Here is a 72,089-nt window from a genome sequence, read left to right on the forward strand (position 1 = left end):
TATAGAAATGGATCGAGAAAAACTTGATCAATAGCTAAACGATTAATCATATTACTGTTAGTTTTCGATGTTACAAAATAATGACAACCTTTGTAACGAATTTTCCGCATACGTACATACAAGTAAGAAAGCCAGTCAGCCATATGACAAACTTTATCATTTTAATATATGTTTTAAACAAGTTATGGTTATTAACCATATTAAAGAAAATAAAACCTATGAATCTAAATAACTAATTCTTATAGAAATTCTTAAAGTATATTGATTTTAGTTAAAATTATTTTAATGTAGATTTTGTTTGCTAATTTTGGTGGAGTACACTGACTTTTGAAAGTTTAGACCTTTATTAAGGTACGGATATTCTAAAGGTAATTAGGAGCTTTTCGGTCCAATATTTTCTTTCAAGACTTTTATTTGTTATACTAGGTCCTTTACCCATGCGATGCGCGAGATGTTATAAGTTATTGTTTAATGTAAAATTAATTCATTTGAAGTTCACATGACCTAATAAATGAAACTTCTATTTCTTATCCAAACTTAAAAAAAAAATTAATAATTGACATCAAAAAACATTTTATCATTGTAATATTTTTCTTTACTAATGAGAATTATGGAAATAATAAAATTTATGTATAGTTTTTTCGTTTTGATTATGCGTTTGCTACTAACAAAGAAAAACAAAAGAACTTATGGTGATTTATATCTTTACTTTTGTTATGTTGATCAAAAAATAAACCTCAAGATTGCTTTAAAAAATTGATGGAAGATTGTTTCAGCATTACAATCAAGAGAAATACTTAATTGACAAACAAATTTTTACTAACAAGGTTTACAAACATATGTGGACCAATGAAAGAAGGGGAGAGAGTAAATAAAGTGAAAAGAAAAATAACTCCATTGGTGGTTATGAATGCCACCTATGTTTGTAAACTTTGTTAGTAAAAGTTTGTTTGTTACTCTAGCATTGCTCTACAATCAATAATTAAAGTTGGCTTAATATATAAAAATGAGAGAGGCTTTGAAGGTTAAAAAAAAATTAGCTATAATTAGAAAACAAATGGTTTGTTTAAAAAAGGTTGTTTAAACCGGTTGAATTAAATGGGTGGGTTTGTTAAGGTCGCCTATTTTTAAGATGTATTTTATTTTTATTTTATCAAAAAACTTAAGGTTTGTTTGATATATAAAAAGTAAAAGATCAATATTGTGGAAAAAAAATTATGAAGATGTCACATGGATAAAATCCTATGTGGCAAATTTTTAAGATAACTTTAGATTTGCAAAAGGCTTAAAAATGTTTGATTAACTACTCTTTTAATAATTATATAGATATGTATATATATTGTACGGATATTGTAGATGGTCTTAGGATCCTTCCGGTAAAATCTTTTCTCTCAAAACTTTATTTGATTAAATGTGTATTTATTTTTATAAAAGTTGCTTGTTATTTGAAAAATTAGTTGTTTGTTATCCTTTGTATAAATATTGTGATATCCCTGACTTTTGATGTACTAACGAGGTTGCCTTCAGAAATATTTATTTGGGAATCATAATATTTTATTCTTTATAGTTGTGTCAAAACCATCTCTTCAAACCCGATTTGAGTATGGTCCCGAAAAGATGCGTTTGGTATATTACATTTGGTGCGATGATTTGTACACTAATATGTCCCTTCAATATTCGTTGGCCGAAATAATAATACAGTCGCTTATTATAAATCATATTAATTGGCCCCAAAAGATTAATACAGTCGCATTTTGTGATTTATGATATGTCCCTCGAATATTCATTGGCCACGGAAATTAATACAGTCGCATACTATGAATCATATTAATTGGCCCGAAAATTTATAAGTGACTCTATTGAAATTTTGTAAGAATTGGGTGGATGGAGATGTGGTTTTAAGTTAATATTTTAGAATGTCTCGAAATATATGTAATTATTATTTAATTGTCCGAAAACTAAGTTTGTCATTTGATATATTTAAGTATATATATATAGAGGAAAGTTATTTTTAGTACAAGGGTTTAAAAAAGTACAAGGTATTTCCTCTTTTTTCTTCCTTCTTCCTTCCATCTCCGACCACCACCACCACCACCATGATCATCTCCGACCACCACCATGATCTTCCGGCGACGGCGACCATCTTCGGCGAAAATTACACATGTGTAACTAACTTACACATGTGTAAGTACAACTTTTTTTAACATTTTAGGGTCTAAAATTTCTAGGTTTTTTCCTTCGCGAGACAATCACCATCAGCCACCATCATCTCCGACCACCCTAACCACGGCGCCGGCGCCGGCATCAAGGGCTTCGCCCGTACCGTAGCAAACCGTCACCATCTCTTGGATCGCCGCCCATCAAATCCATACGATTCCCATATGCGTCCCTTGATGGTCAGCTTAGAACGGATGAGGGCCTTTGGCCCGTACCGTATCCACCCGAAAACGAACCTGATTCTCGCCGGAAAGTTAACTTACACATGTGTAGGATGTAGTTATACATGTGTAAGTCTCGCCGGAGATGGTCGTCGTCGCCGGAGAATCATGGTGGTGGTCGGACATGATCATGGTGGTTGTAACACCCCACCGTTGGCGGAAACATGAGGTGTCATGAAAAGTACAACACAACATGGGATTACATAGATACTACTATATGAAATAGAATATAATGAATATATTCCCAAAACATGAGTTCAAAGTCATGACAATGCTAGGAAAGCTTATTACAAGTACATCCATAAAAGGAATAAACCAAGGCATGCAGCCTTAGTCTGACAAAAGTAAGGAGCTCTAGTCTCCAAAGTCCAGTCCTAGCATGAAAGTCCTTATCCCTGAATAGCCTGAGTACCTGAAAAAGCATACTAAAACGTGTCAACACAAAGGTTGGTGAGTTCGTAAGTTTTAGTCAAAAAGTCTAGTCAAAGAAATAAGTCTTTTGTCGATTCTTTAAAGTCTAAACAAGTATTAGTTCAATACATAATGAGCAGAGTTACGCCATAATATGTCCAAAGTCTCATGCCTCATGTCTCATGTCTCAAAGTCTCGATGTCTCAAAGACTCAATGTCTCGAAGACTCAATGTCTCGAAGACTCAATGTCTCAAAGTCTCAATGTCTCAAAGTCCCAATGTATCAAAGTCCGGCCTTACGGTACCTACCTTAGTCCAAGTCTCAAACTTATACAATAAGCACGTCCAAACCATAAATCACAACAATAAACACATAAATAACACACATATAAACAAAATCAAGCACGTCAAATGGCACAAGTAACTCTATACGCACAGGCTCCGTATTGAACATAAACAAGAATCAACAAAACTGTTTGAAAAATAAGTATACTTTCCACCCCAAAACTTGTAAAAAGAGGGGCTACGAAACTCACCTGAAAGTATAATGGACGAGCACAACAAGCACAATCAAAGTCCACGACAATCAACACCTACCAATAATACATGACAAGTCACAATGAAAGTCTTTGGTCTTAAGTCTTAGCCTATTAGAAATGCCTTTAAGTGCACATGTCTTTATTTAACTTCTAAAACGACGTTTGACAAAATTCGAATAAACCGAACAAGAGTCTGGATTTGACAACAAAGTCCTCTATTAAGTTCAAACACATTATTATATCAATACAACCTCAATTGAAATCATTTTATAGTTCAAAATAAGTTTCACTCGAATTTTAATCAAAACTAGACGAAACCGGAGATTTTAACCGAAAAGCTTATGAAACTGGAACGAGTAGAGGTTGAGCTCAACCATTCCAACTAAAGCCCCAATATGTTATTTTAAAATCTTTTATTCATATGTTAGCCAATTGGACCAAAACTACACCTTTTGAGAAAACTAGTCAAGTTTAAGAACCGAATAAGCGCGTATGGACACGATAGGCTAATGAAATCGACTATATGAGTAGGGAAGTGGTTGAACTCGACCATGGCAGGTTTAGTTTGACCTGGAAAGATGTCAAAATGATTCTTTTCTAAGTCTTAAAGGTCCGAGAGTTAAAACAAGTCATTTCGGGTCAAACTAGGAACCTTACGAGCCATTTAAGCGACAAAAGTCAACAGAGGGTCAACCTAGACCACCAGAGGTCGAGCTTGACCAGGTAGAGGTCGAGCTAGACCTGACTAGGTCGAGCTAGACCTGGCCAGGTTCGGATTCACACGCGATTTGAGCAAAACGAACGATTTTGACGCGATTTTGTTAACATAACGAGATCTAAGGCTAGCCAATTCATACCCATGAGTCTTGATTGCACAAAAGTGTCACAAATCAGTACAAAAAGGGTGAAGTTCGACCGATTTCATACATCATGTGATCGACAATTGCACAACCTTAATCTTGGATACGGAATCGACTAGTTTTAGAGTCTTTTAGCCAAGTAAATGATATCTTCAATTCTTGTAGTTGCACAAAATCCAAATTACATGAGTGCATAATGTATCAAATCAAAGCCTTAATCAAGGTTCAATTCGTTTCTTACACACAATTGTAACCGAAATTGCACAATCAACAATCAAAGACATGATTCGCTTAGCTTTTGATAAGAACCGAAAGAGTAAACATATATATACATATAAAAACGAATTGGAGAGATTAAGAACAGAACTTACACAAGTTTTTGATGAAGAGAATGATAATATTCACTTGTTTCTTGATCAAATATTGAAGCCTTGATTGATTGAAAGCGTTTAGAACCGAAATTGAGAGAATGATTTAAGAGAGGATTTGAAAGACAAACTCTTTTCTCTTCTTGTCTATGAAATCTGAATTTTTTTGTGAAGAAAGGGTGTTTTTCACAGAAAACCTTAGAGAGAAATCTTATGTGTGTAAAACCTTTTTGATGGAATGAAAGAACAAACTATATATAGGCATGAATATGGTGGAATTCAACCATGGTCGAACTCAACCAGGTATAACTCGACCAAGTCGACCTCAACCAGGTCGAGCTCGACCCATATCTGTAAACTAGACTCTTTTACGAAATTGTGGCCGCTTGAATCGTCAAAAACGGAGTTACGGTTTGAAAGTTATGACCAAAACAAAATCAATACGTTTTTCTGTTGTCGACTCGTTTAATTAATTAAAACGACGCCATATACGGCAAAGGTAAATTATATCCGTTGATTCGCTTAATGTTTTGAAAATTCATTTTAACTTTATTTGGCATTTCTATGAGGCAACTAGTCTTCCTCAATCATTTGCTCCAAGTCTTAAAAAGTTAAAGGCACTAGTACTCAATAAACATGTCTTGTCTTATTCACACTCTAATGCATATAGTCACACGTCTAAAGACTTAAATTGATAGTTAATGACCTTCTACAAACGGAAAAGTATAGTCAGACGAACGCTCAGGTGACGGTTGTCACAGTGGTGGTGGTGGTGGTCGGAGATGGAAGGAACAAACATGTGTAAGTTAACTTAGACATGTACTTTTTGTACTTTTTTAAATGCTTGTACTATAAATAACCTACCTATATATATATATAAGTCGATCAAAATGGTTTCTTAAGATATGCATATAAGAGTAACCTATCCATGGAGGTCCCATGGGCGCGTTATTGTGACACCGATGACGTGGCACCGGCCGTAGCGGTGTATTTGATTTGATCGACGACGTCTCCTTTTGAATATCCGGTAGTGGTATGCGCACTTTGATATTTTGATAGGAGGCGTATAGATCGGTCCTAGGCATTTTGTAAGTTTGACGGTTTGCGTTTTCGTAGTGTCATACAAAGCGTTCGACCCTTTGACAAGTAATTTTGTTTGACTCTTATGTGCATTATTTTATGGAACTTGGTTTTATAGTCTAATTTGATTTGTTAATGTATAAGGTATTTGTGAAATATGCGTATATGTACTTTGATTTGAAATAAGTTTGTTAAGGTAATAAGTTCGTTCTTTTAATATACGTCTCCGCATTTGATATTATATTTCAGCTTTTGTCATATCCGTCTACTGGGCTTTTTGCTCAGCCGTATTCCTTTTTCTTTCTTATACGGCAGGTTATCAGAAGGGCTTTGAGATCGAGAGAGTGTGTAGATAGAAGTGGACTTAGCACCCCTGGCTTTAGAGTTGTATTTCAAGCTTTAGAAGTATTTATTTTAGTTTATCAGGTTGACGTTAGTTTGATTTTGAATAAGATTAACGTCTTTTTTCCTTTTAGTTCTTTTGATATCATTTTGTATTGTTTAGAAAATTCCAAACTATCATAAGAAAAAACCGCTAAATAAAAGAAACGTACAAAATAACCCATGAAGCCCGGCCGTGCAACGCACGGGCCTTTTACTCTAGTTTAATATAATAATGATCCGGTAACTGACCATGAACTATAACTTATCGATTTTTACTTAATAAACTTATAGAATAATTTATTAATGCGTTAAATAGGTATTGGAACCTATATATGTATATTTTTTCCCTCAAAATAAAGCCTTTTCTATGTATGTATTAAAGAAACTTTTAATTACCGCACATTGTGCAGGTAAAATATCTAATTAGTAATAATATACTAACTAGATTATTGTCCCGCGTAATACGTGAGTTAACATAACTTTATCTTTATACATCTTTTATCAGTATTTAAACAAAACCCTTAAATAAAAAATGGAGTAATCTGGTTCCTTAATTAATTTTTTACCTTATTTCTCCACCCTTGGATCAAGATGATGATATCATCTTTGACTCAACCTTTAATCAAATACTCTTTTAGTATTTCAACTATGGATAAAATGCTCCAACAATATATATTATTAATTAATATTCTACTAATTATATCAAAATTAATATGTCTAACTTTTTAGATATCCTTTTTGATTCACATCATCATCTATCTTTCTTTTAATTTTATTTTGATTTCATATTTGATTTTTTTTATAAATCTTCTTATAAATTAATATTATTACAAAAAATACGCTTTCTTGATTTGTTATCAAATTATGATAGTTTCAAAAAGACTAGAGATAATAAGATACAAATGTAACCACCTATGACAAAATGGTTATGTAATGTAGTAATCTACTCGGGTGGTTATGTAATGTATGTACCTATGTTTTTTGGTTATACTATGTAAAATATGTACGGACCTTACATAGTATAACAAAAAAAAATGAATAAATAAAAAATACATAGGTCTTTACATTGATTGACCCAAGAAAAAAGTTCCTTAAATAGTATAGCCAAAAAAACAAAGGTGCATACATTACATAGCCACATGAGTAGGTTACTATATTACATAACCATTTTGTCATAGGCGGTTACATTTGTATACCATTACCCCAAAAAACTATGTCGATCCATCTTCCTTATAAGTTTTTTTAAATTTTCTAATAAGTATTAGCAATTATATTTGCAGTTTTTTAATTTGTGTCAAGTAATATTATGATCCATCTTAAATTATAGTTTATTTTTCGTTTATAGTTGAAAAATATGGTTGAAAAATATGGTTGTTATCGTTTATAGTGAATCATTTGAATGAGCTCATAGGAGATATTGTGATAAACAGACATCATCGTGATATAAAAAATATATTAATATTATAAATCAACTATATATTAGCATAATAAAAATTACATTTTTGCTTCCAATTCACTATATACAGTATCATGGTAGATCAAGTTGGGGTTGATAGGATGGCTGACATCAATGCATTCAAGGAATATTGGAACATCTGAGTTAAAATTGTCTTACTTTTTGAAGCAGATGTATAAGTACAACCCAAAAATTGTCTCATTCGAGTCCCTCTTTTGATGAAGGAGGTGTTAGGAAAATCAATAACTTCGCTATGGCTTCATTACATGTTTGTGGATCATAGACATAATCGGCTTCTACAAAACCACTACTATTTGTGTATCCAATTATTTTGTGGATACCGTGAATCCTTAAAACTTTTTATAATTATACGTAGTTAATTACCTCCCTATATTAGACCAACCGTTTTAGCTTTCAATTCAATAGAAAAAAGCATATGTTGTAATCTTTAAAAGTATAATCATTTGTGATACTACATAAAACTAAAAAACACTTGTCAGGTGAATGTGAATATTTATAATATGGTTGATTTATGGGGAAAAAAAAACAACCGCTTTGTTGTCATTGTTCTTAATTTAATTATTATTCTGTCATTTTTAATAGTTTTTAAGTATTTATTATATCATTGTGCTAACTATTTATACGTATAAATGTATTTTTTTATAGGATTTTCCCGCATTTCACGTGGTTTATAATCTAATCTTAATATATACTATAAGACAGTTGAACTAATGACTTATTAACCAATCAAATCACTCAATTTCATCAAATTGACTTTTGATGATGTCACAATTTAGATAAACTACAAATTAAAAATCTTGATGATCATTATCCAAATATATTATTATATTAATATTTATATTAATTTATAGAAAAAGTCTCATTAATTTATAATTTTTTGTTTTCCATCAATAATTTACACTTTTTAGCCCTGAATACTTAATCTATATATATTTTTAGCCATCACTTGAGAGAATTCTTTAAAATTTACAATCATTTAATTAATTAAAAAAAGTTCAACATATGAAATATTGTCTACAAAAATTTATTTCAAAACTTAATGACTTATTAACAAATATTATATTAGATTTTTATAAATTATAAATATTAATATTTAGTTTAATATTTAATATAAACATAAATTAAACTCTAGATACATATCTCAAACATAATAATAGATGACGATATATAACATCATCATTTTAAACACAATAGGAATTTTAAATCAAGAGTCCTAAGTGTTATCAAAGAATATAGAAACAATTCTAACTGTAATCAAATTATTATAGGACATGTGATTGAAAATAAACGTATGCGTGTTTTGGATCCGCATTATGATCAAATACATATACTTGAATGTCAAGTACAGAATCATAAGTATGTTTATATTTTAATTCTTAAATATTTTTCATAATCATATCACATTATGAGTACAATTGGTTTCAAAATATTCTATAATAGAGAAATTATTATATATAACATGTGCCTTGTGGAATGACTACAACAAACATATCAATCAATATGTCTAGGCTAATAATCAGTGACGAATCTATGATTATTGTACTACAACTTGCAAAATATAACACTTAAAACCATATTTCTATAAGATTATAATTTATGACTTAAATGTATGAATATTTAATATTGATAATATCGTAAATCTCATGTCCAGTGTTGGACACGGGTCTAAAATCTAGTATACTACTATTCCTAAATCAATTAAAAAGTTCAATTTCATTTAATTATATATATTTATGGCTCCTGGAGCTGAGAGAAAAAAATCAACTCAACTTTTGATCTTGACCACTAAAATTAATAACCAAATTGATCTCAACCCTTAAAACTAATAGTCAAATAGTCAAACAACCAATGTAACCTTTCAGATTCATTCGCATTTAATATATGGCACTTGGCGACTCGGAAAGCAGTTGGTCAATAGTTTCATGTCCAAGGAACTCCAACAATTGTTTCAAAGTTTTGCCTTGGGCTCCAGCAGCAAGCATTCCCAACACGGTCTCAAGTGAAAACGGCGAACAAACAAAATTCCCATGCTTGAAACCGTTGTGGGCGTCATCAAGTAAAATTCTTGTGGCAACCTGCATACAGTTCATAAAATTCAATTCCCCCTTAATTATTATCATGTATAAATTGAATGATAAATACAGTAAAAGAAAAAAGGAAATCAGCATGCTGCATAAATAAATTAATATATATAGAACTCGGTTACATACGGTGTTGGTTTTGGATGATAATAAGGTGCTATTGGAGATAAGCTTTTCCCGATATTCTACTGATTCATTGCTGCGTTCTCCAGCCATCTTCTTAGGGAACCAATATATGTTTCCGTATCCTAGGGGTTAATTTATGATCTTAAAGATTTACAGTATATGACAAAAAAATTTACTTATACGAGAGATCTATCGGTTATATATATATCGATGTAGTAAATCTTTTCCTTTTTAAAATCATATATATTTTAATTCGTTATATAATAATAATTAGCCTACCGACTATAATTTGCTTGGTGACACAATTTTTTGGTAACAATCTACTCCGTATTTTGGTTTGTTAAAAATATGTTAATTTAATTAATGTATAATTAAAAAAATAGAATCATTATGTAAGTTCATTTAATTAAATAAGTTTTAAATTTTTTTAGAGAACTTATAAAAACTTCATTTACCTATAAAAAAAATCAATTTAAGAATCTTTACAATTATCAAATTATATATATTTATGTCTCCCAGAGCTAAGAGAAAAAAATCAACTCAACTTTTGATCACTAAAATTAATAACCAAATTGATCTCAACCCCTTAAAACTAATAGTCAAATAGTCAAACAACCAATGTAACCTTTCAGATTCATTCGCATTTAATATATGAAATTAAAATCAAGCATTTTCTATTATTAATTTAATTAATAGATCTAACTAAAAATTAATTACATATCTTTATACAAAATATCAATTCATTTACCATCTTTAACCATATCACCAACTATCAAAATAACTTCCGGCCACTACCTGCCACCAACTACCAGTAGCCGCTGTTACCTCTGGCCAATGGCCACCACCAACCGCCGTACACCTGCAACCAAATTCCATCCAAAACGGATGTACACACGGATTTATACCGTCGCACACCACAGATATATAAACGTAAGATTACATTAAGTTTTTTAACCACTATGTTCATTCATCACACACACACAAAAATCTATTGAAGTATATCATACCCACAAAATTCATCAAAATTCATTACAAAAGTGAAGATATTACCATATAACCATTACGTTGATTCATTACAAAATTTATTTTCTCCATAGTATTGAAGTGTATCATGCCCATAAATCTATCATCACACACACACACCCACGGATCTATAGACGGATAAACATACCCACAGATCTCTTATTACACGCACAAATATAGAGGCGAAGTAGTCGACGGGAGAAGAGGGGTCGGGCTAGAAGTGGCGTGCAACGGTGGCTGGAGGAGTGACACGGCGGGTCGTGTGGCGGTGAAAGGGCGAGTTGTGGCTGGACTAGAGAAGTGTGTGTTTGATAAAAATGTGAAATGAGGTTTAACATGACAGAGTTTTTGTTTTGTTTTTATCATTCCTGCCCATTTTTACTTTCTAATCTTTTTATAATTAAATGTCAAATACGAGTATATTTTTATTAAATATGTTTTGGGTCGTTCTAATCACACATCATGAGTTTAATTACACACACCACATATATGCAATTTACGTAGTCAAAATTACATTTTCAGAATTTTTCGCAACATTGGTACAAATTTTACATTTTGCTATTTAAAATAAAATAAATTTTAATTCATATTAGTGAACCAATTTTGTCCAAGATCGAAGGAAATTAATTAGTATGCTATAATTTTGAAGTTTACTTAAGAATACATCTAAAGTTCTAAACAAATTGACTAGAAATTTCGTCAAATTAAACTCTTAACAAATTAACCATTAATCTAAATTTTAAATAATATATTAAATAAAGTTTCTTAGTGGTTATACAAGATGTGTGTATTTGTAAACAACCGTTATTATTAGGGTTATCAATCGGGTCAACTTGCGCCGGGATGCCAAGTTGAAAATATATAATCCTAACTCGCCCACTAAAAATTTATTGTTAGAAATATCAACCTACCCTTATCTCAGGTCTGCCAAATTAACCTAATTAATTATAACTAATTTTCAGCCATTTAGGTTGGCAAGTTAATGGGTTGACAAATCAAATGGCTAGCTTTGGGTCAAATATGTTGTTTTTGGTCAATGGGATGGGCAAGTCAATTGGGTTAGTTTAGGTCAAGCGGGTTCTTTTGGGTCAAGTGGGTTGGCGGTCAAATGAATATAACTTAGGTCAAGTGGGTCAAATAGGTTTTTTTTTGGTGATGTGTGTTGATGAGTTGATAGGTCAAGTGGGTTTTGAGGTCAAATGGGTCAACATTATATATAATAAATATGATTTTAAAGAAGTTATTCAGGTTAACGGGTCAACTGAACCACCTAATAACCTAACCCGGGCCCGATAAAAAAAATCAAGTTAAAGATAAAGTTGTACGTATTTCGTGTACTTTTAAGTATATATTTATTGTTTCTAACCCGGTCACCGACCGGGTATTGATCTAGTTAACGTTTGCTGATGTGTTAATCCTATCAAATTAGAAACTTATTCCTTGGCATTGTTTTAATTAGATAACTCATTAAAATATGTTTTTCTTAATAAATCTAAGATGTTTTTCCTAATAAATCTAGATGTTAGTACATTTTATAAAAACATAATTTGTATAATCTATAGTTAATTATATACCGATATAGATTTAGAAATAATATAATGTCGTGAAAGTTCTATCATATTTAAAGTTACTAATTACTTGATACCTATATCTAATTTAGCCTTAGGATAATTAACTTTTAAATTATTGATAATAAAAGACATATTAACAAACGTATTTAAAATCAGCGTGGTTTGAATCATTGGTAAATACCCTGACTTTTAGAGACATTCAAAGTTCGATCATCATCATTTCCTACCATTTAGGTAAAACCTTTATATATATATATATATATATTGAGGTAGAACAAGTTACTCTACCTGAGTACAGGTAAGGTCGTAACATATATATTAACATAGATATAGATATGTGGTAATAAGTTACCTTATTTTTATATTATTGCTTTATAATTTTTAAATAAATGTTAATTATATAAAATAGAATGACTAATATTGTGTTTCTTCAATAATAAATTTGGAAATAACATCATTATTTTGATCAAAATGTTGTAATTAAAAGTTTAAATTCATCTAACGGTCATTGCTTCTTAATAAAAGAATTTAGCACCTTGTTATATATTGGTAGATATATACATATATTACTATTATTATTTATAATGTCTTTGACCTTGGAGAAATTTATCAGGGTTCAAATCTCACTTCATATATTTGTAAGAGTAGATTATTAGAGGGGTTTCATCGCAGGCATACTACCCAATTGAATGTCACTCTGGTGTCTCGAATGCTAACTGCTAACTACTAACTCGCTGTTAAAAAAAATAAATAAATAAACTTTGTTACTTATTAAATATTCATCAATCCACTAATATAACGTTATTTGGATAAAAGTTATAGAATGATACGAACAATGTTTTAGCATAACGTTACTTAGGATAAAAATTATGTGAGATATTCATTTGCACATGGATTTTTAAGTGCACATAAGGAAATCAATTGTGGTCTTTGGATCAATGAGATCAATGGTCCAGATTTAATGCTATCATGTTTAACAAATTATACACGGAGGGGCTTTTTGGTCATTTTGTTAAAAACTTAGTCACTCGCTCCCTTCTTGATCTTTCTTTCCCACCGTTTCATTTCCAGTCTCTCACACACACACATACACACACAGACACTTTATCTCTCTTTCTTATCTCCGGCGAAGGCCACCGCCTCCGATCAGTCGATTACACCGCCATCTCTGACAACCACCAAGGGAACACACATACACGCTTTCCTTCTCTGTCTCTCTCTCCGATTCTAACCTTAATTATCTCTTATTTATATCTGCATCTGTATCTATATATATGTAAGTGTATCTGTATTTGTATCTATATATGTGTAGCTTTATAGTTTGTGTAGCTCCAATTGGAAGCTCATGTATTTTGATTGTTTAGTTATAATGATTCTGTTAGCTCGTATCTATATATGTGTATCTGCATCTGCTTTTTATTATCTATACATTTGTAGCTACATATGGTATCTGTATCCATATATGTATGTTTATATATGTGTATGTGTATCTATTATCTCTATCTGTGCATCTGCTTTGTATGTCTATATATGTGTATGTGTATCTATATCTCTATCTGTGTCTATATAGTTTGTATAGCACCAATTCAAAGCTCGTGTGTTCTGATTGTCGAATTATATATGTGTGTATCAGTGTATGTGTGTGTGTGTGTGTGTGTGTTTGATTTTGTTATCTCAGTATCTTGTTACTGCTTAGTTATGTTTTAGCTAGCTAAGTGCTCATTCGAATTTAAAATATAGATAGAAGCGTAATTTTAGTTACTTCATCATGCTCGTGAATATACAGATATAGCACTCGTGTTTACTGATTTAGGATTGAAAGAAGCTAAAAATTTGGTTGAGAAATTTCCGGTGATTGTTAAGAAAGGGATTATGAAAGAGATGCCGATTCAATTATGGCAAAGCATAAGTATTTAGCTGCTAAGGTTGTTTTAGAAAGATTTATTATTATTATTTCATGACATTTTAAATGATATTTATATTGGAATATGACTGTTGATTTTGGATGTATGATTATTGCATAGTATAGATAATAAATTGAGTGAACACCGTGAAACGTTACAATTGATGCTTTTTGGCAATGAAGAATATGCCGCATTGTAGTTACTAGACGTTATTATGTGTTTACGGCTTTCTGCAGACAAGCATATAATGTCTGTTACGATCTGATAATTCCTTATTGTGTGTGTGTGTACCATTAGAGCGATATTAGAATGATACTGACCCATCTACAATGAGTTGATTTGGGTTAGAAAAATCTATACAAAACTGTACGTTACTCGGTAATGGGTGCTCCTTAATGCTAAAAAATGGTTTTTTGTCTATATATCTCTGTATAACTCAACACAAGCCCAAATTTTGTATACTCATGGTGCCGCTCAATAGTGATCCCGTTATGTGTATGTACTGTAGTGAACAGGTAATATGTTGTGTTCTTTCCGGTACATGTTTTCTTGATTTATTTGATACCTCTGCGATAAGGTCTTGCTTTTTTACCGTCGCAGAACCTAAGTTATGTTGTGTTTAATATGTCAAGTGGGCTTTTGAAACAGAACTGGATCAATTTGAACAGGTCAAATGGGTTTAAAGTCCCTCAAACTCTCAAAGTATACTTTTTGTGCATAAAACTTTCTAAGCTGTTTTGTATAAAGGTTTATATAGTGAAGTATTTTAGAATCATTTTTTACTCCGGTAATATAGCCAAAATCAAAATTTTGTACCATGTCTTTAGAGCGAGCCCAACCTTGCCATCTCTTTTCAAACTAGATAGAGTGTTTGTTTATAATTGAAGTCAGTCTATATGTCTTTCTTGTTATTACTTAATATAAACTAATGAAAGGGCAGATGAATGGATCCATAAGCCAATGGGGAGGCATACATGATGTAATTTAAGAGTAGGATAGTTTGCTAATCTTATTGAACAAAGTAAGTAACACAGATCTCTTCCTTCCTGCTGCTCATGTTGTTTTGATTGATGTTGTTGTCTAATACAAACAAACCTCTGCTACTACTACTACTTGAACCAAGTATATTTTTTAAACATCCTCTCCCCCTAATTCATCAATCAGTTGGCTTTTTGAACAAAAATGTAAACATCCTTTTCAACATGTTTTGTAGCAGATATTTAGCTTTGAATTGGAATATATATATATTTTTTCATCTTTTCTTATTTATATATATAGCTGGGGACTGGTTGCAAGGTCCGTATGTGTACTATCTTTACACAACATATGGTTATGGAAAGGGAGACATTGGGCAGCTTTTCATTGCTGGCTTTTGTTCACCCATGTTCTTCGGTACTATTGTTGGCTCCTTAGCTGATAAACAGTATGCTCCTCCCTACCATTCCTTCCTTTTCCTTTTTTACATATATAAATAAAAAAAATAACTAATTCTTCTGGTATTTGCTTTCAGGGGTCGCAAGAGGGTATGTATCACCTACTGCATCACTTACATTCTCAGCTGCATGACTAAACATTCTCCTCATTACAAGGTTCTCCTCTTGTGCCGCATTTTGGGCGGCATTGCCACTTCTCTCCTCTTTTCAGCCTTTGAATCTTGGCTTGTCGCCGAACACAACAAGGTACCATCATTGGTTTCAACTTTCTATGACTTTTTTTTAAATAACTTAACCAGTTTCCCCCTCATTTTACTACATCCAGAGAGGATTTGAACAGCAATGGCTGTCTTTAACTTTCTCCAAGGCTATCTTCCTGGGAAATGGTCTTATTGCAATCATCTCGGGCTTGTTTGGAAACTTTTTAGTTGATGTTGTAAGTCTAGGGCCCGTGGCACCTTTTGATGCAGCTGCATACATCCTTGCTATTGGGATGGCCATTATATTATCCTCGTGGGGTGAGAACTATGAGACCCTTCGGATAATAAGAACTTGCTTTCCCAGTTCAAAGGCGCTGCGGTAGCTATTGCTTCATGTACACATATAGATTTCTTTTCTTTCCATAAATATTAAATTCGTTATTTGAAGCTGCTACTCCATTTAATGTTATACTCCTTTAATATAGTTTTTTGGCTTATAATTACTTCATTTCTTGTGCCAGATGAGAAAATTGCATTATTGGGAGCTATTCAGTCTTTGTTTGAAGGGTCAATGTACACCTTTGTTTTCTTATGGACTCCTGCCTTGAGTTCAAATGATGAGGAGATTCCACATGGTTTTATCTTCGCCACATTCATGTTAGCATCAATGTTGGGAAGTTCAATTGCAGCTCGAATGATGGCCCGCTCATCACCTAGAGTTGAGAGCTACATGCAAATTGTATTTTTAGTTTCTGCAACGTCTCTTTTGCTTCCTATAGTGACAAATGTATGCCTTCCACTTACACTTCTCACATCACGTGCCCTATCTGCTGTTGATATGATGTATTTTTTTTTTCTAAGAGAGTTTGATTTGTGACAGTTCTTTGTAGCTCCTTCTGGGTAAGGTGAAGGTATCTCATTGGGGAGCAGTATTTAACTGCTTGGATTTTGTGCTTTTGAGGGTTGTGTTGGAATCTTTTGGCCATCCATTAAGAAGATGAGGTCCCAGTACATTCCGGAGGAGGCCAGAAGCACAATCATGAACTTCTTCTGCATTCCTCTCAATATATTCGTGTGCATCGTCCTCTACAATGTATGCTTACCTATTCTTTAATTTTCTTTTATCGACTCGACCTTGATCTGCCCTTTGGCTGTATCCCTATCAGGAGACGTAAATGACACCTGTCTTTTTCCATTGAATACGTTCTTGATGCAATGAGTCATTAGTGCTCTCTTCTAGTGGCTAACGATTTTTAGTTGTTTGCAGCAGAGGTTAAATGACGAGCATGAACTATACAGGAGAATGAAGACACAATTTTTCATAGAAATGGAAGGATTTGATAGTGGAAACGATGAGATTCTACTCATAGGTGAGCTGCAAAACCTAGGAGGTGCCTTACCAAGCAACTTTATATTACACTCCCTCAGGCGCAACCTAATTTATCTTACAAAGGGCAAGCTGCCAGCCAATCAAATGCGCACAAAATGCGTTTCTAAGGCAAAATTTACAGACTATAACAAAATGCGTTAATGAGCTAAAAGTTTCGTTTTCAAGCTATGGAACGGCAAGCCAGCTTCGAGATGGTATGCTTTCTATTCATATAAAAAATGTAGTTTTGTTTTTTGTTATTGTTGTTTTTTTAGCTGGTCATGCCAACTTCCTAAGTTTTGGCTGTGTTATTTCTTCTATAAATATAATTTGTTGTAGCTGCAACAAATTTTTAAGTGAGATATTTGTTAAGAAGAGAATACTTGCTCCAAGAAATGATCAATATAAGGGTAAGGGTTTGCAAGATTAAGCATTCAGGGAAAGGTAAAGAAGTCGACTTTAGTAGTAGTAGTAGTATTAGTAGTAGTAGTAGTAATAGTAGATAGAGTATACCATTTTAAAACCTTAAAACGACATCGTTTTGTTATTTTCTTTTAGTTTTGTTAAGTCTGCACATGCTGGTTTTGTCTAGAAGTTGTCTCTATATGTGTCACTGTCCGAGTATTAGTCAAACCACAAGATGAACATTGGCTTTCAGCTTGTAGCTAGTCATGTAGGATAGCTTGTAGTCATTAAGGTTCTTAAAATATTTTATTACTCTTTTGCTTCTTACCTTTTTTTTTATAAAGGTGTGTAGGTGTCACTGTTGTGAGTGTCAAATTGAGGGTACAGATATACATTTTTACATTTGGGGATAGAGAATAGCACTTCATCAGATAGATTCTGCCATTAAAAAAGGAACACTTCAATATATCTCCCAAAGGATAGAGAATAGCACTTAACCGTAAGTTATTTCCCGTCTTCCTGTTATTGTAAAAAGTGTGTTTATTAGGTGACATTATGGTTTGTCTTTGTTGTTTCAGCCAGAAGGTCCAAGGGCCCTAATGTTTTGACTGCAGTTTCCTCTAGTCATTCTGCATCACTTACAGCTCCATCTCACGCAACTTTTATGTTAGAGCCTTCAAACTTTTAACAGAGGTTTACATAGCAATATTTCTTTGTTTTTGTTTAAAGACACAATGTGGATTATGCATAAGTTCTTGTCAGATTGGTCTTATTAGAGAGTTTGTACCATTTGCTAGAATTCAGAGATATATGTTGATTATCTCGTATTTGAAAATATTTAATGTTAATGCATAGAAACTGGTGGACACAGATTTTATATCAAACTAGAAATGTAACCCGCGCGTAGTCAGTGCCAATGGAGTTGAAGGCGAGTTTTGTCTGATTCATTATTGTTGAAAGGACCACAGTTTCACTGGATGTACGAGGTTTTCAACCTTCCTTTGTCATAAGCCTCTACCTGTATGGTCTTATTTGATGAAAATGGTGAATATCCAATACAGTTGCTCTTCTAAGTACATCATGTCATAACGCTAGTCCAACAGTATATTATACTGCAGAGATGTGGTTGATATAAAAGGAACTATGAGTTTATATTAGATAAAAGAGCATTTTAGGTTGGTGATTGGCACGTTGTTGAAAGTGTTTTTGTATATGAAAGCTGCTTGGAAGATACAAGCTCTTGTAACTTCTAACTTAATCTATATTTATGATAAATAAAAAGAAGCAACATTTATAAATTTACAAATAGCAAACGTAGAATATCCCACGAATCAAACAGTTGATCGTAAAGATGTAAACTTTATTGGTACAAATGCGATAAGGTTTATAGCATTTAACATCTAGTAATTTAATTCTGAGGCAAACTATCTATGCAATTAAAAGGGAAGGAAACCAAACCCACAAATATAAAAACCGAGACAAAGGGGCGATAGGTAAAGGGAGTACATACACTATACTGCATTTATGCTTCAAAGAAATACTAATAGCGTTACCACTACTTACAAGTATGTACATATAATACAAGAAGAGCAACCAGGTGTGGTTGTTGCACTTTTGCTTGTAAGGCGTTTGTTCAAATATGACAGCTGTGACACACAAAATATAGATGGATATCAGTGTTGTACTGATTTGTTGCAAAGGTGAGACGATATCAGAAATATGATTGTAAGTGACTGTATGTTTACCTATGTGGGACTATACTCAGCAGAATAGATTACCTGTAAATGTTAGTAAGTAAAGTTAGTTTTTGTGTTAATAAAGTATAACTAATACAGTAGTAAATTGTGCTTATCAAGTTTTTTGTTTCGTTCTTATTGTAGTTGTCAGTGGGTGCGATAACAACTCTTAAAGCGTCAGGTGAGGTTGCGCGTGAAAAGGCAACATATAGTTGTCCGTGGCCGAAGACGGGTTGTGGTAAGTAAACCCCAATCTTATTAAGGGACTGCCTTTGGCTTTTGTTAATAGTCATTGCATAACAAAGGCGTAAAGGGAACTGTTTTCTTTTAAGAGTGAAAGGCAGCTCTTTGTCGGTGTACGTTAAAGAAATTCGGGGTATGTAAACACGATGGCCAAAAGCTGTACCGGTTATTACTTGTGCTTCAATCACCCTTGGTAATAGTTGTGTAACAATTAACCTGGTGCCATTGCAAAGTCCTGCTGTTTGATTGATGTTTCGTAGAAGAATTACGGGTGAGCGTACCTTTAACTCAAGTTTGTGTGCAGGAAGCCCACTGAAAGTAAGCATGTTCAAATACTCTGGTGGGTATAAAACTTCAATATCTTCATGACAGCCAAGATGGGGAACAATTGAATCTGAGCTGAGGTAGACTCTACTCTCGCCTGGAGCTTTGCCGAGGACCAAATCATTTATTTCATCGACTGTGTCATTTTTTGGACAAATGATCGCTTTTTGGGAAAGAGTTGATGGGCAAATTTTGCTCAGGTTGTTTTCATCGTAGATGAATTGGATAAGATCATGAACAGCCTGGTTACTAAAAGGTATGATATATTTGTTGGGAATTTCAATGATTTTGGTATCACTATGGTCTGCAGAAGCGAGTCTGCCAATTTTGCCGTCGCCGACATCAAGAAGCCAGTTAGAGAAGTCAGCAATGTCAGAAACTCTGTTTGGATCTATGCAGTTTGAAAGGAGGCGCAAATTTTCTGTTAACCTATGCACCTTGAAGAGTGGCCATAGATATGAGAATTATTGGCAACGTCTGTCGAAAGTCTCCACCTAGTAACACTGATTTTCCTCCAAAAGGGTGATCTTGACAATTAAGAATGTCTCTAAGTGACCTGTCCAGGGACTCAAAGCAGCGACGATCACTCATAGGGGTCTCGTCCCAAATTATAAGTGACGTTTCGGCTAAAAGCTGTGCTGTGTGGGTGTTCTTCGTTATATGAAAAATGGATGTTTCGCTCAAATCAATTGGGATCTTAAATCTTGAATGAGCGGTTCGACCTGCCGGTAATAGCAAAGACGCTATTCCAGAGGCTGCAACTGCTAAAACTATCTTTCCTTGTGAACGTAAGGCTGAAATAATTGTGGTCCATAGGAAAGTTTTTCCTGTACCACCATGACCGTAGACAAATGAGAGAACTTGAGTTCCTTCAGTGACGTTTTCTATTACTTCGTTGTATATAAGTAGTTGTCGTGGATGAAGTTTTTGTCTCTGTAAATGATGTTCTACAGATAATTGTTCTTTGTCGTAATTCTTTTCCTCCATTAATAAATGGTTTGTTAGACATAACAAAAGATCATCTCGAAGTGTTGGTAATCCAAAAATCTGACAGAAGCATTCGAAGCACCTGAGTTTAGTAACAGCTGAATCTCGTACAAAACATATTGTCTAAGGTCATCGTCGTTCACCAATTGATATCTGTGTTGAATGTCATCTGCCATTGTACCCCATTGAGTTTCCCATAATCGTGTAGGATCTGAGACATCACAAAATAGCAACATATGTGTAAACAATGATCGTAGTTCTGTTGGTGTAGCCCATGCTGCTACTTCAGCGAATGCAAACTGCCACTCTTTGTCATCTCCAAGCAAACCTAGTCTTTCACAGGCTGCACGGTACGTAGGAAAAGTTTGTCCCGAAACGGTTTCGATGTTTTCAAATGATGTGCAGCCTCTTTGGTGGGAAAGCAATAATCTCAGATAGAAAGTCTCCCCAGAGTTTGGATGCACGTAAACCAGCCTACCAATTGTGACTTCAGACGTTTCGTTATTTCTAGTTCTTCGAATCCAATGTTTGGATCCATAATCCCATCGATATTCATTTAGATAATCTACATATCGTAGATGTCTTCCTCTAGGATCAATGGCATTATTACGTAACCACTCTGTCAACGTTGTCCTCTTGGTAAACTGATTTGCTACCAGTTGTTGAAGGTGATCATTGTTTCTGAAATATACCTTCTGCATGTCTTTTAGATGAACGGCTAGTGTTTGCACTGCAGGATGCCGAGCATGGATATCAAAATTTAATAAACGCCAAGCTGCCTCATGAGGACAAATAAAGCGTGCGTCGGTAAAATCAGCTATCTCATCAACCACTGATGTAACAGGTGGTTAAATCTCAGAAGGAAAATCAGTAGGCCTGGATATTTTAAAACGTATTCGATCAGCGCCTTTTGATATGTACTTGAATAGGTACTTGATCATCATGTTCCATCCACAATATTCAACATTAATATGTGCATGGAAACGTAGCAGTAATGTTTTATTGTAAGGAATAACAAAACCATTATCTAGCTCTATGTTAATCTTGACAATAAATCTGCCGGAAGCTGATCTTTTGTAATGCACATACCCGTTTTTATCAAAGAATGTCTTTTCATTGTAAGGTTTTGGGAATCGTTTTGAGCATCTTCCTTTGGACATGCATGGAGATTCTGGTTTAGCAATTCCACACGGGCCGTGCATCATTAGCTCAGTGACAATTTTGTGCAACTGAGGTTCCCTGACTGGATCTGGGATTTCTGCACTGATGAAAGCGTCAACGTCTTCAGCGTTTTTGATTTTGCACCTTTCATTTACCCACAAAAGCAGATGACAGTGTGGCAGGCCCCTTTTCTGGAACTCTATCGTGTAAAGATCTGTAAATGTACGAACTCGTAAGTGAAATAGGGAAAGAAAAAAAGACAAAGTTAATATATGATGTCCAGCTGCGACAACAGTTCCAAATGGCTGTTCCGTTTTCAGGAAATCTACAAATGAATCAACTTTCATCCTGAATATTCTAGCAACTATGTCCGGGCGGTCTTGTGGTTTAAGAGAAGGGAAGTTAAGTAAGTATCTGATAATTTGAGGCCATGTCACATTACATGTAAAAGTAATAAAGTATTGTGGGTTCCCGTGATTTCGACATATAGCAAGCGCATCATGATAGTGTTTGTACATGTATCGTGGCCCACCTACAAAAGATGATGGTAAGATGACACGTTTACCAACATGACGTCCTTCGCTATCGCCCCGGCTAATAGCATCATGAATGCCACACAAATGTTCACTTCTAAATTGGTCCTGGTTACGACGAAAGTAGTCAAGGCGATCTTGCTCAACACACACATATGCGTCTACCAAATATTGTTGAAAAAGACGACCAGCTCTTAATAATAAAGTATATATGTTAAGTCTATCATGTAGTTGGTAACGGTAGAACATATTGGCTGTTAGATGTTTTTCTTTCTCATCAGTTTCTACGTGCAAGCGTAAAGTAGGTGACCAACCAGACTCGCCATAGATGAATAACAAAGGGTATTGTAAAGCCATGTATAGAGGGTGCAGTCTACTGATGCGTTTTGGTCGCATGTCCTTATTATGAACAATAATATCAAATTCGTGGGCAACAGAATTGTTGTCACATACAATGGCACCAATACAGCCATCAAAAGGTGTATCGTAACATGTTCTGTTGTAGGATGTGTTCAACTGAATATAGAAATAAGGAATGTTATCTGTGCGACAGAAATCCCTAGCTGATCGAAAAAGCTTTACTAAGTCATTGTGGTTATCTAATAAGTGGGTCAACAAAGTGGCGATCTGTAACTCTGTGTTTGTATGTTCTAGAGCTGGGAAAACACGAAATCTATTTCGTAACTCATTATCAGTGTCGTAGATATACATTTGCAAGAAGCGTGGATTTTCATTAGTAGAAGGGCACATTGTTCCTAGCCAGTGATGTATTTGACCTTCAATTCTAAAAACGTAAGGAGCAGACCCGTTATTAATAGAGTCATTTATTGTTGCACCAAATGATGTCATTGAAAACATGGAATTATATAAGCGAATGTTGTGAAGGAAGATGGGCTGTTCGAATATACATTTAATTTCTTGAGGAGGATCAGTGGGAAAGAAAAGACGAACACGTCCACCTTTACAACATTGATTATATCTAAAAGAGTTGCGTGTTGATGATCTTAGTACACGTTCGTCATACCAAAATAGTGCACGACAATATTGACAAACGTAAGCACAGTCGCCATTGTCAATGTACAATGTTTGAGATGATGAAATAGAGGAGCAGACATTCGTTGATATATTCATTTAAAAGTTAAAAAACGAAGAAAAGTTTTTACAGATAAAGTATACCTAAGTAGTGTACATACCTGAGTAAAAATAAATGTCTATTAATACGAACAGTCGGGAAGCAAGCAGGCATGATGATCAGCAGCATCAACATGTATCTGACAATTCTGTGATGGTAAAAATGTAAATAAAGCTATTATAGATGTTCAGATGGATGATAATGGGAGACGATGAGAAAGTTAAACAAAACTAAAAACATGGACATTCCAAGAAGCATTTAAATACCTACGGGAGCACACAAATAATACTTTCAGAACTACAGCTCATCTCAAAGTAACAAAAACATTTAGAATTTACGAAGTGACTGTAAGACCTACATAACAGTTGTATAGTAAAAGCATATATTTTTGGAAAAAACTGAATTAAAAATAAATACAAATAAGTACAAACCTGAATCTGAATTTATAATAATTAAAAAGAAACCTTAAAAGCATATTCCCTATAATATAAACATGAAGCTCAACTCCTATATTCAAATTATATACAAACCTGAATCTGAAATAAAAGAAAGTTGAACCTGAATTTATAATGATAAAAAAGAAACCGTATAAGCATATTCCCTAATAATATAAACCTGAAGCTCAGATCGGACCGGTGGTTTGATAACGAAATGGAGAATGATCAGCCGATGATGATAGTAAAAGAAAAAGAGCAGGCCGATGTTGTTCTGGTGATAGTAAAAGAGCAGGCCGATGTTGTTTTGGTGTATGTTGAAAAGAGCAAGAAGAAAAGATAAAGTTGAGGGAAAAGAGAAAGGAGGAGGATGTAGAAGACTGTTGAAGGAATTGCCGTAAAAATAGGAAGAAAGAACAAATTAAAAATAGTAAAATAAAAGGAATTGAGAGGGTGCACAAATAACAACGCATGGGTTTTAATTGATATAGGGAATTTCATGATTTGTATCGTATATATCTGATTCAAATTTCATGATTTGTATTGTATATATCTATTTTATATTTCTAGATGCTAATGTAAAGTTTTAACACAATTGTTTATATCTTTTAAACAGCTAATCCCAATGGGACTGGCAAAAAATCTTAAAGGGATTGACATATAATCACTAAGAGATTTTAACTATAACTGGCTACAGTTTTTTAGAAGGACAAAAACAAATAATCCCCATGGGACTGGCACAAAATCCCCATGGGATTGACATATAATCACTAAGAGATTTTAACCTTAACTTGCTAATAAAATTAAGAAGAGTAAAATCAAATAATCCACATGGGACTGACACATAATCCCCATGGGATTGACATATAATCACTAAGAGATTTTAAGCTGAACTTGCTAATAAAATTAAGAAGATTAAATCAAATAATCCCCATGGGACTAACACATAATCCCCATGGGACTGGCACATAATCCCCAAGGGACTAACATATAATCACTAAGAGATTTTAACCATAACTTGCTACAATTTTTTAAAGAACAAAAGGAAATAATCCTCATGGGACTAGCACATAATCCTCATGGGACTAACATATAATCACTAAGAGATTTTAACCATAACTTGCTAATAAAATTACGAAGATTAAATCAAATAATCCCCATGGGACTAGCACATAATCCCCAAGGGACTAACATGTAATCACTAAGAGATTTTAACCATAACTGGCTACAATTTTTTAAAGAACAAAAGGAAACAATCCCCATGGGACTAGCACATAATCCCTATGGGACTGACATATAATCACTAAAAGATTTTAATCTTAACTTGCTAATAAAATTAAAAAAAAGTAAAATCAAATAATCCAAATGGGACTGACACATAATCCCCATGGGACTGACATATAATCACTAAGAGATTTTAAGCTTAACTTGCTAATAAAATTAAGAAGAGTAAAATCAAATAATCCCCAAGGGACTGACATATAATCACTAAGAGATTTTAACCATAACTGGCTACAATTTTTTAGAGAACAAAAGAAAATAATCCCCATGGGACTGACACATAATCCCCATGGGATTGACATATATAAACTAAGAGATTTTAACATTAACTTGCTAAAAAAAATTGAGAAGAGTAAAATCAAATAATCCCCTTGGGACTTCAAACCATTAACCCTTAAGTGTACCGTAGACACTTGTCCCCCATCATGTAGCCTTTAGTATTTTAGGGTTTTAAAATGTACCTTTCCAATCGGTTTTTATATTGTAGCTTAGGGTTTAGGGTTTGAAGTTGTAGGGTTAGGGGTTATCCATTAGGCTAACCCTACAACTTCAAACCAAAAACCCTTAAGCGTACCGTGACTTCCGTCCCCCTCCTGTAGGCTTTAGCATTTTAGGGTTTAGCATTTAAGGTTTAGATCTTTCCAATCCATTTTTATATTGTAGCTTAGGGTTTAGGGTTTGAAGTTGTAGGGTTAGCCGTTAACTTCAAACTATAAACCCTTAAGCGTACCATTACTTCCATCCCCCTCGTGTAGGCTTTAGCTTTTTAGGGTTTAGTATTTAGGGTTTTAGATCTTTCTCGGGTTTTTATATTGTAGCTTAGGGTTTAGGGTTTGAAGTTGAACCCTACGACTTCAAACCATAAACCCTTAAGCGTACCGTGACTTCCGTCCCCCTCGTATAGGCTTTAGCATTCTAAGGTTTAGCATTTAGGATTTTAGATCTTTCCCGGGTTTTTATATTGTAGCTTAGGGTTTAGGGTTTGAAGTTGTAGGCTAACCCTACGACTTCAAACCATAAACCTTTAAGCATACTGTGACTTCCGTCTCCCTCGTATAGGCTTTAGCATTCTAGGGTTTAACATTCTAGGGATAGAGAATAGCACTTCATCAGATAGATTTTGCCATTAAAAAAGGAACACTTCAATATATCTCCCAAAGGATAGAGAATAACACTTAACTGTAAGTTATCTGTCGTCTTCCTGTTATTGTAAAAAGTGTGTTTATTAGGTGACATTATGGTTTGTCTTTGTTGTTTCAACCAGAAGGTCCAAGGGCCCTAATGTTTTGACTGCAGTTTCCTCTAGTCATTCTGCATCACTTACAACTCCATCTCACGCAACTTTTATGTTAGGGCCTTCAAACTTTTAACAAAGGTTTACATAGCAATATTTCTTTGTTTTTGTTTAAAGACGTAATGTGGATTATGCATACGTTCTTGTTAGATTGGTCTTATTAGAGAGTTTGTACGATTTGCTAGAATTCAGAGATATATGCTGATTATCTCGTATTTGAAAATATTTAATGTTAATGCATAGAAACTGGTGGACACGGATTTTATATCAAATTTCATGATTTGTATTGTATATATCAGATTCAAATTTCATGATTTGTATTGTATGGAGCGAACAATGTTTTATTTGTTTGGGACTTTTCCTTGTAGGCTTCTGTCTTAGCATAATGATTATAGATTAGATGATATTATTATCAAGGATAAAGGTAAAATGAGAAGGTACTTTAAGTAGAGAAGGGAGAGAAGGTTTGTCTTTGATTTTTTTTTTTTACTTGTTTTTTTGAATTTTTTTTTTCATTTTTCATTCTCTCTTTAATTAACTAGTTCCATATAAAAAATTTTATTTTCTTTTCCTTAGAGGGCGTAGCTAGTAATCTATAGGTGAAGCCCTCTCAACCTATGGCGGAGCCATGATGGCTAAAGGCAAATCCCGTTAGTTTTAACAACCCATCACCGATCGCCCCCTATAATATATCACCCTCTATGACCTATCACTACCACCAGCTACCCCTTATTAATATTCTTAAGGGCGAAGCCCGTACCGTACCCTTAGATGTATAACTCACTAAATCGGGTTAGAAATTTTAATTTTTTTTTTATGGATTGAGTTAATTAAAGAAAGAATAAAAAAAGTATATAAAAAAAGGGGGACATTCCCTTCCTTGTCTTCTTAAAGACATTCTTTCTATATCTCTACCCTTATTATCAATATCAAAAATAACATTGAATCCTGGCAAATACTTTTATGAATAACTATTGGGCTATTAATAAGAGACCAAATGCATATGATAAGGCGTATTCAACCTATTTTTTTTTATATAAAAATCAATCGTACAATATATATATCTATCTATATAAATATTAAAATAATAGTTATCCTAGCATTTTAAAGCCTTTTACAATTTAAATCTATTTTTAAAAATTGCCACATAGGTCTTTATCCTATGTGGCATCTCTATATTTTTTTTACAATATATAAATCTATAAAATTATATTATCTAAAACTATTAAATTAAATAAAAATAAAATCTATATATAAACAAAATCTTACAAAAATAAAAGTAAAAAATCACATTCTATATCATAATAGAAACCGTATGAATTTAAAATCTATTTTTAAAATTGTAAAATATTTGGTTTTCAAATTATTTATTTCTTAATTTTACTATCCAATATACCAATATTATATATCACATTGTAATATATTTTTTTATCCTTTTCGTGGTGGTGATTTTACGTTTTATAAAAACTATTATCAATTACTAGGTGAATTCAACGTAATTTGAATCATAGGTTTATTCTTTGTAATCTAATTATAATTTGAATTTGGTTTCTAACTATATCTAATTCAAGCTTTTCAACTTTTATGAATTTTATTATTTGATGAAGTAAGTTTTATGAAACTATTTTCTTTGAAAGAGTGTGATAAAATTCTAATAAGTCACATATCACTTTGCAAAAAATAAAAGATCGTTATGATTTTACATTATATTTACATTTTAACTTCATTTTATGTTCATTAGTATTGCATGAAGTATAATATGTGATAGTTAATATGAGTATTTGATAACGTATGTTTTTATATAAATGCAAAGATTTTCATAAATAATAAGAGTTATATTTTGAATTTATCTATTTCAATAAATGTAAAAATTTCCATTTAATGATAATATAGATTTATATGTACATGCCTAAATAATGTATAGTTGTTAAAAGTTATTATAAATATTCATATAACTAAAACAACATTTTTAAATAACCGCACATCGTGCGGGTAAAAGACCTAGTATATATATATAGGGGTTTGCTAAATACAGCCCTTAGGGCTGTGTTTAAGGTGCATAAATTGTTTGTACATTTACCATAAAAATCAGGAGGCGAGCTTTAAATATAGAAGGTACAAGATTTTTAATCCCCTTTAATTGCAGCCCTTAGGGCTGTATTTAGCATTTCCCATATATATATAAATCAATTCTAATAACGAATAATACAATATATAGTCAACCTTACCACTACCGTATTTAGATTCATGAAGAGGTAATTAAGTAGATATAAATGAATCCAATAATTCAATTTAGATTAGATTAATGTATAAATAAACTAGATTATTGTCCTGCGTAATACGCGAGTTAATATATATCCCTTTTAATACTTAAATACAGTTTTGTTAACTAACTTTATATATTAAAACAAAAACCCTAATTCTAAATTGGAAAAATAATGATCATTGATTGAATTTCATCTCTTATTCTTCATCATTTGATTAGTCAATAACACTTTTAGTTCTCATAATTTTATATAAATAAATGTGTTTTATAAAGTTTCTTATTTATTTATTTTTAAACAATAATGATACTTCGTAGTCTTTAATGGACGTAACTTATAAATAAACAAAATCATTTATATAGTATATTATGATTTCATGTAACAAAGTTTATATATTTGTATTTCTAATATGGTGTAAATGATATGAATATTGGACAAAATTTCCACTTAGAATGAATTGATACAAATATTACATTATTACATGTTTTTTTATATGATGTGATTGCATAAATTAAAATAACACTTTTGGTACTCATAATTTTTTATATAAGTAAAAGTTATGTAGTTATTAATGTTAATAATGATATGTATTTAATATCTCATAACTAACACAATGGTGAACTTGGGGTCTCATCTCAGGCAGCGTCGCAGGGTCGCTAGGTTGAGAAAAGAAATTCCTCTACGACACTAAAGAGTTTCTGCAATTACCTTTTTTTGTTACACACTTATTGTAATATACAAGTTCCATGCATAATGTTTTAAATTTATGGCTGACAACATTATTTGTTAAAATTTTTCTATGAGAAAGAACATGATACTATTATTATTGTGGTTCAAAAGTATTTATTTAGATTTTAATCGTTTTCATATACTAAATTTTTTTTAAATGTAAAAACAATATAATATACTAATCTCGCATATTACGCGGGTAATAAGCTATATTTAATTAAAATGTTCAATTTTATTTAATTAGTATTATCATATTTGTTAATCTAATTAAATCATAAACTATATTTAATTTAAATATCTTGTTAACTATATGTTTTTCTTAATACATCTACATGTTGAATCGTTGATATTGATATATTTTATAAAAATATAAAATCTACTATCTACGGTCAATGATATGCGGATATAGTTTAGAAATAATGTATGGTAGTCTTGTAAGTACATTCATATTTAAAGTGAGAGATAATTGCGCACACAAAAAAAAAAAAAATCTTTCAACCAATTTATAAAAATCTTTAAAAGTTTCATTGTAATAAATGAACTTTTATTTATTCCTGATAATAATAATATTTAACACACGTACATGATGACATGTGCATTTTTCCAATACGTGACATTTTTTAATGACGTGACATGCGTTATAATTAAAGAAAATAAAAAGGACCTTTCAACCAATTTAAGAAAATAACAGTGACCTTTAAAAGTTTTACTTTTTAGCAATAAATTCATTTTTCGGATTACTCCAACACCGACGACGGCGGTGTTGGAGGTGGAGGTGGTTTCTTCTCGATTCCTTCAACTAATTTAAAATTTGTCGTCATTCTGTTCAAGTTTGAGCTAACCTCTGGACCTCGGCTATTTGGCTCTATGTCATCTGTTGACAAACTATTCTTAAACGGTTCAAATCCGACCTAAGAAACTCTCGTCTCACCTTGAACATCCTTTGTATCTCCCTACGGCTAAAACGACGACGTTTTGGCATCTATTTGTAGAGATTTTTAATCTCAAGATAGACGAAGAAGAGCTAGATCTATGTCTTTTTTAAGATCTTCATACACAGCTTTTCAGGTTTTCAATGCTTGAAATAGGAAGAGACTCAACGGAAATCAATAAAATCAAGCTGAAATTAGCTTCGGAAGAAAATGACGAGTAGAAATATCTTGACAGAACCAAAACTGAAATGGAGCGATGTCATTTTTTTGTGAAAATGACACGGCTAATAAAAACTACATATAAATAAATAAATAAGTAAATGCCACGTAATAAAAAAAAATTACACGTCGTCATATACATGTGTCAAATGTTACTATTTTCGGAAATAGATGAAATTTCATTGCTAAAACTTTTAAAGTTTGCTTTTATATTCGTGAATTGTTTGAAAGGTAGTTTCTATTTCTGGGGTCATCCCATAAGGTTACTAACATTTGAAATTTATTTTCCTAACCAAGATGGTTTTTTAATTTAAAGAGTGTTGGCAACCCATTTTTCACTCTTTTTTTCACCACTCACCTTTAACCAGTCACTTTATATTACCTCACACTACTCACTCACCACTCATTCAAATTTTGTTGGCATCCGAGCACTCACTTCACCACTCATTACAATATTTATTTTATTTAAAACTTAATATTCAATTCAATTAAAAATATAAATATTTTTTATTTAATAAAAAGATTAAAAAAACCCTATAAATATGATATATTTACGAAAAGGTAGTTTATGAATATATACAATAGTTTAGGGTTAAAAATGAAAACTTGGTCTAAAACAAACACACAAGTGGGGTTTCCTTCTTCGTCTTCACCACGTACAACTGCGACATATATAACTATATAAGCGCGTGCGCGCACACACACACATATATATCTATAATATACAGGTTCAGTTAAAAGAAATAAAAAAATACCAGAACACAAGAAAAATAGTCGTTAACTTGCCTCGATCCTCACGCACGCAAAAGTTCACTTGTGTGATCTGACCACACATTCTCATCCCACGACGTGTGATAGAGTGTAGGCGGCGGTGTTTAGTGGTGGTGCCGCACCCACCACGTGGTGAAATTTCTTCCGTTGCCAACGCCCTAATGGTAATACCAATTACAATAATAACAATAGATTAAGATAGGAGTGGTAGATTTATCTTTAATAGATATGTATTTGACATGAGAGTAAAATTTGATTTCTTTTTTACCTAATAAAATAAATGATTAAAACTTAATTATTCAGTTAAATTTCATGTTTTTTACTTAACAAACAAAAATAACCGTCAATTACATATATTTTACTTAATACATACAAACATTATTTATGCATACAACCACTTAATACATTCAGAACTTAATGACCAAAAAAAGGAACGAACACTAAATCTAATAAGAAATTATGAATAAAAGTTAATTACGGATAATAAATTAAGTTTATCAATTTCATACTCTACATTTAACTCAATAAAAGACGTATTAACAAAAACCTTTAAATAAATTTATAAAGGTAGTCTTTTAAGTATGAAAATGAACAAAACGAATTTTATTGGTATGCGATGGGTCAAGGGAAAGAAAACCAAATACTGTAATTTGGTTTCATTTTTGTGAAGTCAACGGGAAAAAAAAAGTTAAATATGCAAGGTTTAATACTTTTTTTGGTATATGACGGTCGAAAGAGAAAAAACCAAAAACATTGGTTTCTTTTTGCGAAGTCGGCGACACAAAAAGAAAAATTAATATACAAGGTTTTATATTATATAAAGTATAAGGACCAATGTTGTATTTATTCAATAATAAATTTGGTAATGATACAATTATTTTGATCTAAGGGTTGTAACTAAAAGTTTGAGCTCATCTAACGGTCCTTATTTCTTTATAAAATAATTTAGGAGCTTGTTATATATATATAATATTAAGAACCTCGTAGATGTATAATATTAAGTTAATATTATGTGTTTTGGTATCGACTTAAAAAAAGGGTTATCTAAGAACCTCTTAAAAGAATGTGAGAATCACTTTGGATCACACATTCGCCCTATAGATGTGACTCGATATACTTCTAGGGATTTTTTTATTCTTTTTTTGTACTTGTGCATTTACATATGTGTAAAGCATTTGATATCACATATAAATTACTAAATGATCATACATGCGCAACCATGATGGTTAAGGGCGATGCCAATCAGTTTATGATGGAGCTATGACGGCTAAAGGTGAAGCACATAAAGTAGATCATCCTATCACCTATCACCCTATGACCTATCAAAAAATATTAAAAGGAAAAAGAAATGTGTGTTCCATAATAATTTTTGCATTTTTATTCTAAGAATTTTGAAATCAATCCAACCGTATGAAATTAATCATATGTATAATTTTTATATTTTCATAAGTTAATTTAATAATAGTGATGAGCATTATTTATTTATTGAAGATGTGACAATTTCACCGTTGACACTTGTCTTTTCTTTTGTGAAATAAGTTTCGCTTGTAATATGTTCCATTATTGTAGCTTTTCGTGTGGTAACTCTACATAGCAAAGTAGTATAACGTTGATAAATGATTAATTATTGTCTTTGTAAGGAGTTCGAATAATATATAAATATTATTTTTTATGATATATTATACTAATTGAGAAGAGTATATTTTGACAAATTATAATTTACATTTTTCATCACTAATATTTATCTAAAACGGGATAAATTTTGACTATTCATCTAAAGTGTGAGGATTAATATTATATTTAACAAATTAAGAAACTAAAGAATGTGATCTAGTGGCCATAAATTAAAGTTGGAAATTATCTAACGGTTTGGACATGGGTTGAGTGGTTAGTGCACCTTTTCCGGTTATGAAACGATTTGAGCATTTTTTATTTGAATAACCATTCCCCACCTAGGCCATCTATATGTGTGAATGCATTATAATACTTGAGTGAGGATAGGTTACATGCCTACATCACACTCACCTTAAATATTTAGATTTGATGGTAAAAATGTTTTCATGACATGTCCACTTGTGATTGGTGAGATTTTAGAAAATGATGAATCTGACACTACACCACTCCTTCCATATTTGTATATGCCAAAATTAGTACAATGCTCAATGAATACTTATTAACGTAATGATATGTATGGAATTTTTTGTATATGGTACCACTATGTTTCTTAACGTTTCATAAAATTATAATTATAAAATTCTTTTTTTCTCCGCTCACTAACTTTATTATTAACTTTTTTTAAATACGAAGTAAGTTAGAATATATACTGTTACTTTGATTAACTCACATTCTTTAGATCCAAATTTATCAGTTTGTTTTCTTTGTATCTTTTAAAATTTGACGATGTTAAGTGTATATATATTAAAAATTTATTCTATTTTAAAAATATCATAACAAAATATGACATAACTATGTCTAATTTGAAGGATTGAAGAGTTATGATATGTTAATTAATATTTATATAAGTTATCTTTTAATAAAGTGAAGGTAAAAAGAATTCGATTAGATAACTAAAATAAACGTGTATAAATTTCTTCTAATATAAATAATTATATAACTACTTATTTCAATGAGTGAATAGATATTAAAAAAAAAAATACGTTTAAGGTAATTTATATACATAAAAATTTCGATATGCATATGGAATCTTTAGTTTACGTATACTATACCCTTAAATATTAATATTTATAGTATTAATAATTATTTATGGTATATAATTGAAGGGGGTTTTATGTCCAAACATATAAAGTATAAGTATTAATATTGTCATTTAACAAAGATGAAATAATTAAATTTGATTTAACGATTATAAATCAAAGATATAATTCATCTAACGGTTTTTATTTATTTAGGAATGAATTAATGACCTTGTTATATATATATATTGGTAGATATATATATATTGGTAGATATAAGTTTAAGTATATAAAAAATTTAGAAAAATTCAATTCTTTTTTTCATTTTTAATTTAGAAAGATGTTTTTATGTACCAAAATAATACAAACATAATGCGCATGTTTTGGAATTTGGAAATGCTTAGTATTAAAAGGATCTAAGTATGATAATGATAGTAATAATAGAAAATAAAAAATACCACTCTATGTCATACTTTATATGTTTTGGGTTTTAATACCATGACACTACGGGAAACTTCGGATGTAGACAGTTTTATCATATATAAAATAGAGTATAAGATATGAGGATAATACTTCAAAGACAATTTTAATCACTTGATCCAACCTTGATGATAGATGATGATATTCAGACTAAATGACAAGCTATATTCGTTCGTCCTCATCTTAATCTTTGGCGTGAAGGTTTGACAAAGTCACCATGAGGCAATTCACTAACCTAGCTATAGAACCCGGATGAGTATCAACCCTAATCTACCTTCTTAAGAATACAACTATCAAGAGACCAAGCTACATGTTATCCATATTCACTTCATAATTGTCATCATTACCCCATACTCACTCTCACGTTTGAAATGGTTCACAAGAAAACCTCCGTGTGCCCATTCTAACATAAGTGTTTTTCTCTTTCTTGAAAACCTATTAAGGCTCAAACTTTACCCAAACTAGGAGCTTACACAAGTATTAAATAGATTACATAAATTACGGAAATAGGCATACTAAAATGCATCTCACTATTCCCCTTGTAATCTTTGAATTTAAGTTTGTATGCTACTACTTATAGCATGTCATTGTCGCCCAAAGCCCCAAATACATATATAACTTAAATACTTGGTATTTGGTTTTTCAATCCATGGTCACAATCAACATTGACACGTATTGAGTTAGGGAAGATAATTGTCGTACAAGATATTGAAATATTGAGGTTAATAAAAAAAAACAGGGCAATAACAGATCGGGTAGGATCTGTCAAACATGTGGTACCGCCAAATAACCAGCTGAAACCTTCCCTGTTATCAGCACGGATATCTGGAACTGTCTTTAAAATTAGACCAACAAATCCTTTTCCTTTCCTTTCAAATCTAGATTTGAAAATGAATACGAAGCGAGTTGCTATCTTATATAGATTTCCTTTAAACAACGGGTAAATAGAAGATAAAGGTTATGTGTCACGAGTCTGGTTAGGTTGTTTAATCAAAGTGCCTACAAAAGATTGAGACCAATAGTTTTTGATATATGTGATTTAATCAAGTGCATATTATTTTTGTTATATAGTTTTGGATTGAAACTCTAAGCCATTAACTTGTTGATCAAATATATTAGATTTGCATACACTTTTCGTCAAAATTCTTAAGCCAGCCTCGTACACGTTAACCCCTAACTCAAACATGCATCACTAACAATGGCTCAAGAAAAAGGCTAAAAACGTAAATAGCGTTTAGATAATGCATAAATCATACATCAGACTTAAAAAAAGCTAGGCTTGACATTTAAGCCTCAAGAGTTCCTCCTTGTTTACCCGTTAACCCTCAAGAGTCATACTCGAACTCATATTCAAACTTACACCCCCTACTTCAATCACCAGAGTACTTCTACATTTAGTTCACCGCCAACCAGGGACCACCATTAGCTAGTTAACCCCTTAGCTGCCATCGAAAAAAGCCATAGTACAATTAGCACCTAAATTTTGAACCAGAATTGAACTAGGTTCCCGAGCCACCGATGATGTGCAAGAAATGAACCCAAACCAAGAAGTATATCAATCAAGATAAAACAAGACTCAGAATGTACAACTTCTTAGGGGGGAAGAGTACATGTCGGGCACTAGTCGGGTACAACGAAGCCGATCGGGTACACCATTCCTTGCCTTCGGGTAAGCATCGGCTAGGAAAATTCGGGCATCAATTCGGCTTCACTAACCGATCGTTGGGTTCAAATTTTGAACGTTACACACGCGTGGGTCCCCCCCCCCCCCAAACGGCTAGTTGACCAGGTTTTTTTTAAAAAAAAAGCCTTCCACCTCTATATATACATATCTATATACATACATACATACATAAAACACATATAAAATCACCATCTTCCATATTTCTCTCCATTCACCTAAATAATCATCACCCCACCTTGAAAATGTCTTCCACGTCTTCTGAATCACGGGCTGTCGCTGTGGAATCGGCATCGTCATCCGAGACCGATGTTCACTTTTTGCAAAACTCGGTTTAATGGATGGACGGCACGACAAACTCTAACGACGTTCAACACCGTAGATACGTCAATCGAGAACGTGAAGTCGGTGATCAAATACTACTAAATGATTGGTTTGTTGACGAACCAAAATACGACGATGCTTACTTTCGAAAAAAGTTTCGTATGGAGAAAACCATATTTTTAAAAATCGTCGACGACATCCAAGCAAATTTTCCATATTTTCAAGAGGGGTTCGATGCGCGTAGGAGAAGAAGCTTCGGGACGACCCAAAAAGTGTGCTTGGCGGTACGTCAACTCGCTACGGGCAATCAGCCCGACGAGTACGATGAGTACTTGCATATGGCCGCTCGAACCGGGCGCGGGTCTCTTGACCATTTTTGTGACGCCATCATTAAGTTGTATGGTCGAGAGTACTTACGTAGGCCTACTCAACACGACGTTGCTCGCATTTTCGAGGCACAGGAAAAACACCATTACATGCCGGGGATGCTTGGTAGCGTCGATTGTACACACGTCGAGTGGTTAAATTGTCCTAGACACTTGAGAGGACAATATACGAGAGGCGACCATGGCGTTCCCACTATTATGCTTGAGATCACCGCTACTCAAGATACGTGGATTTGGCATGCTTATTTTGGTGCTGCCGGTTCAAACAACGACATAAACGTGTTGAACCAATCTGACTTGTATCTCACGGAGCGAAATGGCACGACCCCGAATACTTCATTTGTCGTTAATGGTCGAGAGTACAAACGCGGTTTCTATCTAACCGACGACATCTACAGCAAGTACTCGACGTTTGTAAAAGCATACCCGTATCCTACTGATCCGAAGGAGAAAAGATTCAAGAAGCTACAAGAGGCGGCGAGGAAAGACGTGGAGTGTGCATTTGGGATTTTAAAAGGGAAATGGAAAATTCTTAGGCGTCCTCTTCGACCCATGATCAAAGACAAGATTGCACAGTATGTTTACGCGACTTGTATTTTACACAACATGATCATAAAAGGCGATGGCAGAGCAATCTCACCGGATTCACATAATGGACCAGCCGGTCCAACCGGTGTTCGACGATAGCGTCTTAGGTGAGCTACTAAACGAAGAAATCCATCATCGTCTTCGTTATGACCTCACCGAACATGTGTGGGCTCAAGACTTGGCATTTCTCGACGATTAGTTTTTTCCCTTAATAATTGTGGTCTTTTTAATTTTATGTATGTTTTTTTTTCTGTTTATTATGTATTGTTTTTTTATGTGTTGTGTAATGTTTAAGTTTTAAATAAAATGTTTTAAGTTAATAATATATTTATGTAGGAAAAAAAAATTTGAAAAGAAATTGAAATTAAGAATTGGGTATGTATTACCAGTGATTTGGGTAAGAATTGGGTAGAATTGGATAGTTGTGAATCGGAAGATTTTAATTGGAAGATGATTTGGGTAAGTTTAGGTAAGAAACTTGTACTCCTTCCCATCTTAAGAGACAATCATTATTGAAAATGAACAGGTAAATTGCTGTTGTTCGACTCATGATTCATAGATTTCGGGGTTTCTTTACATAGAGGATTCTCATTTATTGAATTGCAAGAAACAACACTTGAAGGAATAGAAGTTGGTTCAGCAGATGAGACAGCCAACCTAACCAGACTCGTGACACATAACCTGTCTGTCATGAAAGTGCTAACACAGTTCAACTAAATAAGCCATTGAACCCATCGAAGCTGCCATCTCTAATATGCACACCTAATCATCTTGGCAATCTTGTACAAAAAGAAAACATAAGGTGAACCCACATATCATATGCATCATATATAACCAAAGATGAAATTTCCATCTTTATTCATAACATATATATACCTAGTTATAAACATGACATAGATTGAGATCTAAATACTCAACTAAAGAGCACAGCAGATGTATCTTCACATTCTTAGTTGATCCGAACAGAAAGGTTCAACATAAACTTGCCCTATTACCTGCACAAGCTGTAAGGAAACTACTTTTGGTATGTGCAATGGATGTCTCCTTGTTCCAAAAAATTTGTCTTTTACCATGTTCCAAAGCTGCAGCCAACATGATCTTGTGTTATGATGTTTAGGCGTTCTCGCATGACATCAATTGATGGGTATGCGGGAAAACATATTCTGTAGAAACATGTGTGAGAAGAAGGTAGAAGGTCTATTGAGTCATTGGATTTGTAAACGTAAAGCTTTGAAGCTAAGCCCCTAAAACCCTCAACAGGTAGATGCTTCAGGGAGGTCCAGAAGAAAAGAAGAACCATTCGCTGCTTGGCTGTCATTTCCCCAATAATCTGCTAACAGATAATGTAGTTGGTAATAGTGTTGTATAAATGTGGCAATTTCAACCATTTACTCACAAATTCGGGTGGTGTTTTATTCCAAAGGAGTAATGTTTTACACCTAAGAAGAAAAGGGTTTAAATTTGACCAAAACATAATTACCAAGCATACAACCTCTCAAGTTTTCTTACGTTGCTATTCAGACAATCAGATTGATGCTTTTAAACTAAAATTTTATTTTATAGTTTCCACTTAGAATAAACCTGCTTCGACCCCAAACTGTTTTCATTAGTACCCAATGCTCATTAGTCATTTAACAAATCATAGATCAATTCAATAACATATATCCTAGACTACCCATTTCTACTTGCATGACTACCATTTTAAAACAAGAATATAAACCTTGATAGCTTTTGATACCAACAGAATGATCAAAGTTCATATCCAAGGTGATGACAGGTTCCATTAGCTTATAATCACATGAGACGTCAGAGTAGAATAATAAGAATACCCTTTGTGCAAAAAAAAATTGCACCTTTCAATGGGGCATATAATTTTGTGAAACAATGACTGTTAGCTGAATGTACATAACACCCTTCAACAATCACAAAGATATGGAAATTCTTGTAGACCAAAAACAAAAATCTTACCAACGCCTTTTAATTATGATGATGCGAACTAAGTAAATTACAGCTTAATTTGACACAACATTAGGGTTTGAATTATATTTTCCATAGCATTTTTAAGGTACTTTAAGTCTTTTAACTACTATAGTTAAAGTTATACACATAACCCTTTTGTATGATGAATACTAGAAAATGACTTAGAGGTCATGAGGATCCACCTTGACACTTGATTTTCAGTCGAAGGAAGAAATAAAACTTTTTCCACATTCAATAACATATAAACATTCAATGTGACCATGTCAATAATGTTTGAAGAAAACTAGCATTGTACCCGCGCAATGCGGCGGCGGTGACAGCAGCGGTGGTTTAGTGGTGTTGGTGATGGGTGGTGATCGATGACATCGACAATTGGTGTCGAGTGATCTAACCGTGTAAGTTGATACAATGATGATAGTGATATTTTAGAAGATAAAGGTTTAAAGTGTAAATTAATTCATTAAGGGTAATTTTGGTAATATCTAATAACCCTTTCCATAAGGGTTGTTTATTAAAGGCAATCTAGTAATTTTCCATCTAACTATTTTCTAACCCTTTCCTAAAATAAGGGGGTGAATAATCATTATAAAGGAGTAATAGATACATGTAACAAAAAGGTGCTTCTTAGAAGGTATTGCTAATAAGGTCTAAAACAATTAGTATGAACATTCCAAGGAGAAGCTACGCACACAAGGGTTGCAGACTAGAGCATTTAATACGAAAATAAACCAGATATTAGCCATGGAAAGTCAAGGAGGAGACTGTCGACTACTTTAGACGAGATATATAACCTTAATTACTGAAGGCATACACCACATACTAAGGGCATAACATGTAATAAACAGACAAAATATAACAAAGTATTCTAAAATGATACTTGCAGCCTAACCATACTTATCGTGTAGTTGGCAAGTTTGACCTATATACATTTAATAGGTCATATATAACATTTGCAATCATATTTCATATATGAAACATTAGTTTCTTTCAAGAGTGTCTAACTGTCAGATAACAAGTGTTAAGTATCAACCAACCTAAGCCATGTGGACCCATACAAAAGAAAAATTACTGGTTTGACCCAAAACATAACCTACCTGACTAGCTGATTTTGATAGCTCAGGGATAAACATAGACGGTTGTTTATAAGTGATGTTTCACTGGTTTGTTAAAAGGGAGATAGTCGGCTAGTTAATAAGAGAAGAAAAAAAAACACACGAGAGCTAAGCATACCTGCCATAACCAGTATATCTGGGGATCGGTTTCCTTATACCCACTATATTCAGTATGTGCCTGCCAATCATCCACAGAAATAGCACTTTCACTTCCATGAAGCATGCCATCCAGATCATCAAGCTCTAAGCTTTTGAAAAAGAGCTTGCGAGTCTTTTCCTTCCCAATAATATCTGTAAACCCTTCAGCAAACTTGTTCACCTGCTCACTGACAGACGTCACGAACCGATGCTTAATAAGAAGCTCGACATACTCCTTCCTATTTCTACTATTCACGACAATGTTCTTGCCATTAGGAAAAAGCTCCACAACTTTCATGGATCCTAATTCTTCGACTTCATGTACAAATGTTAGACCAAGTGCATCTTGATCTACTATAAGGGGATCCATTTCCAATATTTGCTTGCAGCTACTATACATGAATGGATCTGCATCGTTGATATCTTCCAAAGAGACATCATCTCCAGCCAGTTGCACAAAAAAAGCACGATCAAAAACGATGCCGACTTGTATTTTATGCACCAACGCTAGGGCTGAAACCCTGCCTGCAAACTTGAAATACTGGAGGTGCAAGGGATCCACCCTAGATGCTGCAAATATAATAAAACAGGGATTGGTCGCCTTGTCAATACAAAAGAAAAACAAAATGCGAAATTAAAAATTAAAAACCGTGTGAACATCTCATGTGAAAAGTGTTCAGAGTACATTAACACAAACTGGTTTCAAACCACGTTCATTAAAGTCAGATGTGCAAGTAGAAAACAATATACAAGTAAAGTAGATTGTTGTTATTATGATTATAGAACAATGGCGCATTCAACGTGGACTGTGCTACTTCAAGACGTGAGAGCATATTGACGATTGACACTAATGAAGTCCAATATATCATCCACGGTTCATCAGTGGCATAGCCTATCATGATTGTAGTCCAGGCACTTGGTAATCAAATACTCGTTTACAATCAATCAGATTTTAAGTAAAAGATCAAAGCTGTTACAATACAAAGCATCTATTCTCCAGAACCTGGATTAACATTGAGGCTGATTTATATTTATCATCAACTCTTCAATCCCTTCATCTGAACTATTTTAACTCTAACATTAATACAACCATTTGAGACTACAAGACAATACCATAATAATTTGCAAGACTAGCAAGTGTCAATGAGACAACATCCAACAAAGATGATAAGACCCCAACTACCTAATGCATAAAAAGTCAAAACTGATACTTTGCTTCGGAAAGGCAATCAGAAGATTGATCAAGAAACAGTATAACGACACACACATCACAATACTCAAGATACTCTTCTATATTTTTCTTTCGCACCCCTTTTAACAGTTAACTGAGACAATCTTAAGCACAAATGTAATTAACATATTTTTCCACACATGATTTATGAACTTAAGTTTCAAACATACCATACAAAATTTCTTGTGTAAGCAACATAAGCAAGTAATCAGGTATTTAAGCTTTCACAGAACTACATTCATCTCTTAGAAAAGTTGGCATCATATGGTCATGCAAAATAGCTGTAAATATCCTTCAATGACTTGTAAATTGCAAATAAATCCAAAATGCCATTCGTTGCAAAAGATACAATGCTCATAAAAAAAGGTGTTGGATATGTATATAGTTTCCATGTTTTGGAAGGACGTGGATAAAATTGTACCACAAAAATCAGTAGTCTTCATAGCCTTTCCCACAGGATGTCCTTCATTTAAAATTAACACATGACTAAATAATTGCATATACTTTCCAAGAGGAAATAGTTTCTGAAAAGGATTTATTAGATATATGATAAGCTCAACTATGGAAGTTGCGATTTAGTGGATTTTCTCTTGTCGGTTAAGAGAAGCTTAGAGTATGCTTGACAGCTTAACTAAGGGAAGAATGCTTAACAAACCATCCACAAACCAATCCCACGTTGACTTGACACCCGTAACAAATTTTTCATATTCAAGGGGTTGTTGTAAACAGCAAACAGAACCAAACTATTACAACTAGTTTCTAATATTGATAGCATATGGATGTATTCACAATACAGTTAACATAACTTGTAGTGGTCTACAAGGAGTATAATAAACAGGAAGTAGATCAAAAGATCAAGTAAACGTTGTTTTCTCCAACTAGACCAAATAAAAAGACCAGCTTTTTCCTCAGCTTAAGGAATTGGGAGCTGTTGTTGTAGCTGTTACCTTAGCTTTCCACCTACCGCAAAACATTCCCACCATTATACGTTACTATATGCAGATAACAACCAAATTTAATACTAAAAGTACTAAACTATCAGTATTTTCGTAGTACAACATACTACAGTTCAGTTCTGTAAGTCGCACTGCTAAACTGATACAGCCTAAATCCCAAATACTTTCTAAGACTCTCTTCTCATAAGGTTGTCAAATATAGAAACTAAATGTTTCACATATCCCATATAGTAAACATACAGTGTCTCCATTGTATAAGCACCTTAGGGAACTGATAGTTCCATTACCCTTAATGAAACTGAAAGGCATACCGACATTTAATAAACATAAGTAATACAAGACTGAAAATTGCACAATCATTTGGACAGACGTGAGAAGCTTTAACCTGGGTTAGGAAAGAATCTTCTGCGATCATTCGGGCAAGCAACAAATAGAGCATTTTGAGGATTAAATATTTCTTGACACACCAAGAAAAACCATTCGCGTAACACACCGGGACCTGTAGCTTCCTCATTTTTGAACGCCATAAATATTCCTCCACGCAACTTAGTAGGTTCTTCGGTTGCTATATACTCAAAAGATTCAGCCAATAAATTAGTTCTGTCGATAAGCATCTCATGAAGGTCATCGTAATCCTCATCCATCTCTGGAAGCAACATCATTGCCAAATGCCTCCTTGCTTCAAAGTCCAAAAGATCCTTATGCCCACGAATCCACTTATAGTCCTCACCTCTTTTAGCATACTTAACAATAAGATGGCAAAAGGAGACCTTAACCGACTTCAGGTTTGACCAAAAGAGTCCTTCAGCACCCTGATAAAGTTTAGCAATACCAAACAACTCCTTCAATATAACAAGGTACTGATCATATCCAAGATCTTTATTCTGTTCCGTTGCCAAATGACCCTCCATCTTCTCAAGACATAATCTCACTTTCTCCAACATCTCGAACAAAATCATGAATAACATTTTTATCTCGTCGTCAAAACAAGGAAGGGTATACATAATCGGAACAGGTATAACCTCACCAAAATCCGGAACTTCTTTTATCGCAGCCTTCACCGGCTGCAAGAACTTGCCAAAATCACGAACATCACTCGACGAAGGAGTGCAATTCACCAAACTGAAATCATCATTCAACTTACTGGCAATCTCAGTAACAAACGGGAACACATCCTCAACGGCAACGACACAAGTCTTACTACTAGTGCCACCAAAATCCTCGTAAGACGTTAAACTCCTCCCAAGACTAAGATCCTCCACTATTGACCCTAAGCGATTCCTACATAAATTATACAAGTCATCATCTCTGGAAACACCTCTACCAAGCAACTTACAAAATTCCAAGACGACAGGCGCACACAACGTATACAAAGGCTTAGCCAACATAGTCCTGTTATAATTAATAAAATTACGAATACATTCATCGGCACATTCCTTATTACCTAAATGCGGGGAAATATAAAGCATAACCAACGCTTTGGGGGCGCACAAGGACTGAAATATATTCAAATGAGCTACCAAATGGTCTTCCCTAATATCCTCTTTAGCAGTCATTTCTAGAAACTCAATGAGCTTCGAATTAACGGATTTCAAACAAACATTCTTTTCACCTTTACATAACCTATAAATCTTGCAAATAAGCTCATCGATCACCTGCCAGACTTGGGGATGCTCGGTGCTTCGCATCCGTCCCACCAAATGCAAATTGGAATCATTTTTTATCATACACTCAGCCAAGCTTTGCTCCCACTGAAGCTGGCGGCCGCAGTAGATCAATCGCTGCTCCATCATCGGGATTCCGGTGACCGACTGTAGTTTCTCATGGATTAACTTCAACTTATCATCCGGGTGTCCGTAAAGTACTAGAGTTTTGGCCGAAGAGATCATCCGGACGAAGAATTGGATACGGTTAGGGTACCAAAACGACGGCGTTTGATTCTGTGAAGTGGATTCTGAGAGGTTAGTGGGTTGTGGCAAGTAAGGATGGTGAAAAGGGTGGGCTGAGGAGGATGGTGGTGGGGAATTAGGGTTATAAGTGTCTTTATGCATCTTGGCTGGGTGATGAGGATCATAATAATCGCTGGCTTGTTCGTAATCGTCGAGCTTTCGTTTGATTCGACTGAAGTCGATTATGGTGTGTGAGTCTGGTTGATGATGACGATGATGATGAAATGACATTATTCAACAACAACAGGGAGGAGGAGGAGGAGTATTTTGGTGACGATAAATTGATGGCTGGGTGGATGGTTTTATGTGTTACGGACTTTTATTCTTTTAATTTTATTATCCCTATATGTATATATTACTATATTATTAGATTACTACATTTAATACCCGTACGGATTCATTAATATATTATATAATTATTTTTTTATAAATGATGAATGAAAATTATTGATTAAAAACAATATTTTTATATGTAATTATATTTATACTTAATAAAATATGTTAATAATTCAACTTTGTTAAACAATTAAACATACTAATTAAAAAAAGAAATGTTTTTAAAATTCTGTAACTCTGATTTAATTTTTTGGTAAATTATTTTCCTAAACATTCAAACGATTATTGTTTTCCACAATACGTAATTACACAACAATAATTGTCATGTTAATAATTCACAAAATGGGTTAGAAGATTATCTTTATAAATTGATGAATACGTGTTGAAGCATATATTTAATAGTTTAAAATCTATTGAGTGAACACTGTTGAATCTAAATCATCAAAGCCAACACTAAGCTTGCCTCTCTTAACAAAAACTTTTGCTTTTATAGTTTTACCATGATCAAGAATCTTTGCCAAACTATTGTTGTTGTTTTGTTTTGCTATCAATAAAAACAAAGCAATTCCCTTTTTGGTTTTCTTTTCTTCGGCTAAATACGAAAGTGATAGAATGGTTATGCATGGAACAAAGAACCAATCATATCGTGTATATATTTATTATTTAGGTTTAAATTATTAATGTATAATCTGGAAAGAATAATTTGATATGGATTAAAACTCTTTTTAATAAATATTTAACATTATTTTAATCACCATTACTCATGTAATTAAAAATTAAGAATTCTAATTTGATTAAGTATACTAAAAGTTATCGCTTAAGTAATATGTCATGTGTCGACTAAATAATCCTTTAATCCTGTTTTAGTATATTGGTATATTTTCCCGAATGAACTTATATACGTAATTATTTACATCTTAATTTACTTTTTTTTAAGATGAATTTCACTTTGAAACTTCGTGTCGCGATTTGACAACAAGAGGTCTAGGGTACGTTGTCTTAACTGGGTCCGCGCTAGAGAGCTCCCTCGAAGTAGAAATGTCTATTTCAAATACCCAATGGGGGGAAACCTCTTACTAATCGGCTCGAAGACACGACGACTAATAGGGGTAAACCCTGCCCCCTCAGACTTAAACATGGGTATACCCAAGTCAAACCCTCATAGAGGGACTACCTATATCTCAAAGTTGGTGGAATAGAGATTCGAAACTAAGAGGTCACAAGGGAAACTTCAAACCACTACACCAATCATCATTGATTTACATTAATTTACATTTTAATACATTTATATTTTATACACTACATGTTGAGAATTAATAAAAAAAAGGGTAAATGTCTAGAAACCCTTTAGTTCCATAGAGGAATTTTTCCTCTGAAGCTAATGACCCTGCAACGCTGCCTAACAGTGAGATCCCATTAAGTATCGGAGGCTTCATACGCTTACAGTAAAATTCTCATAAAACAAATTATAATTTTATATAATCAAAAAAAAAAAGTGAAACATTGTATCATATATGTGATCAACTTGAGAAGATAAAATTGTTAAAACAACAGTTTTAATATGCAAAGATAAAACACTTTCCCTTTTGAGTTAAGGGGGTGTTTGTGTTTCTGTTTGTAAAATAGACTATGCATTTAAAATCTGCATTTTGAAAAAAGTATGTCCCTACATGCTTTTTCCAAATTGCATTTTTACTTTAATAAAACACTTATTTTGCCTAAAATGATTTTTCATTATTTATGTTACGCAAACGCAATAATCAGATAATTAGCTTAAAACGCAATAACAAACAAACTCTTAAATGTATAAACATATACTGTGAATGTCATAACATAAATATCCTTAAAATATATAGTTTATTTGATATAATCAGTTATAAACTATTAGTTAATATCTAAATATATATGATACATTGGCTAGGAAAACAAAAATATATAATTTTGCATCCAGACATTATTGTAAGTGAATTATTGAGGGATTTTCACAAGTTGTGGGTTTCATCCGGACATTTATGTAATTTAAGAGTGAATAAAATGGAAAATTATGGAAAGTAAAAAAAAATATATGACAGATTCAATAATTGTAGCTATTTAATTAGTTAAAAAGCTAAAAAGCGATATACACATATAGGGAGAGAAAAAAATAATGAAAATATGTGACTGTCATGTACTTAGGATTCAGTATAAAACTGTTCATATTTTAATATTTCAATCTATAAAAAAATATGGGAACCTAATTATCTAATCATTATATAATAAATATCAAAAAATTAGTGTGCGAGTGATTTTATACCTAAACCTAGGTATATGACAGTCACATATTAACTTTTTTTGAATGTGTATATATATATATATATGAGAGATCAAATGAGAATGTGGTTTAAGGAGAGAAAGTTGTTCTAACCAACCAGAAGTTGACATGTGGCTTTTTAAAAGAAAAAAAAACACGGTGGCAAATCTATAAATATTTTGATTTCAAACTCAAGTTGACCCAACCTGCCCCAAGCTGACCAACTCCAAGCTGACCCAACCCAAGCTAACCCATCCCAATCTGACCCAGCCCTAAGCTGACCCAACCCAACCCCAAGCTAACCCAATATATATATGTTGAGTCATAGATTCGCTGAGAGACTCAGCGAGGCACTTCATCAGCAAGCTCTCAGCGACCTATATTATCTTCGAGTTAAAGGCACTTTGTAAAACTCACCGAGTAGATCCGAGTAATCTCTGAGTACTCGCTACAAGCTAGGGTGCTGAGTCGACTGATTACTCCGAGTACTCTCCGACTTGGTCACTTTGACCCCCGAGTACTCACCGCATACAACCGAGTACTCTCAACTAGCTTGTCGACCGACCTGGGAACGATTAACGACTTCTGCAACCTTGGTTAAAGGATAAGTTCAATGACTCACCATTGTATTTTGTAAGTCAAATATGAGCGGGAAAATGAAGATAAGAAGGATGGTCCCAAGGACACGAGGTGAACGATCAAGATGAAGCCATGTGATCTTGTACAGATTTAGTACTAAGGAGTTTCTCTTTCATGCCGTTTTGGGAAACAAACAAGATGAAGAAAGAAGAACTCTGTAGATCTGAATCATCCTCCAATAGATGGTTGACAACTTTCATGTGTCAACATCTCTATTGGGTTGTCATGTGATTCCCATCTCTGCCTATATAAAGAATCACTTGACCTAGCCGCAACTTCTGTTGGTGTTGTTCTGCAATTGTCACTTTGTGTGTTCTTTCTTTTATTGTAGAACAGTTAAGTTTTTGTATGTCAAAAACTTAACAAGTATTTTCTTTTTCTTCTTTGTAAACCACCCATGTATTCACTGTTTAATTAATATATATATAGTTAAACTTGTTTACTTTCTTATCTTACATCTTTAGTTTAATTTGTTTTGATCGTTGCAAACTTGGGACTTTCAGTTGGTATCAGAGCGGTGGTTCGATACACCGAATCTGATCTGAGTAAAAGTTTGCAAGATCTTTTCTTTACTTTTTCTGCATCCAAAACTTTTTTTTCTTTTTGTTTCTTAAAATTTTTCTCTATGACTGCAGTCCCTACTCTGGTTAATACCAGAGACTTTGGGTATGTCTCCATTCCTCCAAGATTCGAATCTCATGAATTTGGATCTTGGAAGGAGAGAATGCTTCTGCATATTGTAGGAGTTGAACCTTACTTAATGACTATCTTGACCAAAGGTCCATATGTACTGATTCTGGTCACCAGGACACCAGGAGCCACTACTGATGCTCCTGAGATTGTCACTGAGCTTATTAAACCAGAAGTATAATGGATAGATGATGAGCGCAGGCTTGTTAATCTGGATGCTAGATTAAGAAACCTCATTATCAACACACTTCCTGATGACATTATGAAATCTGTCATTAAACTTTCTTCTGCTAAAAAGGTATGGGACAATCTTTGTACCAGATTCAATGGTACAAAAGATGTCCTTGCTACTAAAAAGATAGATCTGAAGCGTGCCTATGAAGGATTCTTTTCTCTTCCTAATGAGAATCTGGATGGCACTTATAATCGCTTCAAGTATCTTTTGAATGATATGACTAATGCTGGCATAGAGCATGATATGCTTGAAGTATGCCACAAGTTCATTGACAGCCTTCCAATTAAATGGCAAGGTTTAAGACAGATACTCCGTACTACCAAGCAACTAAAGATGCATGACTTGGAATCGCTTTATGGAACTCTTCAATTTGAAGAGAGAGACCTCGCTCAAAACTTGAGAGCAGAAGCTGAATCCAAGAGGCATGCTGGCTCATCTTCTTCCTCTCTATCTAATGTTTCTTATTCTCATGACCCTCTTGCCCTGGACTCTGCTAAAGTTGACTCCATCCATGTCAACAACAGCTCCTCTACCCATCTCATCTACAAGATCTTGTCAATGACCTCGATATTGAGGAGAGACAAGAAATGTTCTCAGACTTCATGCAATTTGCTCTTATCGCTGGTAAGAGATATTCCAAAAATGGAATAGTCGCAAATCGACTTTCTCTCAAAAACCAGTGGTTGATAAATCGCAAGAAGAGTGTTGGAGATGTGGTCGGAAAGGCCACTACAAAAAAGAATGCAATGTTTCTATCCTTTCCATGCAGGCAGCGAAGCCCTCTTCTTTCTCCTCAGCAAGACCCTCCTCAGTCAAGCCTGCTGATTAATACAAAAAGAAGTACTATGAGCTTCGTGCTAAGATGGCTGACGTTGAGGAAGCTAAGCTTGCTGCCAAGAGTCTTGTTCTTGAACAACATGACTGGGGAGACTCTGATGACTCTGAAGCTGACGAGGAAGAATATGTTGATGCCATCTACCTTATGGCACTAGCTGATGATCAAGCACTGACGAAAGATCAAGTCTGTTCCAGTCAGTGGGTGAATGTCACTCTAAAAAAGGTATGCAATTTTTCTTCTGCTTCCGAAGAAAGTAAGTTAGAAATTTTTGAGTCGCTTACTTGTGACATTCAATTTGTTGAATCAATTCGTGCTGATCTTCAGACTAAGCTTAACTCATTCAGTGCTGAGCTAAGTGATAAAAATGACAAGCTCAAGGACCTGAGAAATGTCCATGTTGAGCTTGAGTCTCAAAAACTAATTCTTCTCCTAGTGTTGATAAATCAATCTTCCCTGATCATCCCATAAATGATATGATGCCAAATGAAGGCGAAATTCATTATTCCCCATCTCAAACCTTTGAAGGAAATCCTTCAAGTGATGGTTACAAGCCCATTGCTCCTCAGCTTCTGACTGTTCAGTCTAAAGCATTTGAACCTTTCAAAAGGAGCAAGGTTGCTGTTCCATATTCTTCTCATGTTGGCAGAAAGGCTGCTATGCATGGTCATTTAATGAATATAAGAACTAAGTTCGCTGATGCTCGTTGTTAGCAACCCAATTCCATTTATATTCCTAAGGGAACCCCTCTTTCCTAGCACTTCAAACCTGTTCAGCAGGTCATACCTTCTCAACTAGAAGGACAACAAGCTGGAAAATCCCTTTTCGAGACTCAGCATTTCAGACCTGCTCAGCAGGTTAGACCTTCTCAACAAGGAGGTCAGTGAATTGCTCAGACTCACTTTGATCCTTCCTCTTCTAATACTCAATCTAAGGACAAATCCATTCTTGGTCCTGTTCCAAAGTTTGTTCCTATATTGCATCAAAAGAAGTCTCCTTCTCTTAAATCAACAAACAAAAAGACTTCTTGTGCAGCATCAACCTCCTCTATAATCCTGAAATTTGTGAGCTGACCAAACGTGTTAACGACCTATCCTCACAATTTAAGGATTTTTTGACTCTAAATCAGAGCAGTAGTAGAAAATGTTATCTTTGTGGTGAAAAAGGACACATTGCTGCTGATTGTATTGACAATAACTCCAGGAACCCTCCGGAAATTGTCATTCAGCCAAATCCTCCCCCATCTCCTGCTGTTCCTACTTCTGCTATCAATATGCAAGCTCCTCTTGCAGAATCCAACATAAATTCAAATAATAATTTTGTTCTCAATGAAAGCAATATTGCTGAATTCATTGCCTCTCAACGTATCTCCCTTCCTTTCTCTCAAGAGATTATCTCCAGTGGTACTGACAGTATCCTTGTAGAATATGGAAATAACAATCAAGTTAGCAACTTGGTTATTCTTGACACTGGAAACTCTGTCAATCAAGAAGATACTGTTGAGGCCACAAGTTACATGCCTCATACCAACCTGTTAGAAATCCATAATAGTGATAAATTGTAATTTAGATTAGAGGACTTTCTTGTAGTTAATTCATAAGTGTATGATTACTAAGGTTGAGGGGCTAATTGTGTTAATTAGCATAATTGTATAGTTAGCCTATAAATACCCTTCATAACCTTAGGAATCATAACTTTTGGAAGCCTTACACACACACATTAATTCCAATCAGCAACTTTACTTTCACACACATACACTTTCTCTCTCAAAACACACACAAACACCAAGAACACACACTCACCAAAACCGCCATTGATGACGTGAATTTGGTGCTTAAAATAGTGTTATCACATGTGGTATCAGAGCAAAACATTGTTTTGATTCGATCCATAACTGAATTTAGTCACAAATTCTTCAAAAATCAAAATTTTTTTCATATTTTTGTTCGTCATTTTATGATCACTGTTCTATCAAATTTCACATCTCAAATCACATAAAATCATAGTTTTTTGTTCACCAATAGATTCGTGATAGTTTAAAAAATAATCCTATCAAGTTTCAAGTTCCAATTCAATCTAAATCTCAAGTTTGAATTTTAGCTTTTTGACACGATTTTTGGGTTTTGAATCGGTTGTGTTTTGTGGTGAATTTTGTTAATCAGTGTGTTGCTAAGGTGAAAACAATCAGTTTGCAAGTGATTTCAAGTTCTAACTCCCAGTAAATCAAAAGTTATTGAAGCTTTTTGAAGTCATTAATGGAGTTTATGTTTGGAACTGCTATGTTGATGATGAAGAAGACTCTAGGACGATTCTACACTAGGACGATCTTGTACAGATCGTCTTAGTCTTTAAACCTTCATTTCTTTCCTTCTAGTGCTTTGTGGCTTGTAGGACGATCCTCACAAGATCGCTCTGACAAGTGTTTGTGTGAGGTGAAGTGTTTGTTGTGGCTAATTAATCCTTACGGATTGGTTTGGTCAATTCAAACACTTGGAAAGTGTTTGATACTTGAAAGTTTTTAAGACAAAAACTAGGACGATCTTCATCAAGATCGTCCCAGCACATTGAAGGCTAGGACGATCCTGACCAGATCGTCTCAACATTGTGAACATAGAACGATCTTCACCAAGATCGTCCCAGTTCCTTGAAGACCGTCCCATTTCCTTTGAACATTAGTGTGTTTTGGTTGATCATTTGAGGTTGTTGTGTTTGTAAATCACACACTTCTTGGGTAACTAATTTTCTAGATTGGTTTTGCTTAATTCCTTTCATTCCATTTCATACTGTTACTCTGTCCAAATCTTTCCAAAACACTTAGAAAATTCTTCAAACTCAAAGAACCCCAAAACGATCTTCCAATATCGTTTCATCTCCCAAGATCGTTTCATTATTTTTTTTCATTTTTCAAATCCAATCTTCATATCAAATCAAGTTCAAATGGCTTCTCGTGAAGCATTGATATTGGGTTCAGATACAAGACCTCAAGTTCTCTACCGTGGTTCCTATGGACTATGGAAGAAAAGATTTATGGACTATGTGGAATGTCAACCAAATGGTCACTTGCTTAAAGATTCCATTCTTAATGGACTTGCAGTTCATCGCCATCCCACTACCGGTGCAATATTCACTCTTGATCTTTTGAATGCTGAACAAAAAGATCGAACAACTGCAGATAACAGAGCTAGATGAAATCTATGGCTCTGTTGATTCTTATAATAAAGCCAAGGAGATATGGGATGAGGTGGCAAGACAAATGGAAGGATCTGACGTGACTTCAACAATAAGATTGACAAATGTGTTGACTGAGTTTGACAACTTCAGCAAATTGCCAAATGAATCTCTAGAGGCTGTCTACTGTAGGTTCTGCAATGTCATAAATGAACTTAGGAAGAACAATGTCAAGAAATCAGAGATTGAGTTAAACATCAAATTCATCAAAGCTCTTGGTCCAGAATGGGAAGATTTTGGAACACAGATTAAGCAACATCAAAATCTGACCAAGTTCACCATTCATAATCTTCATGAATCTTTCAAACTCAATGAACACCAAGTTCTAAACAAAGATTCATCAAGCGAAATGCCAGAAGTTGTATCTGCTGATCCTTTGGCTTTGATTGTTGAAAAGAAGGTTTCTAGAAGCTCTTAAGAGGCAAATGGTAGTTGTTTCTTCATCTGATGAGGAGGAAGATGATTTGATGGCTACAAGAGATGGTGTTTCAGATGAACTATATCAAGCTCTTGCCGCGGTAACAAAGCATTTCAAGAGGAAATTTTACAAAGCGAGGCCAACAAACAACAATCTTCGCACTTCTTCTACAAGTGCATTTCCCAAGAAAGATCACTATTATCCTAAGAGTTATGGGAAAGGTGAAGCAAGTGGATCAAAGCATGGTGAGAAGAAGGAAGCTAATGAAAAACAAGTTGTTGAGAAGGGTAAAGCATCAGACAAAAAGTGCTACAATTGTGGAATACCAGGTCATTTTGCTATTGATTGCAAGCAACATCGAAAGCGGAACTATGAGTACTACAAGCAGAAGATGTTGTTAGCCAAACAAGTTGAAGTAGGCCATGCATTGCTTGCTGAAGATGACAAATGGCTATTGCTCTCAGATGATGAAGATGAAGATCTCTCTGCTAATGTTTGCTTTATGGCGAGGTTGGCCAAGGACAAAGTTTTTGAAGCTGAAAGCATTGATGATGAATACCCAGATGATGAGGTAAATCTCGACTCTACTTTTTCATCAATTAAGGATAAATAGTCATGTAGATTAGCTTTGTCAAACTTGACAACTCAAATCAAATCTTTAGCCCACAAAAACAAAAAGTTGCAAAATAGTGTTTCATTTTCTAAAAGTAAATTTTCAAAACTTCTTGAAAAACATTCGAAATTACTTTTTGAACATGATGCTATTAAACAAGACTTTTAAATATATAAAGACAAAGTGTTGGTTAAAGAGTGTGAGTTGAATGCCTCTCCTAATTCTAAGTTATTACAAAAATGTCACAATCTTGAAAAGACCATTCATGATCTTGAAAAAGCCAAACAAGATCTTGAAACACAAAAGACCAATGAATGGCTTCAGGCAAATGCTAGACAAATGGATGTTGATATTCTTAATAGAAAGCTCCAAGAAGCTAAACCAAATAATGTTGAACTCGAAGGAAAGATTTCTGACTTAAATCATACTTGTTTTCTAAAAGGCATTGAGATTGAGAATCTTGAAAAACAAGTTGAGGAATTTAAAAAGAATATACTTTTCTATCAAGAAAAGTTATATAAAGTTGAACAAAACCCTCTCTTGGATTTCACTGCCTATTTCAACAAGTCAAAAATTGACAAAACGGATCTTCTTCTTGGGTTGAACCTTTGTATGATGAAAAAAATTTTCGACTTGGTATGGTACAACAATTTATTTGTCCATTGGATGACAAATTTGAGACTGATGAAGTTGAGAGAATACCTAAAGATGAATTTTTGGTTACTTATGATGCTTTAAATGCTTCGTACAAATCTAAAGAGTCTTCAATTTTTAAATTGGAAGAAATAGTATCAAATTTTCAAAACCAAGAATCTATCGGTAATTCACCTAAACCAACTAAAATGTATGTTCCAACCATAATTTTGGAAAAACAAATAGAAGGTTTACAACAAAAGGTGGAATCTCAACAAAAAGTTATTAATCACCTAAAGTCTCAAAGTCCGATTTAAGAGGATAAATTTGTTGTTATTGATACTAAGAAAGTTTGTGTGAATGCTTATACTCAAACTGACCTAAGTACTTTAGTAGACCATTCTACCCAGACTACTTGTGATTCATCTACCGATACCACCACTCAAACCTTGACTGATTCTCTTGAATGTACTTGTCAAAATTCTGCTACTTTAATAGCTGATGATTATGTGCAATTTGATTTATCTGATGAAGAACTTGCACATAGTTTAGTTTTGATATGGTACTTTTATAGGTTTTTCACATGCAATTCAATTGATGTGTAACACCCCACCGTTGGCGGAAACATGAGGTGTCATGAAAAGTACAGCACGACATGAAATTACATAGATACTGCTATATGAAATAGAATATAATGAATATATTCCCAAAACATGAGTTCAAAGTCATGACAAAAGTAAGGAGCACTAATCTCCGATGTTCAAGCCTAGCATAGCAGTCTTTATCCCTGATTAGCCTGAGTACCTGAAAAGTATACTAAAATGTGTCAACACAAAGGTTGGTGACTTCGTAGGTTTTAGTTAAAAAATACAGTAATAAATAAGTCTTATGTCGATTCTTTAGAAACAAAATAGGTAGATGTTCAATATATAGTGAGCAGAGCTACGCCATAGTCCAAGTACTCAAAGTGTGGCCTTACGGTACCTGCCTTAAATAATGATATGTGGCCTTACAGTTCAACAACTTGCCTTGGTGGCCTTACAGTTAAACAACTTGCCTTAATATAAGTCTCCAATGCACACAATAAGTACGTCTCAATAAGCACTATCATTAAGCACATAATCACACATACAAACAAAAACAAGCACGTCACATGGCATCAGTAACTCTATAAGAACCAGCTCTATATTGAACATAAATAAATATCGACAAACTGTTTTAAAAAGTAGCAGTATACTTTCCACCCCAAAGCACGTAAAAAAAGAGGGGCTACGAAACTCACCTGAAAAGTGTTATGAAAGTATAACGAACGAGCACGACAAGCACAATCAAAGTCCACGACAATCAACACCTACCAATAATACATGACAAGTCACAATGAAAGTCTTTGGTCTTAAGTCTTAGCCTATCTTTATTTAACTTCTAAAACGACGTTTGACAAAATTCGAATAAACCGAACAAGAGTCTTGATTGCACAAAAGTGTCACAAATCAGTACAAAAAGGGTGAAGTTCGACCGATTTCATACATCATGTGATCGACAATTGCACAACCTTAATCTTGGATACATAATCGACTAGTTTTAGAGTCTTTTAGCCAAGTAAAGGATATCTTCAATTTTTGTAGTTGCACAAAATCCAAATTACATGAGTGCATAATGTATCAAATCAAAGCCTTAATCAAGGTTCAATTCATTTCTTACACACAATTGTAACCGAAATTGCACAATCAACAATCAAAGACATGATTCGCTTAGCTTTTGATAAGAACCGAAAGAGTAAACATATATATTGTAACAACCGTACTTTTAATATTATATATGTGCTAGTTAGGTTGTTTACGTTCCCGCAAGCCCTAGTTATACTTGAAGCTAGTAGGTAATGCCCCAAATTAGTAATCTAAAGCTAATGATATGTAAAAGAATTTCCTAATGAAAGTACCTCGGAACAAAAATTTTTAGAGGTGATCAATCGATACGATAATAATAACTTAAGGCTCGCAAATTGAGATACCAATCAAAATTCCTATGGATTGCCCAACAAATCAAAAATAAAACCAAATCAAGAGGATATGATCATGATAAATAAATTTTCAACTAAAAATATAATTGGACGTATTATGTACGTAAAAGCGTCGAAAACTTAATAAGTAAGCATATAAGCTCAAAAATTTATACAAATTTACAACCAATGACCTATGTAACCAACTAAAAATACAAAAATATATCCACACACATAAATATACATGACTTATACACACATATACATATTCCTAACTAAAACAACCAATTACTTATATTTTACTAACAAAACACTTACAAATTAAATCCACACTTAACATATACCTACACTTATACTTATACAACAAAATTTTATATAAAAAAAAAAGTAAAACCCCTCCAAATCCCCCCCCCCCATGAGGCCGGCCCCCCTTCATACACATACATCCCTCCATTTCAAATTTTGCATGCCTTAAGTCTTGGAACTCACCACTCCAACACACACTACACTCCCATTTCACACACACTAATCAATTCTCTCTCAAAAACACTCTTCTTCTCTCCCTTTTCTCTCTCTTTTTCGGCAGCCAAGAAACAAGAAGAAAACCAACAACAATCAACCTTAATACTTGATAATAATAAGGGTTTAAGTTAGGCTAAGCAAGGGTTGGATTAAGCTAGAGATTAAGGGTTAATTCAAGGCTAGATTGAGGGTATTTTGAAGGGTATAGGCCACGAAATTTCTGCCATTTTTCATCATCTAAAAGTGTTCTTCAAGGGTATATATGATTAATCTTGTTCTTGTTTATATTAAAAAGGTTTTTACAAAAGATTGTGTTTTCTTCATGTTTTCTTTTGAATATAAACTTGATGAGAGCAAAGTTGATAGGATCTTTCTTTCCATACTCATGCATGTTGAATCCATGAAGAAAGATCCAAGGATTCAACTAGTTTAAGACCCAAAAGTGTGGATATAAGTTTAATAGTCTTTGATGTGATTTTTCCTTTGAAAGATGGCTATATTCATACATATTATGAAAGTAATATTTCTGGAAATATTTATAAAAATATAGATTTTATTGATAAAGTGTTGGATCTATAAAAGCTAGCATCAAAAAGGTGGATATGTGTTGATAGATTGTAAAGTAACTTTTTATATAAAAAGATGAACATGATGTATAAATATTTGTATATATATTTCTGGAGTATTTCATGACAAATATATTTTTTATGATGATGGATTTTTGATAGTTAAAGCTTTATGTTAAAAAGTATTGATTTAAGTGCTTATATGCTAGATTTAAGAAGATGGGATTATTGTTTGGATTATGAGATGAAGCTAGGCTTGTCATAAGTGAAAAATGTGTTGAAATCAAAGTTAATATTCTGGAAAAATTATGGTAATAACAAAAATATGATTATGGAACCAAACAAGGCAAAATAGGCTTGAAATCGAAAACCGAAAACTTGTTAAAATGCATTTTGAGCACACACATGCACCATAACTATATGACCATGAAAATGTGATGAACATACTGGAAATATGACATATTAAAAGTATAAAACTCAAGTCATTTGATGCATGGCAAGAATAAGCTCAAAAATAGTCTTTTCGGGTCAAATAATCACCAACCGAAAGCACAAAATTGCACATAGCACACCACCACCACAATCACGACTTAGGTCATCAAAATATGATGGAAATTCTGGACAAAATGAAATAAGAACAAAAATCCCTTTTGAAGCATTTAAATTGGTTAAGAAATGAGGCAAAAATCACTATTTCGGTAAACGATTTTATGTTTAAAAGTCCTCAAATTATAAGAACACAAGAGAGATTGAATGGTTACAAATTTTATTGATAAAAGTTGCCTAAAAAGGGCCTGGGATTTTAGACAAAAGCTCTTGTGATGATTTCTAAGTGTTTTTATAATTTAGTGAATTTAAAAGGGATTTTAAGGAATAAATAAATCAATAATAAATTATATAAATCATGAACTTGGACAAAATCACATAAATAGGATTAAAATAACTTAAACCTACTGGAGAAAAGTAATTTCAAGGAAAGAACCAAGTTTTACATAATTTAAGAATAACTAAGTTAAAAATCACTAATTAATCACTATTATTAAATAAATAAGTAATAAAGCTTAAATAAATAAATAATGTTACAAGTTTAAAAGCATAATACTCAGTAGATAATCAAAATATAATTATCTATAAATTTTAAAGGTAATTTAAGAACCTAAGAATAATTATAAGGAATTATTTAATTGATTAATGAATAAATGGAATAAATAATTAATTAAAATAATAATAAATCAAGGAAATTAATATAGATCAGAAAATATATTTTAAAATCCAAAATACTACTGTACCAATATCAAATAATAGTACAAAGCAAAGTGTGCAAAAGAAATCTCGCGAATCAAAGCCGAATTACCGAAATTCCAACAAACGCGCAAAAACGCTTAGCGCAAAAACTACTCTTACCATCAATTCCAATTTAACCAAACATCTTGAACATCATAATACACCTTGATTCCATAATTAAGTAACAACCAAAGATAGGCAAGCCTACTAGCATAAATCTCATGATCTAGTTCACTAGTTCATGTAACACGCACTTACGTTGTGTATATTTGAATACCATGGTTTAGGCTTGCTTGGGGAACGACATCACTAGGCACACATCTCGTATTTGATCAGCCCCTATTACTCTCAAATCAAGTGAGTCATAGCCCCCTTTCAAACTCTTTTATGTGTTTTACTTTCGGGGTGAAAAACATGATAAATGAAACTACTTTCTACATATGCAATGTTTCTTGAAAGAGAGTTTGTTATATGAAATGAGTCTTGATATATGAGTATGAAATGATAATAAAGGATTTATGTGATGAGCTTGAGTTCTGTCAAACCGCGGCGTTCGGTACACTACTATTTACTCCGAAAGTGGAGGCCTGTAGTTAGTTAGTTGCGCAACTAGGTTTCGTCCGCCCACCCAAAGCGTACCGTTGGAAGGTTGGTTGCCTTCGTGACAACCTCCACTTCTAGTCTGGCCCCCGGGTGTTCTAACTACCTTAAGATAATCGGGCGTCTCCATGGCACGACCCATTATTATCATTGTTATTAATATCCATTGATTCGCTTAATGTTTTGAAAGTTCATTATAACTTTATTTGGCATTACTATGAGGCAATTAGTCTTCCTCAATCATTTGCTCTAAGTCTTAAAAAGTTAAAGGCACTAGTACTCAATAAACATGTCTTGTCTTATTCATACTCTAATCCATATAGCCACACGTCCGAAGACTTAAATTGATAGTTAATGACCTTCTACAAATGGAAAAGTATAGTCAGACGAACGCTCAGGTGACGGTTGTCACAGCATTACCCCGTTAAAAGAATTTCGTCCCGAAATTCAACTCGCACCCATCCCATTAAACAACTGGGGGTATTTTGCCATGAAATGATCTTAACGTTCCCAAGTATGCTCAGGTCCTCGCTTTGAATTCCAACGAACCTTGACGAGTGTGTACTTGGTTTTCTTTAGTTTTCGCACCTTGCGATCCACAATCTCTAACGGTTCTTCAACGAAATTCAACTTATCGTCAATCCTGATTTCGTCCATAGGTACATGACAATCTTCTTCAGCTAGACATTTTCGAAGATGCGACACATGAAACACGTCGTGAACTCCCTTAAGCTCTTCCGAAAGTCTCAACCGATAAGCTACCTCGCTAACTCTTTCTAGTATCTCAAAGGTCCAATAAAACTAGGTCCGAGTTTTCCACTATTGTCAAATCTAACCACTCCTTTCCAAGACGAAACCTTTAGGAGTACTCGATCCCCGACATTGAATTCTAAAGGTCTATTGACACGTCCCACGGTGTAGCAATATACAGAGTATATTATACAAAGAACAGTTGTAGAGGGGGGGGGGGGTGAATACAACTTTACTTGATCTTATCACACTTTTATATATAGTTTAAAGATTCAGTTAATGTAAATATTTAAACTAAATGACATAATCAATGAAATAGTAAAGCAGAAAATAAAACATTCTTAGACACAGATTGGTTTTCAAATGTAATTCTTTATTCAAGATAAATCTATACAAAGAATTACTTGGTTGTTGCGGAAACAAGATAGCCTACAGATATCTAAACAACCCTTGAAAAATGACAAGCAACAATCAATAAGTTCCTACTCACAAAGACTCAGCCAAAGCTGATCTTCTACAGACTAAGCTGTGTATAAGAGCAGAGAACTTGTGTGAAGAATGATTCTCAGGAATGTCACACGATGCTTGTCAAGGAGTGGAGCATTTATAGGCGAAGGCTCTACATCACTTGGTGTCCAATTTAACCACGTAAATCACTCTGGTTGGGTGACAGAGGAATATTTGATCATGCTCTTTCATCGTACTTATGGTCCCCATGTACTACTGTACATTCTCTCTTCAACCAATCGCTGTATGGACACGGATACGTAAATGCAACCACCAACCTGAATACAAGGAATAATCCTAGTCACATCATTTGTCTTTATCTTCAATTCAGGTTGTTATCTTCACTTGATTGTCAGGTACATATTGGGCTGTTTATCAAAGCACCAATCTGCACAAGTATCTCCAAGCTGACTGCTAGTCCTAAGCTGTCTTCCACTCTCAGCCTAGTTCTCTATCTTCAATCCTCCTCTTTGACTTGGATTGAATGCTGTTACATTTTGATGCAGCTTGGATAATACTAGCTTCCATAATATATAACAATTACAACATATGAAGCATGATCTGGGTCAGAGACATATAGCAGGCTGTGTGAGCTTAGACTGACCCAGATCAGATTACAAGAACTCAAAGATTACTAAGTGTTTATACATCAGCTTTGTCATCATTAAATTTACAATTACATTGGGACTCAACAATCTCCCTTTATTTGATGATGACAAAACCTAATACACTTTTTCTAACTATCAGTCTTGCAAAGAGTCAAATAAACATAAACAAATAAACTGTGACCGTTTGAATCTTTTGGGTTCTTTTCAATCTGATATGAAACAGAAACTGCTTTTAATTGATAAACATGAAATACATTTGAGAAATTTCATTACTTGTTGAACTATACATTTAATTTCCCAACATCTTTACAGCTTCATGTTTCACTTCAAGGATGGGGCAATGGTTACATCTAATTTTCTATCAAGGCCTTCATTAATCACAAACTGTTCATAACCATTCCCTTTCTCATTAAAAGCTTGGCAAAATCTATAGAGAGCAAAGAGATGCATATGAGGTACCTTCTACAGTTCAGCAATTCTTTGGAAGACCAGCTTACCTCTTGCATTTACAAAGTACATTCCATGCTCAGGACTTTCAATGAACAAACCACTTCTTGGATTTTCCACACCAGCAGGTAGAGATAGATCGAGATGTTCAAGCAGCTTGTCGAGTGCATCTGGTGATAGATGACCAAGAAACTCTGAAGGATTTAGATTCTTGATAAAATCTGCATGATCACCTTCAGGAGCTTTAAGCACAACAACTCTTCTTCTTTTGTTTCTCAAGGGCTCAACTGTCTCATCTTCTCCAATTACATCATAAGTGTCAGGTCTTGGTAGCCCAGATACATCAATATTGAACTTTCTGATGATATCAAACTTCTTCTCCAGAGAAGTTCATACAGCTTACCTAGATCACAAGTTTCACTATTTATTTCAAAACCAACTCTTGTAATCCTGATACTTGGTTCAGCTTGTCCTCTTTTTCTCTTTAGTTGTACACCAGTGATCTGCTCAGGATATTTTCTTTTATGAATTCTTTCAATAATGTTTATCTTGTGATGAGCTTCCCACTGGTCATGAGCAATGGCACTTTGCTTTACATCTTTAACTTTCTCTGAAGGCTCGGTATGAACCACCACAGACTTTCTTTTCTTTGAAGTTGGCTTGCCAGAGTCAATTTTTAGATCTTTATCTTCATCAACTTCCTTCTGGTAAGCTTCTTGCATAGCTTGTGCAATCTGTGGGTCATTTTCAGTTTCATTAGCAATTTTAGCCTTCCTTTCCCTTTCCAGTCTATCTTCCACCACCATCTTGTGTGCTTCTTCAACTGTGACACATAATTCAGGAGCTTTTTCTACAGCCAACTCCCAATCTAATTTATCTTGTTCAGACATCTTCACTCCACTAGGACCTTCTTTTTCATTTGTTCTCTTCTTGAGCATAAATTGGTCCAGAGTAATATTATCTTCACTTGATGATGAATCTTTAGGTTTTTCTTGGGAAGCTTGGTCAACTTGCAATGACACAGCTTGCACAGGGACAACTTGGACAGACTTGTTAGATTTGTCAACTTCTTCTTCTTCCACAGATTTCTTCCTTATATCTTCATCACTTTTCTCCCCCTCAGTTTGATTCTTCCCTCCTTCATCTGTTTCACCTTTATCAGACTCAGATTCTGATATTTTTATCTTTTCTTTATCTCCTCCTTCACTTGATCCAAATACAATAACTCTTCTATCATTAGCTTCTCTCTTCCTCCTCTCTTTGAGCAGTCTTTCATCCAGCTTCTTTATGTACTCAACAACCTTCTTATTAGTTTGATCTCTTTGTCTTTGCTTCTCAGTTTCCTTCTCCAGCTCAGTCTTCTCCCCCTTTTTGTCATCATCACCAGGTGTTAGGTCCAGTTTTAGCTATAAACTGGAGCTCTCCAGCTGCATCTGGAGAGAATGAAGAATTGTCCGAAATATTAGAAGTCCAGTTGCATTGTACAGTTTAAGCAATTGATGACTTCCTCCAGTTAAGATCTGAAGGCACAAATCTGAAGACCTTCCAGTTGAAGTCGAAGACAACAAATGGAAGAAAGGAAATGTCAATGGCAGCGAAGCCCAGTTGACATTTCACCAGATCAATCAACTGGAGATCCTTCAGTGTAAATGCCTTTACAAAGCTTTACACTGATTACGAGGAGGACCTTTTACACTACATCCTATTAACCGGACAATAATCTTGTCTGTGGATAAAAGTGGAAAGATGTAGAGTGGTTGAATAAAGTAACCTTTTGTCTTACTTTATTTAGCACACACAAAGGATTATTTACTAATACTTTTGTGTGCTGTCAACCATATTTGTACTTCGAAGTTGAGATGCCAATGATCATACTTCGACTATAAATAGAGGTCCTTGCCCAAGCATTTCAACAACTTTGCAAACACATACATTCTGCAATATTGGTGAACTTGTGCAATATTCTCTCAATCGCAAAAAGGAACATTTCACAACTTTAAGTGTTTCGATTGTTAGGAGAATTTCAAAGTATAGATCAATTGTATTTCATAGGTTGTTAGGATATTTACATCTTTGTATTATCTTGGTTCCGCAACAACCTTGTATTTTATTTAACAATCAATAGATAAAATACACTTGAAAAATACATATTGTCTCATCGATATAACACTTGTCACTTATATCGATTGCATTGTATTTATTTATTTACTTTGTCACCTTAATAAGTAAACCTCCAGATTACCTGGTACACAACCACTCTAAACTGGTCACGTCCAGATTAAGTGATTGTGTTGCAAAGTACACTCACCATTCACATAGAGGTGTCTTCAGAACCCATCTAGTAATAGTTGGGACTTACAAGTGGTATCAGAGCAGGCAGGTTGAATTGTTTCAATTCTATAACCTAGGTCTGCTTCGATGGCTGCTGAAGGTGAGAATGGTTCTGGTCCAAATGAATCTAATCCTAATGTTACAACTCAATTCTTGGGTACAAGCATCAGGTAAAAATTATGACGCTTTTTCAAAAACCATTGATGCTCAAAAAACTGCCTGAAAATCTGGTGATCTTCAGATGGCAGGTGTTTTACCCACAATTCACCAGATGCCAGAATTAGTTAGAACTGAGACTCCTTATGACTCCTCCAACATTGCAAAATCTGAATCCATTGAGACCACCCCTGTTGAGGTCAAATCTGGAGCCAAGAAGGCTAAAGCTCCAGTTAAAAGGGAAACTGGTGATAATCCTTTACCTCAAAAGTCCAAAGAGCCCAAGACTCCAAAGACTCAAAATTTTGCTGAACCCAAGTCTAAGGTTCAGCAGCCTGAAGAAAACAACTTTTTGTTAAAACTGGAGAGTCTACTCCAAAATTTGTCTAGGCAAGTACAAAGTTGTACTGCCAGAATAAAAAATCTAGAAGGAGCTTCGTCTTCTTCAGTTGAAAAACAAGTTGTTAAAACTCCTCCATTGAAGCAAAAGCAAAAACAAAATCAATCTGCTCAAAAAGGAGCAAAATCTGGAATAAAAAAGGAGGATGTTGTTGTTCCCATCAAACCAATCGTTTTTACTCCTGAAGCTGGAAATAATCCTCCAGTTCCAGCCTCCAGTTCCAACCCAAGTAATTCTGCTGAGACTTCTCAAGGGAAGTCTGTTGGACCCATCAAGAAAAGATGGGTTCACAAAAATAACTAATTATCTGGTATCTGGACAGCGTTGCTGGACGGACAATGACCGGATATAAGCCCCTGCTGGAAGAGTTCACTGTCCAAGATGGACCGACAGTGACATTTAGTAATGATGGAAGTGGGAAAACGGAAGGATATGGTGTCATTGACAATGGACAGGTCCAGTTCACTAAAGTTGCATTTGTTAACGGTTTGAAATATAACCTGATAAGTGTCAGTCAACTTTGTGATGATGGATATAAGGTGTTGTTCGATATTGCTCAAGGCACCATATTTAACAAAGATTGGAAAGTGGTGATGATTGCACCAAGGAAAGGGAATGTGTACATAATGGACATGGAACCAGCTCCAAAAGAGCATTGTTTCTATGCTAAGGCAGATGAGGACACCAACTGGATGTGGCATAAAAGGTTATCCCACCTTAATTTCAAAAATATCAATAAGTTGTCAAGAAAACAACTGGTGGATGGGATACCTTTAATTTCCTTTAAAAAGGAGAAGCCATGTCTAGGGTGTGAGATGGGCAAGAAGAAAAGAGCCAGTTTCAAGACCAGGAAAAACTTCAGTATCACTAAACCTCTTCACATGATTCACATGGATCTTTTTGGTCCAGTGAATGTTCAAACTAAAGCTGGTAAAAGATACACTTTAGTTGTTGTTGATGAATACACCAGGTATTGTTAGGTGGTATTTATCAGATGAAAAGTGATGCACCTGGTGAAATTATCTCCCTCATGAAGAAAATTGAGCTCAAGTATACCAAGAAAGTTTGTCAGTTGCGAAGTGATAATGGAACTGAATTCATCAACAAAGAATTGGAATCATTTTGCACTGACACTGGCATTTCTCAGAACTTCTCATCAGCTCGTTCTCCAGAGCAAAATGGTGTGGTTGAAAGAAAGAATCGCACATTAATTAAAGCTACCAGAAGTATGTTATCTGAATCTGGTCTTCCCACCTGTTTTTGGGCTGAAGCTGTGGCAACTGCTTGCCATACCCAAAATCAGTCAGTATATGTCAAGAGACATAGGAAGACTGCCTATGAAGTCCTCAGGAATCGCAAACCAAATATTAGATATTTTCATGTATTTGGTTGTCCAGTTTTTATCTTAAACGATTCTAGTCAGTTGGAAAGTTCGATGCAAAGGCTGATGAGGGCATTTTCGTGGGGTATTCAGATATAAGAAAAGCCTATAGAGTTTATAATTATAGACTCCAAAAGGTACATGAGACTGTTCATGTCACATTTGATGAATCTAATGAAGCCATCAATAAAAGACCAAGCCTTGATTTATCTCTCCAGTTGTCCCAGTTGATTTTGGTGTATCTGATCAAGTTCATCAATCAGTCAAAACACCAAGAGATGTTTCCAGTCACTAGGACTTGGAACCAGCTATACTAAAGAAAAGCTCCAGTGACACTTCATTCTATCCCTCCATCCGTTTCAATTTACCATAGAAACTGGTGATTGGATCAGATGTTCGTGCCACAACAACATCAGAAGCAGTTCAGACTTCTCCAATTCCTCAAAATATGCCTTTATTTGAAGATAATCATGTCAACACGCCAGTTGACACTGATGATGAAGTTGAAGTAGTTTGGGCTGATCCTTCTCCAGTTGCCACAATTGTTGAAGATCGTCAGGTGTCTTGCACTGATGTTGTGCAAAATCAACCTAGTCAACACACTAAATGGACTGTTGCTCATCCTATTGAGCAAATTATTGGAAATCCAGATAGTGGGGTTCAGACTAGAAGAGCCACAAGTGAACAATGCTAGAATCTCACCTTCTTATCACTGATTGAACCAAAGAAGATTGATGAGGCTTTGGCAAATCCAAGCTGGGTTGAGGCTATGCAAGAAGAACTTAACCAGTTCGAAAGGAACAATGTTTGGGAACTTGTTCCTTGTCCTCCAGGGTTAAAGAAAGAACCCATTGGAACGAGGTGGGTCTACCGAAACAAGATGGATGAAGATAGCAATGTTGTCAGGAACAAAGCAAGATTGGTTGCCAAGGCTTATTGTCAAGCAGAAGGTGTTGATTTCGATGAAACTTTTGCTCCAGTTGCAAGACTTGAAGCCATTAGAATTTTCTTGGCTTATGCTGCTCATTTGCAATTCAAAGTCTTCCAGATGGATGTCAAAAGTGCGTTCCTGAATGGAAAGTTGGAAGAAGAAGGGTATGTTAAGTAGACTCCAGGTTTCTTGAACGAAAAGCATCCTCACTGGGTATATAGACTAAACAAAGCTTTGTATGGTCTTCGTCAAGCCCCAAGAGCCTGGTATGACACTCTAACTAAACATCTTCTCAATAATGGTTTTCAAAGAGGTGCAATAGATAATACCTTGTTTATCTTGAAAGAAAAAGGTAATATCTTGTTGGTACAAATTTATGTTGATGACATTATATTTGGGTCAACTGATGATGGAATGTGTAAAAGTTTATCAAAAATCATGTCTCAAGAATATGAGATGAGTTTAATGGGTGAATTAACATTTTTCTTAGGTTTACAAATTAAACAAACCATGGATGGTATTTTTATTAACCAAGAAAAATATGTCAGAGATTTGTTAAGAAAATACAAATATGATTCTATCCCATCAAAAACCACACCTATTTCAGCTCCATTAAATTTGGACTCTGACCCAAATGGTAAACCAGTGGACCAAAAGGAATATCGTGGAATGGTTAGTTCACTGATGTATTTAACTGCCAGTCGACCAGATATAATGTTTGCAACATGTCTATGTGCCAGATTTCAGGCTAATCCAAAAGAATCACATTTGCATGCTGTTAAACGCATTTTCAGGTACCTGAAAGGGTGCCCTAGCCTTGGTCTTTGGTATCCCAAAGGCTCAGGGTTAGATCTAATGGGTTATTCAGATTCTGATCATGCAGGTTGTAAGATTGATAGAAAGTCTACAACTGGTGGTTGTCACTTCCTGGGGGGAAAACTGGTGAGTTGGACCAGTAAGAAGCAGACTTCGGTCTCAATGTCAACTGCTGAGGCAGAATACATTTCTGCGGCCAGTTGCTATGCCCAGATTCTCTGGATCAAAAACCAGTTACTTGATTATGGTATGAAATACACAAGAACCCCAATCTTTTGTGACAACACCAGTGCAATTGCTATATCTCACAACCCAGTGATGCACTCGAAGACAAAGCATATTGACATCAGGTATCACTTCATTCGTGATCATATTATGAAAGGAGACATTGAAATACATTTCATTCCCACTGATAAACAGTTAGCTGATGTTTTTATAAAACCTCTTGATGAGAATACTTTTAAACATCTCATCAGTGAACTGGGTATGTTAAATCCTCATTAAATTGGAGAGGCCCTCCAGTTGAGGATGGTCCAGGTGATCCTTGATTGGTTGGAGATTGAACGCCTTGATGTACTCAAAGACTAGTCATTGATCAAATGGATCACATTTTTAGGGGGAAAAGACTCAAAATATTTTTCCAATTAAAATTCGTTTTATTTTGAAAAATGCAACTGGTGAATCTATCAGTTGAAACTGGTATCTGGAAAATCTCTCCAGTATGCTAGTTTGGTCTTGTCTTAAACTGGTGGTCAACCAGATTTCATAACGTTATGTTTTACTTGGTGAATACTTATGACACGTGATGATACTCGAGTGTTTGTATCACACTCACAAACGTCACCTGACATGTCTTACGTGTCAAGACTTTTTGCTGAAAATTATTGCACTTTTATGGGAATTGTTGAAGTTAATGGGTGAGTGGGAATACCAGCCGTCATAGCATTAAATGCTTGATGGGAGGTATTAAATGTTTTTGAATTCTCAAAATTACTGAAAATCAATTTTTACAAACAATTTCAAAATTTGGGGATTAAAATATCTTCCCGTATATATTTTGGTAATATTTTATTACCTATATATGCCCCCACTAAATACTTTTCTCATTTACTTCGCACAAAATTCCTTTCATTTACTCTTCCAATCATTCACAATTCGAGATCCCTTTCTCTCTTTCTTCTTTAAGTCCAAAACCCTAAATCCAAAATCTCAAATTGCTCCTAAATCATCATCTTCTTCATCTCGCTCTCGTGATGTGAATTTACTCACTGTCGAGTATACTCCATCCGAAAATGTTTCTCATGCTGTTGGTGCCCCCATAAGTTCAAAATTGATAAAGTTAAATCCATACAATCCAATGGCATCTCTTCAAGGGCATCAGGCCGCTGATTCTCTCATTGGGAAAATCCAATCCTTTCTTCGGATTTCTCCCCTCAGCTATGCCTTTTCTCTGAACCCAAACAAGTTGTTTCATGACTACTTGTGCGAGTTCTGGTACACGGCTTCCAATTCTGATGACTGCTCATCCATCTCCTTCACTTTAAAGGATGGGTCAGTCCCGTGTACCATCACCACTGAGACATTGAGGGAGGCCCTTAACCTCAATTACTGGAGACAAGATGAGAGTCCAGTGGTGATTTCCCCTAATATCAACTTCCGATGAGAGGGCTTTCACCATCTTGGAAGTACTTCATGGTCCATTTGGTGGAAAGTTTAGGTAGGAGTTCTGGTGGTTTGGACCAGATAAACTCTTTCCAGGCAGAGATGGCATACTGCCTGTGGAATGGACTAACAGTGGATTTCGCAAACATCCTGTTTAGAAGCCTGGTGTTTAAGTTAAAAGGCAACAGGGGTCCTTGTATCCCATTCTCGCGATTTCTATCCCTTTGTTTCATACTAATTATGGGCAGAGAAGAATACAACAACACGCAATCTTTATACTCTGTGCCAGAATTATTAAGAAATCTGAACAACCTTGTGTCGACATCTGATGAAGTCCAGATTTCTCTAAGAATGCTACTGGCATTCTCTAGAACTGATGCACCACCACCAGGTGAGTTAGAAAGACAACTGGGCGGGCCTCAAAATAATGAGGGACCCACTAGTTCGTCTGCAGATGTTGTGACTGTTGCAGAACCTGGAGATCTCCCCTCAGGTATCCAGGCGGTTCCAAAGGCAAGAAGATCTACGAAAAGTAGAAGAAGATCTAGATCAGGACTTGCTATATCTGACCAGTCACAACCTGTGATCGTGGTCCCTGAATCACAAGCCCATGATACTGCAACCGAGGAAAGAGCAGTTGTAGTTGAGGCTCCAGTTACCTCTTTTTAGGGAGAAGATGCTTCGGCAACGGATCCTATAACTGATGAAACCATTGAGGAAACTCAAACTGGTCATCAGGAGTCTGAACAACCTGTTCAGCCACCCCCAACATTTATGGATCTTGGCATAAATGAGGGTGAGTTTCAGCTTGAATCTTCGGATTCATCTGAGACTGAATCTGACCAGGAGATGGTTGATGCAACTGTACTTGATCAGCTCCCTTCTCTCCTTGGCAACCCCAAGAATCACAAGTTTCAGTTTCACCACTTGACTTCTCCTCCTTACAGAAATTCCAACATTCGCCTCTCGACAACTACTTTCATCCATGAATGTGCCTAGAAATAGACACATTCTTACACCACCGTCGCCGATGTTCACACCTGAGCATTCTCAGCATGAATGTCACATTGAATGTCTTCCCCTTCCTTCTTCAACAACTTCTATTCCTTCAGCTGGTGCAACAACAACAACTGGAGAACCTTCACTTTATGTACCTCCTCTAGTTGTATCTGTTGCATTCCGATCAGGTCTAGTGGCACCTTCCCCTCCGTCACTAGACAGCCAGTTCATGTCTTTCCAAACCGATATCTCAAACCTTTTAACAAGGGTGGAGGATATTCAGAAGACACTGGACAAAAATACCAAGTCCCTCTCCAAATACCACAAGGATCACATCACTAATGTAAGGGTGGTTGATTTGGGGATTAACAAGTTCTCTGGCAATGAGGACTTGGTATTTAGGAAGCTCAACGAGTTGGTCATCAGCTGTAATTCACTGGCTACGTCTTTAAAAGATGCTTTTGACCTAACTCAATCAAAGGTGCACACATCCATCACCAACCTGCTGAATAACACTGTCAGATCATCAGAGGTTGAGTTGAACGAATTGGAAAGACAAGTCAAATTACTTGTTGAAAAACCTGGTCTGGATGTTGTTGAGCTTGGCAACCAGTTGGCCACTTCAGTTGGTCAGAAAATTGAAAATACCTTGGCTGAAAGGGAGAATAATTTGATAGAAAGGGTGATATCTGAGATCACCAAGACTGCAGCGCCCCTGGTTGATCTCACCCCCATAACATCTGAGATCAATCAGTTGAGGTGCAGTCTGGATACATTAGCCAGCAAGGTATCTGATCACACTACTGCAATTGAAAAACTGGCCACTGAAGCTGGCAAAGAAAAGGAAGAAGTTGGAAAGGAGGCAGCAGCAACTGGGCTCTCCCTAGATGATTTAAGTATACTACAAGCGATTCAAAAGAGTCAAGACACCACTTGTGGAAATGTCATGACTCAATCTCAAGAGATTAATCATCTATGGAGGACAG

General features: G+C 34.4%; 2 protein-coding genes, 1 long non-coding RNA gene and 1 pseudogene across 5 annotated transcripts; 2 read left to right on the forward strand and 2 right to left on the reverse strand.

The window, feature by feature from the left end:
- The first annotated feature begins 13,967 nt into the window (after positions 1-13,967).
- LOC122597869 lies at positions 13,968-18,616 on the forward strand (annotated as a pseudogene).
- A 368-nt stretch (positions 18,617-18,984) lies between these two features.
- On the reverse strand, positions 18,985-24,626 carry LOC122597870. Of its 3 annotated transcripts, none has more exons than XR_006323480.1 (5): positions 24,401-24,626; positions 23,847-23,933; positions 19,930-22,334; positions 19,415-19,447; positions 18,985-19,315 (listed from the first exon to the last, which is right to left on the reverse strand). It is a non-coding gene; the product is annotated as an uncharacterized LOC122597870 (long non-coding RNA). The 3 variants fall into 3 exon arrangements; XR_006323482.1 differs by having other exon boundaries at positions 19,415-21,835; positions 22,049-22,334; positions 24,401-24,619; XR_006323481.1 differs by having other exon boundaries at positions 19,415-22,334; positions 24,401-24,619.
- A 12,278-nt stretch (positions 24,627-36,904) lies between these two features.
- On the forward strand, positions 36,905-37,960 carry LOC122596962 (protein ALP1-like). Its single transcript, XM_043769602.1, has one exon. The coding sequence runs from the start codon at positions 36,905-36,907 to the stop codon at positions 37,958-37,960; it is 1,056 nt and encodes a 351-aa protein (XP_043625537.1).
- A 732-nt stretch (positions 37,961-38,692) lies between these two features.
- Positions 38,693-45,532, reverse strand: LOC122595702 (E3 ubiquitin-protein ligase UPL5-like). Its single transcript, XM_043768127.1, has 3 exons — positions 43,664-45,532; positions 41,072-41,661; positions 38,693-39,191 (listed from the first exon to the last, which is right to left on the reverse strand). The coding sequence occupies exons 1-3, from the start codon at positions 45,456-45,458 to the stop codon at positions 38,928-38,930; spliced, it is 2,649 nt and encodes an 882-aa protein (XP_043624062.1). The 5' UTR covers positions 45,459-45,532; the 3' UTR covers positions 38,693-38,927.
- Positions 45,533-72,089: the final 26,557 nt, after the last annotated feature.

Source organism: Erigeron canadensis, chromosome 4, assembly GCF_010389155.1.
Source record: "Erigeron canadensis isolate Cc75 chromosome 4, C_canadensis_v1, whole genome shotgun sequence".
Taxonomy (NCBI): Eukaryota; Viridiplantae; Streptophyta; class Magnoliopsida; order Asterales; family Asteraceae; genus Erigeron; species Erigeron canadensis.

Coding starts and splice junctions, on each gene's coding strand:
- LOC122595702 (XM_043768127.1), bottom strand. CDS start 45,458: ATGTCATTTCATCATCATCGTCATCATCAACCAGACTCACACACCATA. Junction 41,662..43,663: donor AAGATTCTTTCCTAACCCAG/GTTAAAGCTTCT, acceptor TTATATTTGCAG/CATCTAGGGTGGATCCCTTG. Junction 39,192..41,071: donor AGATATACTGGTTATGGCAG/GTATGCTTAGCT, acceptor ATCTGTTAGCAG/ATTATTGGGGAAATGACAGC.
- LOC122596962 (XM_043769602.1), top strand. CDS start 36,905: ATGGACGGCACGACAAACTCTAACGACGTTCAACACCGTAGATACGTC.